Source organism: Gadus macrocephalus, chromosome 4 (assembly GCF_031168955.1).
Source record: "Gadus macrocephalus chromosome 4, ASM3116895v1".
Lineage (NCBI taxonomy): Eukaryota > Metazoa > Chordata > Actinopteri > Gadiformes > Gadidae > Gadus > Gadus macrocephalus.
In genome coordinates, this window is record NC_082385.1 from 1,004,874 (window position 1) to 1,071,033 (window position 66,160).

At 44.9% G+C, this 66,160-nt stretch overlaps 4 protein-coding genes and 1 long non-coding RNA gene across 20 annotated transcripts in view; 1 reads left to right on the forward strand and 4 right to left on the reverse strand.

Moving 5' to 3' along the window:
• lrp6 (low density lipoprotein receptor-related protein 6) overlaps positions 1-12,158 on the reverse strand; it is a 36,329-nt gene extending 24,171 nt beyond the window's left edge. The window contains exons 1-2 of the mRNA XM_060051035.1: positions 11,714-12,158; positions 8,815-9,215 (exon numbers count right to left, since the gene is read on the reverse strand). Coding sequence (XP_059907018.1) covers positions 8,815-9,215; positions 11,714-11,771 — 459 coding nt within the window. The 5' untranslated portion in view covers positions 11,772-12,158. The remainder of the gene's footprint in view (positions 1-8,814; positions 9,216-11,713) is intronic.
• Positions 12,159-14,217: 2,059 nt separating this feature from the next.
• Positions 14,218-17,210, reverse strand: mansc1 (MANSC domain containing 1). Its single transcript, XM_060051036.1, has 4 exons — positions 16,970-17,210; positions 16,106-16,246; positions 14,795-15,134; positions 14,218-14,656 (listed from the first exon to the last, which is right to left on the reverse strand). Exons 1-4 carry the CDS (start codon positions 17,208-17,210, stop codon positions 14,218-14,220), a joined length of 1,161 nt encoding a protein of 386 aa, XP_059907019.1.
• Positions 17,211-19,696: 2,486 nt separating this feature from the next.
• c4h11orf98 (chromosome 4 C11orf98 homolog) lies at positions 19,697-23,378 on the reverse strand. The gene is made up of 4 exons (XM_060048538.1): positions 23,237-23,378; positions 22,180-22,304; positions 21,273-21,370; positions 19,697-20,589 (listed from the first exon to the last, which is right to left on the reverse strand). The coding sequence occupies exons 1-4, from the start codon at positions 23,276-23,278 to the stop codon at positions 20,366-20,368; spliced, it is 489 nt and encodes a 162-aa protein (XP_059904521.1). The 5' UTR covers positions 23,279-23,378; the 3' UTR covers positions 19,697-20,365.
• Positions 23,379-28,604: 5,226 nt separating this feature from the next.
• LOC132454887 (NACHT, LRR and PYD domains-containing protein 12-like) lies at positions 28,605-47,105 on the reverse strand. Of its 16 annotated transcripts, XM_060048460.1 has the most exons (14): positions 44,912-45,031; positions 42,264-42,301; positions 39,476-39,634; positions 39,285-39,401; positions 39,094-39,210; positions 38,895-38,961; positions 38,541-38,772; positions 36,082-37,909; positions 34,619-34,792; positions 33,363-33,536; positions 31,616-31,789; positions 31,217-31,390; positions 30,347-30,393; positions 28,605-29,357 (listed from the first exon to the last, which is right to left on the reverse strand). In XM_060048460.1, exons 3-14 carry the CDS (start codon positions 39,619-39,621, stop codon positions 28,756-28,758), a joined length of 3,852 nt encoding a protein of 1,283 aa, XP_059904443.1. In that variant the 5' UTR covers positions 39,622-39,634; positions 42,264-42,301; positions 44,912-45,031; the 3' UTR covers positions 28,605-28,755. The 16 variants fall into 16 exon arrangements, with proteins under 16 accessions (XP_059904443.1, XP_059904442.1, XP_059904446.1 ...); XM_060048459.1 differs by lacking the exons at positions 42,264-42,301; positions 44,912-45,031 and adding an exon at positions 47,008-47,105; XM_060048463.1 differs by lacking the exon at positions 42,264-42,301 and having other exon boundaries at positions 39,094-39,207; positions 39,285-39,398; positions 44,912-45,058.
• Positions 42,271-45,813, forward strand: LOC132454931 (uncharacterized). Its single transcript, XR_009525037.1, has 2 exons — positions 42,271-42,389; positions 44,863-45,813. It is a non-coding gene; the product is annotated as an uncharacterized LOC132454931 (long non-coding RNA).
• Positions 47,106-66,160: the final 19,055 nt, after the last annotated feature.

Sequence of the window (66,160 nt, forward strand, 5' to 3'; positions counted from 1 at the left end):
TGTTGTACCGCCGTGACCTTCTCATGGCTTGGGTTTTTTTCGCCCTGGTTTTTATCAGCACTGCCATCCGTCTAAAGAGCTTCGCTGTTCGAACGGACTAGGTTATAGCAACGTCTTACACAAAATGGTATACTTTGCCACTTGCACACTCTCAAACACACTCATAAGAGGCTGCGTGTGAAAATGTGAACTAATTCATTCATTCATTATGCAAGCAACAAGGTTTATCAACCCATTACCGCGCATGTTAACGAGTAACACGGTAGTGATAACACAAGGGCTTCATCTCGGTGTAACACAGAAAGAAAAGGAGAACCATAGGGGCCATCTCCGGCCCTGAGTGGCCCTTCAGGCCCGCGGGGTCCGCAGTGCTTCTCCCTTCATAAACAACGAGCTGAGCCGTCCCGGAGGCCGGCCCCACCCTCCATCTGACTGAGCCGATACTCCGGGGCCGTCTGCCTTTGTCGGTGCACCCAGTGCCGGGCTCGCAGGAAAGGATTTTCCCAAAGAAAAAAAATAAATAACACAAACTATCTGGCCCAGAGAACAAAGCCAGTCAAACAGACTTCTCTGATCAGTGAAAAGAAAGGTGGGGGAGGGCGAAAATGGCGGAGCCTCTCTCCCCCCTCCATCTCTTCCCCGCCACAAGAGCTGTATTGTATTTGCTACCTGATGCATTAATCAGTCAACTTGAACCCGGTCCAGCACGACGTTCCACGGTAAATTCGGTTGAACCCGGTCCAGCACGACGTTCCACGGTAAATTCGGCCATCATTACCCCCCAGTGTGTGTGTGTGTGTGTGTGTGTGTGTGTGTGTGTGTGTGTGTGTGTGTGTGTGTGTGTGTGTGTGTGTGTGTGGTGTGTGTGTGTGTGTGTGTGTGTGTGTGTGTGTGTGTGTGTGTGTACTTTACAGGGCCGGGATCAAACGCGCAGGGCACATGTGGGAGCTAGACGACCACGGGGGCCGGTTAAAAGACTCCCCCCCCCCCCCCCTCCCAGCCATCCAAAATAGCCTTAACCTTCAGCCAGTGCACTGTGGTGTAGCAGTAGCTGACCGATGTCCACCCACTCTGCGGTCACTTTGTGTTATATCTTCCATGTTTAGACATGGAGAAGTTGAAAGTATTCACCAGCGATACACTTTGGTCGCTTTGCTGCATCGTACCAAAACAAGACGACATGTGACTGATTGTAATTATATCAACATTATATCAGACGTAACATTTGATTTGACAATGCAACACGTCGACAAACACAACCACATACGATGGTTATTATAAGGAATGTGCCAAAGTTCATTTAGCCAGCCGTTAGATATCTTTTGAGGGCCTGTAGCTTCTATTGCATAATAATAATGCATTGTTACCCTCTTATGATGTTCCAATGAGGCAGGGGGCCAAATGGGCTTTCCAAACATTCCCTGTAAATAATCTGAGTAATTAAAGCATTAAACTTTGCTACGCAGAAGTCACATAGCATCAAAGCGAGTTACAGTATGTTTGTGTGTGAATATCTGCCCAGAAAGTACAAACAAATTCAAAAGAGCTGAAACGTTTCCCAAGAGAAGACGAATTGACCGATGTTTCTCAAACTCACTCCGGTGCAGCGAGGTCGAAGCTTCGCCTCTTCCGCCGGGTGAAGACCGGGCCAACCGGGATAGACAGGAGCCTCTACGTATTTGCGACTGACGTACGCACAGGAAGAGGAAATAACGTGTGGATGAACAACGCGGGGAGCACGAGCGTGTCGGAAAACACAAAGCAGGAGTCGTATGAACTCTGGGAAATAACACGACCCGGGGGGGGGGGGGGGGGGGGGGGGGCTCTCACAACAACACATCCTTTTTCCCTCATTTCACTTTCAGAGCCCGAAAGAAACGGAAAAAGCACACACCAACGCACAAGGAACGCAGTGCACTTATATCTGCCACGAATAAAGACAACAAAAAACCACCACGCCACACCAAAAAAAAAACAATAGGAAAAATCTAAACCAAAACAACCGTATAAAAACAAAGCTAGAAAAAAAAAAACAGCTGGCAGCTCAACAATAAGTTCTTTGTGGAGCACATGCATGAGATATGTCTGACACACAAACAGGCAAGGGGGGGGGGGGGAGAGAGAACCCCCACGCTGGGCAGGAACGTATGCAAAGCAATTGCCGTTTTATGCAGAAATGAAAGTGGCCACTTCAAATAGCGTGGCATGCTAATGAAACAGAGGATGTGTTTAGATGTTTACAATTTACACACACAGGGGGGTTGGCTCATCCACAAGGCCAGATGAACGCATGCTCGCATTCTCTCTCTCTCTCTCTCTCTCTCTCTCTCTCTCTCCACAATGATGTGATTACCGCAGCTCATCCTCTCTGGTTGGACCTTCTGGTGGTGGGGGCGGTGGTGCTGCGGTTTCCCCTCGCGTGCGATTAGGCCGGGACGGACCGTGTGGACGCCATCTGACCCCGCCCCCCCCCCGCGCCGACTGGCAGCGGTGGAACAGAGTTCAGGCGAACCCGGATGACGGGAGCCTCGGTGAGCGGGAACAGGCTGACGGAGAAGTGGCGTGAACAGCCCGAAAAACATGAGTGTGTCCGACGTCGTCCGAGGCTAAACCCATCGACTCACTGTTCAAAATGTATCATATCTACCCATCGAATCCGTACTGTGCCGACAGCGATATATACATTAGTTTATCTTTCTTCTGCCTAATGTGCTCTATGTAGGTCGCTTTGGATGGTCTGTTGGTCTTTTAATGGCCTAAATGTAAATTGCAAAAAGCAAACAGATGGGGGGATATTGATGGCGGAAGATCAAACACAGACGCACCCCGAGATAAGAACGTACTTTGCGTTTCATTCAAGTGTGTTGCTGGATGTCTCTTCATGCACGTGAAGTTCGCAGTCGACCGCAGAGCCGGGTTCGACGTTACGTTACCCGGGTCGGATCGACGGGAATCTGTTCGATGCAACGTGAGCGACGTCATCGGGACTCCAGAGGAGACCGTGAGCGGGCGTGCTGAGAACGCACGCTAGCGTGATACCGTGGCGTGCGCATCTGGTGTTTTGCCGCTCCGACGTGAGGGAGAGAGAGAGCGAGCGAGAGCGAACGAGAGAGGGAACGAGAGAGAGGGAAGCTAGAGGGAACGAGAGAGAGAGAGAGAGAGAGGGACGAAGAGAGAGAGAGAGAAGAGGAACGAGAGAGGGAACGAGAGAGAGGAACGAGAGGAACGAGAGAGAGAGAGAGAGAGAGGGAAACGAGAGAGAGAGAGAGAGGAGAGAGGGAACGAAGAGAGGGAACGAGAGAGAGAGAGAGAACGAGAGAGAGAGACGAGAGAGAGATGAGAGAGAGAAGAGCGAACGAGAGAGGAGAGAGAGAGAACGAGAGAGAGGAGAGAGAATCAACGACAGGGAAAGAGAGAAACAACGAGAGCGAGAGAGAGGACAGGGGGAGTAGTGAGAAAATATCCTGGCGATTTTAAATAAACTAATGAATACATTACCGACCCTCTTTTATCTGGCCCGGGTACATTTACATTCTAATCTATGCACGTCTCTTTTCCATGTGGGTTACTCCACACTGGGATGGCTGTGGTTGAGGTTTCGTCAATGTTGCTGCTTAACTCGCTGCTTACCCCTTTCTATCGTTTCAAGTTACAAAAGAGAAAATCGCTATTTCTCGAATAAATCAGTCGCCGTTGTCGTCTTCATCGATTACAGCTCTCAACTTTAATTCTTCAACAACGGTTGAAATGACTAACGTTACATTAAAGTTCTTGAACCTGTTGAAAAAGTAGGCAAACTAACCGCACTAAAAACTGCTCACTGACACTTAGATCACCTCTTCAACACACTTAACTTCTATAAATGCACCGGTTAAGTTAGTGACCGTGTATTTGCTGCTGTAGTAAGTATGATCATCTGTAACCGCGTTCGGCTGTGCATGTGTACGAACTGACTGTCGTTCTCCCGCGTGCCTCCAGGGAGAAGGATCTAGATGTTCCGCCACGCTGGAGCCCACTGAAACAGGGCTGGGACGGCTCAAGGATCAAGGCATAAAACGGGTTGTAGCCCTGCGCTAAACGCGTCTTCTGGATCTCCAGAGTAGCACATTATTGTTATCCCCCGTAACGGTGGGTGGTTAATAGGGGAAAACCACGACTACCGTTGACGCAATGAAAACCTCGTTAGAATAAATACCGGCCAAGAAGCGTCACTCCGGCCAAGCTCCATCATTTCCTTTACAATGAGGAGACCACCACCACCACATTACCAACGTGGTGGGCAGCGGAAGACCGCATGACGGAGCAAACCTTTTGTCATTCCTATTCATGGGCAACGTCTTGTGGTCTCCCGTTAAGCCTCCCCAGCCTTAGTCACAACAAACCCCAAGTCAAAGTGTACGCCGCCCTCTCTGACCCATAGGGCTCGGTCGATCGCTAATGAACTCACAAACCACTTCAGTTCACTTAGCCTCGATCGAAACGCACAAACCGAAACCAGAGCTGCAGCTGTTGTCAAATGACCGTAGAACCGATCAAAGCATGAACACAGCAGCCCCCCCCCCCCCCCCCCCCCCCCCCCTTATCGCCTTACGAGAGCGAGCGAGAGAGAGAGATCTCCAACAGGGTCTATTGTGTAAGGCCCCCGGTGCCTGGGACTGTATCGTGGACAGGGCCCTGCCACGGTGGGCCGCGTATCCATGCACAGTCAACCCTACACCGGGATCCCCTTACCTGTCCGGTCCTTTGTACACCCACCCTCTCGGGTTACCCCACTTGGGTCACCTGGTGGGCCCCGCTCAGGCCCAACCTGTTGGGTGTAACACAAGACCAGAGCCGTGATGCTAACGGGGTCAGCGCACCGCCGTGTCACCGAGGGAAGCCACTGGTGGACCAGGCGGTGCATGGGGGTTTGGTGAAGGGATGGACACTCTTTCCCTTCAACAGATGCTCAGTAGAAGAAGCGAAAAACTTAATAGTGATATTGGCCGGTGAACTAATGTCGACTTTTCAGGAGGTTTTTGAATTGCCCTGAGAGAACTTTACCTGAGGTTTAAATGGTAAAAGTTAAACCGTTGCTTTAAAATTGGGAGTCCCTAAATCACTGGCCTCGTTATACGTGAGATTGTGAGATTATCTCACATTATTTGCCCAAAAAGAAAACACGTGCACTTTTATTTTATTTTACATTGCATGCAGAATCGACCACATTCACTTAGTGCAAACGACTTGGTGTTTTTCATATCGTAAACGAGGACTGCGCTTATTTAATTGAGTAATGTTGTTCTTCCCATAATAACAGTGCGTCGCGTGAATGTGGTCACTGTATTTTGCTTGAGGGAAACGTTTCAAATTATCTCAGGCTGCAAAATAGGGGTACAAGGCTACAAGCAAGCTCTGAGTTTATCGGAGCTGGCGTTATATCAATGTGTGTCACAGCGAAGGAAAAGTGGGAGCTGACCTCCCGATCAAACTGAACAAACACCTGGTAGGTGGAACAATAGAGACACAAGACTTTTGGCGCATTTCCACTGCAGGTGTGCGGAACGGATCGGATCGCAAAGGTGCGGGTCGGATCGCGTTTCCACCGCCAAAAGTGGGCGTGACCCGGACTTTGCCGTACCCGTTCCGACCCCATTCTAGGGACTCCTCCGTTGCGGTACCCAAAACGAGACAGACGCCTGAAAGGGTACCCTGGAATTCTAGCTACACCCCCCCCTCCGTTGATTGGTCGACAGAATCGTCACTTCCGGGTGACGCGGGGAATAAAAACAAACAAACAGTAGCCTCGAGGTATTATTCTTTACAATTAACATGTCGCGTAAAAAGCTTGCTTGGGGCGAACAAGGAGGTGAAGACGTTCGTCTGCATTCTTGCGGAGGAAGACGTTGTTTACGATGTTTACGTAGCTGCCGCGGCGATTGACATCCGGCCTACCACCAAGGGTACTGTCGGCAGTGGAAACGCGACCTCGGAACTGAGCTGGGCTATACTGCCCCCTCCCTACCGCCCCTTTGCGATCCGATCCGTTCCGCACCCTGCAGTGGAAACGCGGCATTTGTGTAAAACTTTGTACGAGCCTTTCGAAAAATTAAAAGGCTTGCGTGTCATAACTCATCATGTAGATGTCGGACAAAAACCGCACTTTTGAAAATGAATCCATCAGTAGGGTTAATAATCTGGGACCAGAGAACAGATTAATAATCCTATCTTGGCCCAGAGAACAGGCTAGGATCCACCACCAGCTGTGTGTTTGTTCTTCCCCAGTTCTCCTGATCAACTCTTCCCACTGGGGTCGGGTTCCATGACGACCGGCCGCGAGGACAAGGTTCTCCTCCTCTGCCCTCTCCTGTTCACCCATTGGAGGAGCTGTGGCCAATGGCCACCCACGTGGGCCTATTGTGTGACCTGGAGCCTCCCATGAATATTCCACCCATTGTGGAAGTACTTACAAGGACACGCATAGTGGCGTAAAACTGGATTAATGGGACAATCTACGGAGTAACAAGCCTTCATGTTTGTTTTTGTTAGAATGTAATGAAAGTGGAACGTAGGTGGGAGGTTGGTTCACAAGTGTACATTTTTTTTGTCTTGCACAAATGGGTTTGTGTTCAAAGCTGTGACGTAGCACGTTGAAGAATCACTAACAAAAGCAATGATTTGACAGTTGCCCTTAAAACCCGACCATTGATGACATACCTGCGCCTGTCATTATTTTTAGTGACGCATCACTGAGGAAGAGACGGCCGGAATGATAGGAGCCGCACACATCATTCATAACACCCCCTAGCTTAGCGAGTGCGGGAAAAGTAAACAAACAGGTTAAAGAAGTCCGACTGTGACGTCTGCGGAAAAACACTTTCTCTGTTGCCAAGGTGGTGCGGACCGAAATACCGACTCCTTTGCAACCGCAGCGCGGCCAGGGAGATCGCCACGACGGCCTGCGAAGTGAATGGATGAGGTAACCCGAGAGGCATTCTGCTGCTCGCGTGTGAAAGCAGTGGCAGCGACACGGTGATATTCTCTCTCTCTCTCTCTCTCTCTCTCTCTCTCTCTCTCTCTCTCTCTCTCTCTCTCTCTCCTCTCTCTCTCTCTCTCTCTCTCTCTCTCTCTCTCTCTCTCTCTCTCTCTCTCTCTCTCTCTCCTCTCTCTCTCTCTCTCTCAGGCCGCGACCCCATTTCTAGCGCTCAAGAGGTTTGCGACCCCAGCTTGAACTTTAGTGTTTACCTGCTTGCACGCAAATAGTTTTTTTTACCCCATCAATATTTGCCGGTGGTATCAATGTCCCGGTGAGTGTTAACACATCGCTCTTCGTCACACTTGTCCATCAGCATTAGTTTGCTCGTGGCTATGAATCAATAGGCAGTCGGTTCGTAAATACAGGACTCTGAGACATGAAAAAAATAATAATTACAATTTGCTAAAATGGATTGTCAAATATCAATCGATGAGGTCAGCAACCTCCAGAGACCCCATGAACGTATCAGGGGACCACTGGCCGACTCAGTCTCACACACCGTCGCTCATACCCCCGCCTCTCTGATGGCCTGGAGGAATGTTCTGTATCAGCCCAGGATAAAGACCTCACACCCCCACCTCTCCTTCCCCAGGAACAGCAAGGAGGAAAGAAACCTCAACACTGCCCCTATTGTTTGTCTTTTACGGGGGAATTTGGTGGACACCGGTCACATATTTTGCAGAATTTCTTTTTTTAGTTTTTTCTCCGGCCCTGCAACCCAATCCCAGGCCCGGAGAGTCTCTGTAGCAGACAAAGGTTAGTCCTCACAAAGTGTGTGTTGGGACCCACCCTCATCTCCCCTGCTTCTCCTCACATGCTGTGTGGTGGGACTCTGCCCCTTCTCAGGTGAGACCTCACATGGCGTGTGTTTAGACCCGCCTCCATCTCCCCTGCCTCCCAGGTGAGACCTCACATGGCGTGTGTTTAGACCCGCCCCCATCTCCGCTGCCTCTCAGGTGAGACCTCACATGGCGCGTGTTTAGACCCGCCCCCATCTCCGCTACCTCTCAGGTGAGACCTCACATGGCGTGTGTTTAGACCCGCCCCCATCTCCACTGCCTCTCAGGTGAGACCTCACATGGCGCGTGTTTAGACCCGCCCCCATCTCCGCTGCCTCTCAGGTGAGTCCTCACAAAGCCCGTTTGTCGAACCATCGCATCTCCACAAAGCGCGTGTTTGGACCGTGCCCCTGCGCCTGTCAGGCCAGACCCTCACAAAGTGCGTGTTAAGCGGGCTCTGACCCGTTCAAACCGCCTGCGGACCGTCCACGGAAGGCCATGCCCTTCTTAGTCGCCTTTCGGCGGTTTCAACATCGGTGTGGAAGCGCGATTCAGGTACCCTCCGCGTGGAGCTCCACAATGTCAGAGGTGCGCGTCGACCAAAAGCGGTTCTAGGAGAAGAACCAAATTACCCTGCCCCTTCTCACCTGCTCGTCAGTCAGGCGTCACAGAGCATGTGTAAAGGTAGAGCTACGGTTGGACGTCGACGCCGTGCAAGAGGGTCTACGGACCCACGTCACCCTTGCGGACCCTCCTTGCGTCGACCGCAAGGGCCTGACACGCGCCTCCCAACAATTGCATCGTTGCGTCGAGGCGACCCAGCAGCAAGGGCTGTTATTGATCCGCTAACGTAAACCCGACGCAGAACCAAAACGGGTTCACGACTGCGTGGTCATTGCGTTGCGTCGACGTCCAACCATAACTCTACCATTAAGGACCTGGTCCTGCCGGTCCCTCAGGACTTAATGGATACATAATACACGACGGATACGTAACACACTGAATAAAACACAACACTCACCCCCTCTCTGGGTCCAGGGCTATCGCCCTCGGCTGGTCCAGCTCTTGCCAAAACAAAACTTTCCGTAAAGATCCATCGAGCTCGGCCACCTCGATGCGGTTCGTCTCCGAGTCCGTCCAGTAGAGCTTCCCGCCCAGCCAGTCGCAGGCCAGGCCGTCGGGCGACGCCAGCCCGGACACCACCACCGTCTGGGCGCTGCCGTCCCCCGACCGGTTGAAGGCGGTGCACTTGATGGCCTCCTCGCTCACGTCGCTCCAGTAGATGAGGCCCCGGGCGTAGACGTAGTCCACCGCCGCCGCGTCCTCCAGCCCGCCCACCACCACCGTGGCGTTGGCCTTCCCGTGGGCCGCGTCCACGAGCCGGAGGTCTCGCCGGTTAGCGTACAGCAAGAGGGGCACGCCTGGGGGAGGAGAAGGGGGGGAGGCGTGGGGAGGAGAGGGGGAGGAGAGGGGGGGGGAGCACACATTGGATCAATAAAGCAGACCGCAAACCCAAGGGCACAGAGGAATTACATTCTGGCTGTTGCAACTCCATATAGGCCTTGGTTAGCTCTGTTTCTGGGAACCAGTATTCTCAGACTTTATGGAGTGGCGTTCTGCAGGGTCCACACACACACACACACACACACACACACACACACACACACACACACACACACACACACACACACACACACACACACACACACACACACACACACACACACACACACACACACACACACACACACACAGAGTGCAGGAAGTGAGAGTTGGTAGATGTGGGGGGGGGGGGCTAGGACGTGCGCTACCTCTACTGCTCCTTGGCACCGTTCCTAACCTCAATTTGACACATCTAGCAACACATACCACAGGATCACTATCAGGGTCAGCCCCCACGGTGCGCCGTCCCCTCTGCACATGCATGTCGGCGCTCCGCGGGGGCATTTCCGTCTCCAAATATTTGGAGAAAATCACAGAATCCCGGACCCACTCAATTATGCCGTGAGAGGAAGTACGGCGGGGAACCCGACCTCCTGTGCGGACATGTGTAAAATAAAGTGACAATATATGCAACTTTTACTTTTAGGGCTGGTGAACTGGAGGTGAACCGTGTGTGAGGCTACGGGCAACAGGCTGCCACAGTCTCGGGTATAGGAGGAGACGGAACAACTTATTTGGACGTTTTTCTTAAACGCGAACTATGAACGACAATAATAACGTGTTCGTCACGAATGCCAACCAGTCAACTGAGAATCGTGTGTCCTGATTTGCTGAGTGAATACTTATGGGCCGCTTCAAGAAAGATCAGTTATACTTTCAGAAGTAGCGTGTAGAGCAAACGGATGGAAAATGTGTAAGATTGATGACGATGTATGTAGTGGTAAAATTAACCACGAAACAAATCAAAAAAAGAAATGTGCACGTGCATGCCCACATTGTTTACTTAAACACCCTCAAAGGGCTATTTGATCTTTTCCAGGCCATTTAATTAAAAAGCCTAAAAATGGCTCCACTTCCAAAATCAATACAGTGTGCTGCAGCAGCAAGTTAGACATTTGAGATTATACAATTATTAGACTGCAATGCACAGAGTCCTTTAAGTGGTGGGGGGGGGGGTACTTATTCTTCTCCCCCCAGAGAATAAGTACCTTTCTATCGTCTATCTTGTTTAACCTTGATGATTAGCTTCACAGACTAAACTTAGGAAGAGCAGAACTTGAGGTCGTGGAATCAATACACGTCTTGAATGCTCCATATAATAAGACACAACATCTTAACTTTGGAAGCAGAAACACATGCAGAGCCGTCCGAATCTGTCTTTAAAGGAAGACTTTAGTCTTCATAGAACAACGAACAAGCTCGCACAAACCACATAAAAAAGTGTTAATAAGCACCACTACACACTCTTTGTGTTTGAAAGACATGTTTTTCTCATTTGGGGAAAGAAAGCTTATTAAAGCAAGGTGAGCCATCTGTTGGGTGGTAGAATGGAACAAAATCTCTCAGCGTCGGTTAATAGTGGAATTTATAAATGTTGTACTGTGTTTGAAAGTACATCAATCAAGCCCATTACTAGATTGCAACAGATGCTGGACTCTTTATGGATGATGCTTGGAAGACGTGGTCAAGCAATCACTGGCCCCTGTGCTTAAAGTCAACTTTGTAATTGGCATCATCTCGAGTCACACAGATAACCACCACATGCAATTTACTACTACTACATAACTAATGCTGATCTATATATTGTTACACAGGTGGCTTAGGTGGTGCATGGCTTGGTTTGTGAATGGTAGATCAAAGCAGCGAGAAAAGGGGGGAGACAATTTCGAGCCCTTTGGTCTAGACACAGCTATCCAAATAAATACAGCCCGGGTAGGTAACGTTAGCGGGTTGGTTTGCCCGTCCATGCAAATACTGGGGATTAAGTGAACGAAGACAATACAGTCGTTGAAAACATTACTTAAAAAAGGAGCCCAAATAGTCCTTATAATAGTTCCTATGGTCGGAGCTCACCATTCACCCAAGTTGCGCACAGTCCCCTGCAACCTTTAATAGTTTGGAGTCCAACATTCCCTCCTCTGGATGAAAGGAAACTGAAGCCACTGGACATCCACAATACGAAGGGCTGGACTCTGTGAGACGTGGTTTTAGCCACTAAAACACGATATACGTGGACTAGGATAGACAACAGAGCAGGAGGAGAAGGGCTGGACGCAGAGCTGACTCGGCTACGTTAGCTCGCTGCTAATAAAAACCTCCAAGCCTCCAAGTGGGCCCGCTCCGGTTATTAGTAAACGTGAAGCCCTGAAACCCGTTTCAATATGACGGTATACATCTATACACAGACGACATTCAGCACTTTACACAAGACCATGAACCCGGCGCGGGATTGGGGGAAAAGGGAAGACGGACTCACCTTGTATCAACAAACAAAAACTACACAACAACAGAGTGGTCCGTAGCAAGGCACCCATCTTTCTCCCTTCTTCTCGGCCCCGCCGCCTCGCTTTCTTTCCTCAACGCAGGATTCTCATCGCTGCCTTCCCCCTTTTTTTCCCCTTCTCGCACAATCCTTATCCTTCCCCCAAAACCCCAGCCTCAACCTCAGTACAAAAAGAACGCTTTGGATACGATATAACGTGCGTTAAATGAAGGTCTCGTCCATGTTGGCCTCGGGTCGGGGTGGGTTGGTGGCGCTGCTACGGCTCCGGTTCTTACACATTGTCCTGCAGGAGCGATACGTCTCCTTCCGCTGGGAGGAAAAAATGCCAACCCTCCCCCTATACTTTTTTTTTTTTCTATCGCCTGAACACTCAGACGTGATCCATTGTTGTAGTGGATCTCACTGCGCTCTCAAGGCGAGATTCTTTTGGGGAAGAATGCGTAAACTACCCCCTTACCTAAGCAAACAAGTATATTTGTAGGTGCAACTTAGTAGTAAACATGTAAACATTTATACAGGAATGAAGGTCTCTGTTTAGTTCTGCAGGATCCATTCGTCCACTGCCAAGAAAAACATTCCTTTGGCCCTATTTGTTGTATTTGGAGAATTTACTAACCACAAGCCCCGGTTATTCCCGGTGATTATTTAGTATTCAGGACAATTGACTGGATCCAGAGACATTGCTGAATCCAATAGGGGGAGATTTTATTTGAGAGTGAATCTTAGGGAAAGTTCTTATCATTAGTTTTCACCTCATAAGCAAAATGATTTAGATCATAATTGGGTAAATCATGATCATATTTGACGACTATATTGGTTAGTATGGTTAGAATTGGGATTTTACCATTGAATTGTGTATTATTATTTATTTATTTTTACACCAAACATTAAAATAATACATAATCCTGTATTTCTGAAGTTTTGTGGGTGATCAGAAAGATAACAATCATGATGACAAAATTGTTTATTCAAAAGTCACATTATATTTCCTATAGAAGAAAACACCAAATTCCAAAGCTAAAATGTAAAATCAGCACTTCACAAAACAAGACCAAACTGTTACCTTACACAAAATCTTACGATTTCAGAAATGAATGCAAAATAAGTGCCAACAACTTAGAATGTGTGCAACTTAATGCCTTATAAATTAGGCTGAAACTGTCTAAGGGACCTTCTGCATGCCAATAGTATCAACATCAGAAGCAGTTTGCAATGTGCCGTCCGCCCCCTCGCGGTTTACTGAAATGTATTTACCGCTAGGTCTCTCCAATCACACCCCAACATGTGACACTCTGTACATTCACTTATACGCTGACATACATTAAAAAGTTACTTAGGAAAATAGTGTGGTCAGTGTACTCTCAGCTTTTTTTTTTCTTTTTACTATTTATAAAGAAGCAAGTCATATCAAAAACGCTGGATACAATTAGTGCATCGGATTTCAAGGAATTGCATCCATTATTAAAATGTCATACACATTTAGAACAAGTGATTTGCGGACAAAATACAAAATAATGCTATGAAATATGTGTTATTAAGATCATATAAGAAAGGACTATTAGATTAAGAAACAACCACAAGCTCGTGTGACTATGGTACAAAGCGAGTGAAATAAATTAAAGAAACATGCATGTGTGCACCTTATACAAACCGGGTGGAACCCCATTGCAAAGGATTTGAAATTGAAAAGCGTCTTGTAGTAATTGGTTGTCTTGGTGTGTGATCCCGTATGCCTCTAGAACTTGGCTAGAATTCGGAGGCTTCCTGAGTGTTTTTTTAGGGGGGGGGGTACAAAATATTGCTGTTCATTAGGCCTATCTGCATTCCAAAGAAATACACTGTGTTTCGTTGTCGTTAAAGGAATGCCAAAACCAAGCGGCTGTGATGATCGGTAGCTTCCAACGTCCGACGGTTGATGATTGTTGCATCTTAAAACAGCTGCTGACATCTAGTGGCGAATGTGTGCAGTGGAGCTTCGCTTTACCCGCGTCCTTACAGTGAAGAAGGAGATAGCCAAGGGAAGACGGCTCCCGCGCTATGTTCAATGAAACACCCCCGTCCCTACAAACCAATTTCACGCATAGACTTGAGTTAGCACTGGTTATAGCATAAGAAAATATCTCAATCATCCAAATCCGCCACATCACCCAACACCGTGCTCCTTCAAACACGGTGACAAATGAAAACTTCAATAAATGCAAAACCGTGTGCTATCTTGAAATGAAACATATTCATTAATAATAGAAAGACTCGGCGAAGAAAAAAAATAAAAAGAGCAGTGCATGTGACTCCGTCTGTCCGGAATGAGCCTTTCTCAGCTCCAGTCTGCCAAACACAAACGCGACAGTCCAACTGTGTGTTCCTTCTCTCCGTGTGGCCGTGGTGGTGAACTAAAGGTGGTGCCGTTGGTGGTGGTGGTGGTGGTGGTGGTGGTGGTGGTGCAGGCCGGACCGGCCAGTGGGGGGCCTTGGGTCTCTCTACACCTCGTAGTGCAGGTCGTTGAGCTCCAGGCGGGTGTAATGGCGCCGGTCGAAGGACTCCATGGCTTTGCGTCCTCCGATGGCCAGCGCCATCGTGAGCACCGCCAGCCCCAGCACCATCAGCACCACCAGGCCGCTCTTGAGGGCTCCGTGTGACGTCGCGCCGGTTTTCCGCACGCCCTCGCCCTCGGGGACGACTCCTCTGTCCGGCCCGTCCGGCTTCTTCAGCGCGCGGTCCGACTGGACGTCGCCCTCGGCGACGACGAAGACCCCGGCCACGGTGGAGGTCTGGACGTCCTCGGGCTCCGTGGGTCGGGGGGCGGCGGTCGTGGTCGTGGTCGTCGTGGGAACCGCGGCGGTGGTGGTGGTCGTGGTGGTGGTGGTTGTGGTGGACGTAGCCCTTGTGGTGGGGGTGGGGGTGGGGGTGGTGGTGGTTCTGGCGACCGGGGCAGTTCTGGGTTTTGGGGCAGGGGTCGTGGTGGTGGTGGTGGAGGTGGTGGTGGTGGGGGTGGTGGTGGTGGGGGTGGGGGTGGTGGTGGTGGTGGTGGTGGTGGGGGTGGTGGTCGGGACTGGCTCGGGGGCCGCCGTGGTGGTGGTGGTGGTGGTGTTGTTGGGGGTGGGGTCAACGACCACCGGATGCGGGCGGAGTTTCTTGACGTTTTTGTTGAGCTTTTTGGTGGGTTTGTTGGGCTTTCTTGCGGCAGTGGTGGTGGTGGTGGTGGTGGTGGTGGTGGTCGAAGGGGACGTAGCCGCCGTCGAGGGGGCCGTAGCTCGCCGCGTGGCCGTCTGGGTCGTGGTCGCGGGGGGCAGTTCCTCGACGGCGGGCAGTTCCTCGACGGCGGGCACGGTGGCGATGATGACGACGACCGGTGTCTCGGTCGGGGTTGTGGGTGGCAGCTCCCGGACGGTAGGGACTGTGGCGGGTGGTGCTTCGGTGGTGGTGGTGGTGGGCTGGGTGGTGGTGGTGGTGGGGATCGTTGTTGTTGTTGTTGTTGTTGTTGTTGTTGTTGTTGTAGCGGCTAGTGTCGTTGTGGTGGTGGTGGCGGGGGCTGTGGTGGTGGTGGTGATGGGGGCTGTGGTGGTGGTGGTGGTGGGCTCCGTGACGGTGGTGGTTGACGGGGGTTGCGTGGTGGTGGTGGTGGTGGTGGGGGGAGGGGGTTGTGTTGTGGTGGTGGTGGTGGTGGTGGTGGCAGCGGTCGTGGTCACTGGCACCATCGTGGTGGTAGAATGAAGAACCCCTGAGGGAAACGGACGAAGGATCACGACAGATAAGAAACACAAACAGGTACGATAGACTTCATGTAATCACTGATAGAGTACAGAATCAGTTCATGACCGTAAATTGTAAATTGGAGAAAATGAATTGTCATTAGTCATTTGGTTATTTTTAGTTACTACTAATCCGTTATTTCCTTTAAACTTTGACCTTTGTTTGTGCTTGTGTCATGCTATCACTCTCTGTCTGCCCATTTAGCACAAACCGTCCTCTCCACCCATGAAAGGAGGGATCTGTCTACCTTGTTCCTTCTCACTGTCTATCGTCTGTACCTCCTTGCCCCTTAGAGGGCATCAATGGGGTTATAATGTGGGCCTACGAGAAGACCTGTGAGACAATAACTCTGATCTAGAGCTATAGAAATACTGGCTTTACTTTAAAGATGTATTTATTCCAACACCTCACCTATTCTATCTTGAATGTGTAAAAATCACTTGAGCTATTTGTTTAACTCCTCACTTTGATTGTGTCCAACCATTTTGCAATTTTTAGATGCTGTGCATGTTTACATTGTTCACTCTATTTTAAATTGTTCATATTAGAAATGATGCGGATGGATAGAGAGCTACGGAGAGGGAGACCAAGGACCATGAACGTTGCCGCGGTTACCCTTGAATATATCGTAGGTGTTGACTCCGTCGCCGGCCATCATGAGGGGGCAGTCCTGCTCCGTGTCGCAGTGGAACAGGAGGCAGTTGTCAGAGGCGGCCGGCTTCTTGGCCTTAAACACGGCCATGTTGCACTTGGCTCCTAGGAGGAAGACGGCGACACGTTCAGCTTTATTGGCCAGGTTTGCGTAACACGCACACAAGGAATTTGACTTCGGTGAACCCTTTGCTCTCAAAGTACACTCACTCAACATATTGTTAATAGATAAAAAAGAAAACACAATACAGAAAGAACAGTACGAAATCTGAATATACGGCGAGCGGAGGGAAAGCGACAGGGAGCGAAGGTCGGTCTTGCTTGCTAAACATGTCCTGAATTGCTCGATAACATCAACAACCAAAAAACGATATTCTATCATTTGAATAACAGGATTAGTAATAGCATTTTGAACATTATTATAAATGCTCATTATTATTCATAACGATGGCGTCATGGATACGCCTACGGTTCCCGGGTCAATTCTCAACAGGGAAAAAAATTGTTTGCTCAAAATTCTAAATTTGTTGAGTTTTACAAGCTTGTTGTTTACTGGCCCCCTGATGCCGTTACCATATATGGGCTGTCGCACACAGGGTCCTTTGCGGTCATCCATTTCCAAACTTAGCTACAAAACAAGCTAACGACACGTTCTATGTCAACGGGCCATGTATGGGCGGGCAATTGTCGGTGACCTGGAGCCACTTCCTCTGAGCAACAGAGTTATGTTATATGTCTGAATAAAATGCACAGTCAATTTAGCTACTAACAAGTTAACCACTAGTTCTATGTCAACGGGCCATATATGGGCGGTCTATTGTCGGTTACCTGGCGCAACTTCCTCTGAGCAACAGGCCAGGATGCAGTCGCGCTCCGAATTGACGATGCGGGAATCGATGACGGTCCCGGGCCGGCTGGAGGCCAGGCGCACGTTGACTGTGGCCTGCCGGTGCTGCCGCGAGAAGCACGTCTCCGGCTCCAGGCCCGACACGGAGGCCAGGCCGGCTGAGAGCATCACCATCGCCATGGCGACCCCGGCGAGCGTGGGTATCCTCATCACGGTTGCCATGGTCACAGCGTGAGCCGTTTATCCGGACCGGATCTGTCCTGTCTCTCTCTCTTTTACGGTCGGTGATGTAAGCCCGGTGGAGTCGAAGGCGATCCAGGAACAACTCGTTTGGTTTCTGTGGGAGAAGGTGAATTGTAAATATTACTTATTCGACCTAATTTTATCCTCTTCTTCTTATTGCACCGTGGGTGGGTTATAAGCACAGTTTCGATTCATCTGTGTGTCTGGCACACATTTTTGGAATTGAAAATGAAGCAGACTTTGACTTTGGAGGAGGTGTACGTTATGCCAGACACAAAATACAACTCAATATCTGGAACTACCAAAACAGATCATATAATCCTGTCAGAAAGTGACTTCATCAGAGATATATATATATAATGTACCGTTTGGTATATCTATATACCGATACCAGTAGTCCATATTTACTGTGCCTGACATCAAAACGACCTTACCACCAGGCAATGTTAATAGACAACTCTTTGATCAATATGGTTACTTTAAATGGTTAGGGTACCAATCCTTGTAATTCTTGCAATTGGGTGTGCTACCAACTACACAAACACACCATAACCTACTGTAGAGAATACACATTACACAGTTTATTGGGCATGTACATGTCTCTATCGGCCTAGCACGCTGACAGTGATTTGTGCTGGAACTCATTAACAATTTCCTCCTGTAGTTGCCAAACGCTGTCCTGTCAGCCTTGTGGGGAAGAAGAAAGAATTTAAAATGACTAGGCTACCACTGTGCATAATGAGACGTCTAAAAAAAGGATGTTATGCAACATTTCTGTCAGCGTGGTTCACAGGTGGAGATAATTGTGTCACTTTGATCAAAAATCTAAAGTATGTAAAAATGTAGAGTTATTTTTTGCCAATGGGGACAGCTCAGGGGTGAAATAGGAGACTATTGTGGGAAGAAAGACAACATCCACTAAGAAGAAAGAAAATCCACCACCTTGATCTAAATAAAAAGAGGCTATTTTCTGCTACTTTCAGAAAGACGTTGTTAAACGCTGTCATCACTTATCAGTCTACAATTCATGAAATACATAAATACCAACTGACAGCTCACTAACACAGTCCAAACATTCAAATCGTTACTGCCTTTAAAAACATCTTCATACGAACATGTGATCCGTCTAATTTAAATATAATCATCTCGGTAGGCTTACTGTACTTACCAGCAGCCAGTGAGTGTGAACGGGTCCCCATAAGATGCTCCGACCTGCTCCGTGGGTCCACAGTCCGAACAACACACTCCTTCAGAGAAGCACTTCGACCCCTGTGTCTCCTGTGTGGGACATATAGCACACGCTGTTATCTTAGCACTTAACTGCTGCCAGCCAGCGGTATCTGCCTTATCACATTGCCATCGGTGCCTTGATTGTTGTTACAATGGAGGGCACGTCGTAAATCAACAGGATTAGTTATCTGCATCTGTAGCCTATGAGGATAGTGCTAATAATCCACAGAAAAACACAGGCTGCCGATACGCGTAGGACGCCACATATAGGCTATTATTCGCGAACCAGTGGTGTAGGCTATCGATGCGAAAAGCGATGCTCAAAATAAGAGGAAGGCTGGTAGACTCAGTGTAGCCGGAGGCCTCGGCGACATACACAAATGGTGTTTGGCGAGACACTCAATCCTACCAAGAGATACCCAGCGATGCAATTTTGTGTTTGGTGGTCTTTTCATCGGCCTACATGTGCAACCTGTAAATGATCCAGACCTCTTACCACCATGTAAGCATGATACCCCGGGTAGGTAGGTGGGTAAAAGATGGAGAAACAAACGATCTCACTTGTGAGGCACTCACACAATGCAAAGCATGCTGTAATGTATTATAGCACCCATGCACGTACTTAGCCCGTAATCTTGGAGGACGAATGGACCTCGGCGCAGCATCCGAAGAGCACTCACACACCGGTATCGGGCTCCACAAACTGGTATCACAAGCTGCTCCACACTGCTTATGTCATAGCGACCCTGCTCCGTTCCGAGAGGCACCCGTTACCCGTTGGAGGACTTGTACAGCATCTTGTCGATCGCTACATCCAAAGACTTCTCCAGAAGCAGCTTTGTACACAGGCTACGTAGTGTGGGCACTGCGTGCCTTCAGATCTCAGTAAACATTCTCCCGTTTGAGTTCATCCACCGTAGTAGGAAAAAATAATGCGAGTCCCGTCAGTGTCGGATCCCTAGTCTAAAAAACGATTGATTTACAGATTCTTAAGTCATCTATTTTAGATATCTTAGAGTTGGTGCGTGTCTGATGCGAGAGATGCTCTCTTCAGACTCTGACCCATTTTAGTCTTTGTCCTCTGAGCGACTGGTAGGGGGGAGGGATGCGCGCAGGTTTCGAGCCCAAACGCAGACTGGGATTCGGAATTGTCGATGACTCGAAAGGTGAAAATGTACAGACGAAACCAGTTGAAAAACACAGTGGTCACCTCCCACCGCCAAAAATACACTATAAACAGTCAAGACTTTAATGGCGCATTTCACAAGCAGACATCAATAATTAAAGGACATGAACAATACATTTGATAAACTGAACCATAAATGACATATGCTTTTATATAATATGCTACTAGGCTATATAAAAAACGGTCAACTTCCCTAAATTGACCAGATTTTTTATGTTTACCTGCCAACATATTGATAGGCTTTCGCACAAAAATGTATCCAATGCAAAAGCCTCTAATTAAATTACAGAGACCCCCCCCCTCCAAATGCAACAGTCATTATTGGATGCAAAACATGCTCGTCAAAATCCATGTAATCTATACATCTTTACTTAAGTATTCAGAAATGGTTTCAAACTTGTTTTCCATGAGGCTTATTGCCAGTAGAACCCAGACATTGAAGTGTCCATCCATGCATCCAAAATATGCTTGAATAAAACGCCCGAGAATTCAGGCAAGCAGCATTTCCGCAACATTAACATTCATATTTAGCACGTCAGAATCCTCATTTCGGATGTAACCAATGCAGAAATTGTATAGGTGGCCAACTGGCGCTCCACTGTGACCGAATCATGTCCCCGTTCAGCGTGGTCCTCATTCACATCCACCGCCCCTTCCATCGAAGGCCGGACGCCAGACGTTGGGGCCACTTGGAGTTCTGCTTCTTCTTCTTCTGTCTTTACTCCGCGTCTTGCATTACAATGTCCGCTGGGGCTGCGGTGGCGGCGGCGGCGGCGGTGGGGGCTGCGGCGGCGGTGGCTGCGGCGGCGGTGGCTGCGGCGGCGGCGGCGGCCTTCCCCTTCCTGTTCCTCCTCTTCCTGGCCTTCTTGGTGGTGGCGGGGGTCGGGCCTGCGGCGGGGGTGGTGTTTGGGTCCTGGGTCTTTGGGGCTGCGCTGGGGGCCACTATCATGAGCAGAGTGGAAGATATACAACGTTGTGTATTTATAGACGCATCTATATCATGTAGTTATCTTTTGGGCAGGTTGGTTGTGACTTTTCACAACAAAAACATGTGATTTTGGAGCATAGCATTGTATAGGCCTGTCTTTGATATTATTATGAATAATATTGATTATTTAACATGGTGCCGGGCATTTACATTTGGTCGTAGCATATAGCAGCTCTAGTACCAGATTTTATCACGTATTTATTACATGATTTGTACTCTATGGTGTATTTTATGATCAATGCACCAATCGGTTCCCAGCCAATCACTTTGGGCATTAGCAATCATATTTGATTAAATAGTATGTTAAAATTAACATATAGTAACTGGGACAGATTTCCCTTCAGCAGGACAACAAATAGCAAGCAATGGGTTCGATTCCCAACCAAGGCAAATTAGTAGCTTATTTTTCTAAAGCTTCTAGGTTAGTTCTCCAATGTTCATCTGTGGGTAGCAAGATAGCTAACCACTAGCTTCTCCATAATGAGGCATCTAAAATAATAGTATTTTAAACAAAAGTATCTTCTATATGATCGAATAGGAAAAAGCTGATTCAAGTCTTTAGAGAATCTTTTTCAGTTTCAGTTCGCAGGTAAATCTTTGTTATTTTACAAAGCGGCCGGGTCTGGTCTATAATTACCGTCCATCCCAGCCTTCTCCCTCTCCATGTGAGCCAGCTGTTTGAGGAGCTTGTTCTTCTTCTTCCCAGACAGAGTGATGTTGGCCCTCTTGCTGGTGCTGAACACAAAACAAAAAACTAGAATCAAAAGACCGTACAGCATGAAAAAATAAACACATTTCAAATGAAACAAGATATCAGAGATGATAAATATTGCATTGCCTCGCACAATTAAAAATACAAACAGGCAATTCAAGGAATGTCGCCTGCAGCCATGTATTCCCGTGCATCTGACTCAGAAACACATGAATATCGGTTTCAGTAACGTATATGCTTTATTTGGGCAACACAAATACTCAATGAATGGATATCAATGAGACAGAGTTGTCTTCGACTGGAGGGGTGCCAGGCACAATAGATGCTGTAATCGCATGCAACGATGCTGTAAACATTGCTTGAAGTGGGTAGTTGTAGTTGCATGCGCAGCCAAGAAAACCAGTAGGGCTAGCTGAATGGTTATTCAAACACAGTCAACTCTGCATGTATAGACAATTTGGACAATCATTAGTCCATTTCAGACACAATCCAATTTCCTCTTATAATCACAAGTTGTTAATTTCCCAGACGGTTGCGATCTTCACTCCCTTATATCTTATACAAGTATTCTTGAAACAAATATATTTGCAGATTGAATGGTTCTTGTAACTATCATTATGCTGTCAAATCCTGGACTTAATACTGTGTGCTACTAGTCACTCGTGTGGAAACACTGGTATCATTGCCTTTTTTTAATAGTTTTTGTTGTTGTTCGTGTATGTCTGGTTGTATGTATTCGCAAGTGCTTTAATGAAGCATTAGTCGTTCAAATAAAGTTGATTGGTTGATAAGTACTTCCCTCGCATTACGTTGACCGTAGTACAGTACTCACATTCTTTTCTTCAGGTGATGGATGGTCGTGAGACCGGCGTCGATGACGGCACCGGTGATCTGGTGCCGCTGACGCTTCTGCTTCCCCTGAACCCGGCGGCGCTTGCAGATGTTCCTCCCCAAATCCTGGGCAGCAGAAATGGTAGAATTAAGTAAACAACTTTCTGTAGCAAACCAAAACCGAACACATCCTCCTAAACAAGGTTTACATTGTGTTATCTTAAAGGCACCCAGTGCAACTTTGTGTAAACATTCAATGAAAAATAAACATTCAATTTCTAGTCTTTTTTACACGTAGTAAGTTTCAATAACTCCATACCATTACATATCGACATTCAAGGAGCAAAGATGAGACGTCGCTGTGTGGTGAGAACTGATAGAAAATCGTAAACAACAACAATCGCCGGTGGGGAGAAGCCATTTTTCCATTGACTGGAAGCCTGCTTTATTTATTGTAGGTTACAAAAAATAAAGAAAATGGCGGCATTGTTGTTGTTATCGATTTTCTATCAGTTCTCACCACACAACGACGTCTCATCTTTGCTGCTTGAATGTCGGTATGTAATGGTATGGAGTTATTGAAACTTACTACGTGTAAAAAAGACTAGAAATTGAATGTTTATTTTTAAGCCTCGAAAGTTGCACTGGGTGCCTTTAATATAGGCTACCAATATGGTTTATATTATTGCGCAATGACAACAGAAGGTGTATAGATCTGGTATGGATGTTGTGACGCCATTTTTGTAGTTTAAATACATTTCCAGAAAGAATACTTAACGAGTCGGGTAACTACTTTAGGGACGAGACCGAGTGATTGAATCAAATAAAAAAGTCAATGTCGTATAAACACATATGGTCAGCAGTATTAACTTCAAGTAGAGTTGGTTGCTGTCGCAGACACTTGTGCTACAAAATAGCTAGACGGTCACTTCATGTGCAAAACAGGATTTCATAGTGACTATAGGAAATGGCGGACTTAAATTAATACTGTGAAGTTATCATTGAAGCATAGATGGCGTTTACTTTCCATCTCATGAAAGATAATCGGGTTTTCTTACTGTTTTGGGCCTGTTGATCTTTCCCCCTGGAGTGCTACCCATGCTTACTTTGCGCTGTTCACGTGGAAAATGAAAATACTTCCGGATTGCATTCTGCTTCTCTGCGCCTATTGGCTGCAGAGGTCTGACATTCTTGTTCTCTGCGCCTATTGGCTGCAGAGGTCTGACGCGTGGATGGGTACAATCTTCTGCCGCAGCGTCTTCGCGTTTGCTGCCTCCATCAAGCGGTTCTCAAACGTCATACGCTTTGGAATATGGATTAGATGATTAAAACCACAGTTAAAATATAACCATTGAAAAGGTTTTAGCTATAAACCTAATGAAAGAGATAATGAAAACTTTCCGTTTTACGCAAACTTTGTAAACCGACACTTACTATAAAAAGAAGAACGTTTATCATTATCAGCCTCCATCTCTGTCCTTAATGTGTAGTATGAAAGCTTCACTCAGTGGCCGAGGTCAACCTTGCATAACCGATTTTTAATCTCAATGTGGTTCCACCTAGATAAATAAAGGTTTCAAAGAAAATAAGCACTTATGATAGGATAGGTGATGATAGCACACACACACACACACACACACACACACACACACACACACACACACACACACACACACACACACACACACACACACACACACACACACACACACACACACACACGCACGCACGCACACACACACACACACACACACACACACACACACACACACACACACACACACACACACACACACACACACACACACACACACACACACACACACACACACACACACACACACACACACACACACCCAAGCAGAAACACACGGAAGGTGGAGGTGAGGGTGGAGTGTGTGTCTGAGAAACGATGAGTGGTCCAGTAAAATCAGTAAAAAAAAAACAGTAGTAGGATGACACGACAGTGTGTCCGTTTCTCTCTCGCTCTCCCTAACTGTAGGGACAATGTATTTCCACCATGGGGAGCACTTATCCCTTTTTTAATCATAGCCCATATTCTTCTGTCTTGAAGGGAACTGTTAAATGATCCCTTTCCCCTTTCCCCTCATTGGGTTAACATTGACTAATTAAAATAATAATTGGGACCGTAAAAACAAACAAACAACAAACAAAAACAAAAAAGAAAGGCGTGGACTGACTAATTTAGAAGTGCTAATTCAAAACCCCTGCTTTTAAGATTGATGGTTGACCGCTGTGCCGTGAAGACTACAGGTATTCATAATCATAACATCCCAACATATCACTTTGGTTTGTTAAGTTGAAGCATGCCGCATTTCACCATCACCAACCAACACTTCATCTAAAATGCGGATGCTGCCTTCGACTGTTGAACAATCTGAGTCACACTCTGCCAGCCTCACGCCGAGCCAAACCTGTCATGTTGCAGAGCCCGCTGGAGGAAAACACTTTGGGGGTTCTGGAAGGAGCACAAGCGTTCGTCACGCCACATTCTGCTGCCTAGAAACGGTTGATCATTTGTAATTGAATTTTGGACGGACTGCGTGATGAGGAATGGCATTTGATGTCACGTGGTGTTGCTCTATCGACGGGAAAGTTGTAATTGATGGGCACTGTGCAGTCTGAGTGTGCCATAATATAAATTACCGTGGAATGATGAAGAGGTATGCTCCCGGTGGATGTCAGAAATTCCTTTTTTGTTGATTATTTTTCTTGCATAGCATTTTGATCCCTCACAGCATGGTTCAGTTGTGGGGTCTTTCCCTGGAACCGTTGAAAAATGACGTTATATCAAATAAAATATGCCATATATAACAAATACCAACACACTTAGTTATAAAACATATTATAATATAGGCTACCAGATTAATTTGAGACTAGTCTAGCACATTTTACTTTAAGGTTTCATTCCACGAGAAACCGTTTAATCTTGTTCCTTTCGAAATACGGTTCCAGGTCTTTCAAAGTCAGGAGTCTGCACCACAGACTCAAGACTCACCTGTTCAGAGTTCACCTGGACTCTGCACCAGAGACTCAAGACTCACCTGTTCAGAGTTCACCTGGACTCTGCACCAGAGACTCAAGACTCACCTGTTCAGAGTTCACCCGGACTCTGTATAGCCACCCCTCCCACACCTCTTACGCACTTATCGTATGTTGTACGTCCTGGCACTTAAGAATAACTTAGTATTGTGTAGCATCTTATCCTGGCTATCTCTGTTGTATACGGGGAATGGGTTAACCTAGTGATTGTCAGTGCTTGTCACTTGGTTCTATGAACATCCTTACTGTACCGACAGAGATATATTGTTGTTTCTCTTTCCCCTGACTAATGGACGTATTGTAAGTCTCTCTGGATCAAAGCGTTTGATAACCGAGGTGAACGGAGACTCCACTGTTGTGTTGTGACGAGTTGGAGGAAATGTCTCCAGAGGACTGAGCTCATGGTCCTCCAGGCCACCAGTGAGAGGAACGGACTGAAGACTGGGTCCAGGTCAGGGGGCGGGACCCCTCAGAGACCCGGGACTGAAGACTGGGTCCAGGTCAGGGGGCAGGACCCCTCAGAGACCTGGGACTGAAGACTGGGTCCAGGACCCCTCAGAGACCTGGGACTGAAGACTGGGTCCAGGTCAGGACCCCTTAGAGACCTTCTAGGACCCCAGGGCCTGGAAGGACATTCCAGGTGTGCTGCTCAGACAACAGAAAGCTCTGGAGAAACATATGCTACGCTTGGAGGAATTCAAGTGAAGAAACGGGAAGAATCATGGACTGAACAGAGAACATTCAGTAGATCCACTGAGTTGATTATCAACATTTTTTTATTTTATTGAATGGATTACATTTATTTCAATCATATGTTGTGGCAATTCCTTTACCAGATATTGCCTCTAAGGCAGATAATAATAGTACAAACAACGATACATCCCAACATGCATCAACAAACGATAGAATAGGCATACAAAGCAATAATCCGAGGCCACCGATGGGAGTTCGCCCTGCGTCTCTCTAAAGGTTTGCAAGGAGAAGTCCACTGCACGGCTAAAGGCAGGAGTTCTACACTTCTGTCGGGTTTCTGAGGGCAGAGGTCCCCCAATAAACCAAAAGCCCTTGTTAACCAGATGGTAATCTATTGATTGAAGCTCCTCAGGATGTCATAAAGGGTGCCTTATGGACAGTGTTGTGCCTGAACGCGTTCATTGAACGATAGTTCATGAACTCGTTCATATTTTCGGCGAACGTGAACTGAACGTACGGTATTACTGCCTGATTAACGTTACTGTGAACTCGTTCATTCTGGTGTCTGTGAACGGCACGCTCACTCGGTTTAACTTCGTTCAATTGGGGGGTTATTTGTTTATCAAAACGGCGGATGCGCGGGCAGAATGAGAACATTTGTTTGACCGGTTGCCATGGTTATCTCCATGTGGTTAATTTGCAGTTGCGGTGTTGTCAGCTTATTGTTACATTAAACTGTAATCAGAAAATGCGGTTATATGCTATAGACCCTATAGTGTCTGTGGTGTAAAGGCTGGGACGAATTAAAAATTATAAATATGTACACTTTATGTTGAAAGTATAGACCGTCGCGATTCCCATTGAAACGAATGGCGCGGTGATTATTCTTCAAAACGAGATCTGTTAAATTGTGAAAAATGAATCAAACTGTAATCAGACAACGCGGTTATATGCTATAGACACTAGAGTATCTGTGGTATAAAGGCTGAGACGAATTTTCGAATTATAAATATGTACAATCCAGAACGTTAGCTCTCTGGTTCGATCAGCGGACTAGAATACCTCCTAGAATCATTGCTTGTTGGCCTAACCCTAACCCTTACAAAATGCGCTAAATGTGCAATAAAACACGATAGAAACTGTATTTCGCTACGATGCTTGATTCAGCCACTCTATTTCATCCTAGACAAACCACAAAGCGGGCTCAATATTCAAAATACCGGAAAAAAAAAATAGCTCACAGCAACATATTGAAAGAAAGAACTGAACTGTTTAACTGAACTAGTTCATTTTTAAAGTTTGTGAACTGAACTTTGAACTAGTTCACGTAGAAAATTAACTTCCCAACACTGCTTATGGAACCCTTTGCCTCTTGACGCTCCCCAGGGGGTCAAGAAAACAGGCCCAAACCAACAAAAGGCAGCACGGGAACGGAACGTGAAAACAGACATTCATCACACGAAACACAAAGGTTTACATTTTAGACGACCCTCAAGAAGAGCAGGGTGGCAAGACCATTCACGGAATAATAAACTTAGCCTAACTTCATCAAGAAAAACGTAACAACGTGTAGATTTTCAATCACACGTATCAATAAAAAACAAACAAGATAAAAAAATAATAATGAAAAGAAAAGCATGAGAAATCATTAAACAAAAACGATGCTCAAATTATTTCAAAAATAAGTAAAATCATATTACATATAATTGATATATTAATGATGGCTAGCATTATGAATATAATGAATGAATATATGTAACCGGCCTCATTCAAGCAGCCTCCATTATGTGACGACGGAGAAGTAGGACACAGGGTTGATCTCCACACGAACCCTTTTATTTTCTCTGTGTCACACAGAAACAGTAGGGGGCGCAACCACCGTCAGATTCACTTGTGGAAACCAATTATTCGGTTGACGTCAGACCACCGCAAGCATTTATAATATAAACGTTTACAAAATCTCAATAAAAAACACAGAAATAAAACATACAAAGAAACCCCTAATGGGAAATGTACATACAGTGAGCCACCTGTGTCACACAGAAACAGTAGGGGGCGCAACCGCCGTCAGATTCACTTGTGGAAACCAATTATTCGGTTGACGTCAGACCACCGCAAGCATTTATAATATAAACGTTTACAAAATCTCAATAAAAAACACAGAAATAAAACATACAAAGAAACCCCTAATGGGAAATGTACATACAGTGAGCCACCTGTGTCACACAGAAACAGTAGGGGGCGCAACCGCCGTCAGATTAGCTTGTGGAAACCTGGTCGGATGAGATATATCAACGGGCATCCCACAAATCAGCTGACACTACCCCCCACCCTCGCAATGTACATTGTCATCCATCGTATAAAACACATTTCAATGACAGTATGGCGGCAATATGTACAATTAAACAGAATAATATCAACATATGACACAGGAGCCACGAGGAGTGCGACTTACCAATTATTCGGTTGACGTTAGACAACCGGACGTTGCGTCAACCGGCGTTACAGACAGCGCGAAGTTCGAAGACTTTTCAAAATAAAAACACAAACACCACAACGGGTAATACAATAAAACTAAACCAATAAATGAATTGGGGCGGAATCTATAACACAACATACAACACTTGTTACATATATAAAAAGCAAGTTAACATATAAAAAGTGAGATAGTTACGCGTTAATGCAAATTCATTTTAACGCGATTAATACAAAGTTATGCATTAACACACACTCTTTTTATTTATTTTTTTCATCCCTAACATACAGAGAGACAGAGACAGAGACAGAGACAGAGAGACAGAGAGACAGAGAGAGAGAGAGACTATAACTTACACAGAGACACTGAGGAACACCCCCCAAGCCCCCAGAACCCAAACGCAGGGAGGAGGTCCTCCTGGGTGAAGGAGGACCAGAAGGTGTGGAGGTGTGTCAGTGTGTCTGAGGACCCTCCTCCACCTGGGGACACTCTGTAGAAGGACAGAGAGCCAGCAGGCCGGTCCAGATACACTCCTACTCTGTTAGAGCCAGCAGGGCGGAGAGGTATGGGTGTTTCACTACCGTTGTAGCAGGCAGAGTAATGATCATCATCATCCCCATCACCACCATCTTCCTCATCATCACAACCATCACAACAATAAAGACTCCATGACATGTTGTTCTTTCCAAGCTCGCTGTCATCACCCTTTCCTCTCCTTGTGATTCCTCTGTATGTCACTCCTATCTCAACCCATCCTTCCCACTCTACCTCCCAGTAACAGCGGCCAGTCAGAGCCTCTCTACCCAACACCTGGAGCCGGGAGTCAAATCTCTCTGGGTGATCCGGATACGACTGGTCCTCTCCAACCAGCGTCACCTCCCTGTTGTCCTCACACAGAGAGAGTTCTCTGTAGGCCGTGTTGGGGTCCAGTGTGAGTTCACAGGCATCTGAGGGAGAACCAGACATGGTGAGCTGCTGAACCGCTCTTCATCATCATCATCATCATCATCATCATCATCCTCATCACTAGTACTGTTCTCTTGCATTCTTCTTTTTCTTCCTGCTTCACGTTCATCTACTCTACAAACATTAACATAGAAAGAATACAGCTTACATAGCTACTCTAGTGGACTAGTGTGCTATAGCTTTGGAAATAGTAGTCCATATTGTTTATGAGATAATTTAAGTTAAACGTAAATGTAAATCCCATGTGTGTGTGAGTGGCTTTCACAGTCAAAACATTTAAGCCTAGAAAAATTTATAATCTACTCCCGTAATATTTACACTCTGGCTCAGAGGCGGGTCTACGTCCAGTTACGCCCCGGGGGGTTGTATCATGCCCTTACGCACATCAGCGGGGGTTTCATTCCGTCTGTGCACGGCACTTTCTCAACGAGCAGGTGTGCGCCTGCAGCCAGAGGGGGCGCCAAAATACCAATTCCCCACACAATGTTGTTTTTTTTACTGCTCGTGGCGCCCCCCCATGTGATTTGGCGCCCCCCACAAATATGGCGCCCAGGCGGCTGCCTGGTTCGCCCGTGCCTAAAGCCACCACTGCTCTAGTTCCTCTGGAATATCTCAGCTATAGTCAACATACTTTTCAAGATATTAGACTTTGAAAGGTTCCATTACACAGGCATTGTAATCCACCTGTGTAAGCAGACTGAACCAGCTGAGCTCACATACAGGCTGGGAACTAACTGTTGGTACCACAGACCTGGTTCATACATGCTATACATAGACATGTACGTACACATACGTACAGACACCTACACAAAAATACTAGACATACATAAACACAGGGAAACATCACTACACATGCATAGGCCTATTCAGAAATCCACATGTGAATGAGCGGATGTCACCTCCTGCTGTGTGGATGGACTTTCCATCTCAATAGTGAGTGTGTGATGTGATGAATCAAACAGACACTTACACTTCTTTAGAGCTCGTCGCAGCCTCCACACTCCACTGTGCTCCAGACTGGGGGGGAATCAAAAGCAATTTTTACACTTTTGAATATGACCGTCTTATGCACACCTTGTTTCCGGCATGGACCGCGCGTTTACACTGCCCGAGGTAAATTGCCTGCTTGAGCTAGCACCCCATTTAACCTCCCGGACCCTACACACATTGGCGGTTTCATTACGATGTAAATGCGATTAGACGGCTACGCGGCTCCAGGGGCGGGACTTGGGTAGAGGTGTCGCTGCGTTGTCTCTACAACAGAGACAACGCAGCGATATCAACATGAGCAGTTCTAACTGGAGAGACGGTGAAATCCGCGAGCTGCTGATCATGTGAGAGAAGGTAATGCAATCACATTAAACGAAGATGGGGAAAGAGAGAAAGACACAGAGGAAGTTTCCCTACAAGGCTTTTGTCGGGATAAGAAACAAGTGGTCAGCAAATTTATTTATATATTTTTTTTTTAAAGTCTATTTAATGCTAAAAAAACATAAACATTCGTAGTATGCAAATTATTCGAGGTCTACTCTCCGTGTGTAGCCCCGCCTTCTCCAGTGAACCAAGAAAACCCACTCCGTGAGGACGGGGGTTTTACCCCCTCGGTTTCACACAGGCATGGCAGTGAAATTGCCGGGCGTGCCAAGCCGCGACTGAACTGGCTTGGCATTGTAAAAAGGCCTACAGTAAGAGCAGTATGTTGAAACATTCACCTTCATCATCTGCCGTCTCATCACGTTCTACACGAGTTATAGCTGCCTTTTCAAACCACTTCATCTAGCAGCGGCTTGAATCCTTGTAGGAGACTTTGTCCCTGAGAGGTGAGCTGTCCTCTCCATACCTGAGAGTGTCCAGTCTCCAGCGTGGATCCTCCAGTCTAGCAGAGAGCAGCGCAGCTCCAGAGTCTCCTGGGTGATTGTAGCTCAGGTCCAGCTCACTCAGATGGGAGGGGTTGGAGCTCAGAGCTGAGACCAGAGAAGCACAGCCTTCCTTTGTGACCAGGCAGCCAGACAATCTACACACACACACACACACACACACACACACACACACACACACACACACACACACACACACACACACACACACACACACACACACACACACACACACACACACACACACACACACACACACACACACACACACACACGTGAGAAATATAACCGGGGTTAAATCTGTTCAATGTCCTCTGTTGTGAATCTTGTGGAGTAACATTTTGACATTGGGTCAAACTGACCTGAGCGTTTCCAGTGTACAGTGTGGACTCCCCAGTCCAGCAGAGAGCAGCTTGACTCCTGAATCCTGCAGATCATTGGTGCTCAGGTCCAGCTCTCTCAGACTAGAGGAGTCCGAGCTGAGAACTGAGGCCAGAGCTCTACAGCATCTCTTTGACAGATGACAGCAATTCAGCCTTCACACAAACAATAAACACAACATGTTAAGAACTGTAATGGCAGCTGTATTTAAAATTTGTTATCAGACATGTTTTATTAGTTTTACTAAATTTCAGTACAGTAGATCTTCAAAATATGACTTATTTAGAGGTCAAATAACTAAAACTAATGAAAATGTCCCTAAAAAGAGCCGGCTGTAAGAGAAAACTGTTATTAAACTTAGACAGTAAAGTACACTTTACTGTCTCTAACCACATGATTATGAGTAGAATAGAATGTAATAAAACATCTCATCTTTTAACTCGAGGTTGTGCCCGTCCGCGGGTTTGGTGACAGAGCGGTCTGACAGCACAGCACTGTTGCTCTGTCAGCCGCCCAAACATTCCATACATGGAATTCCATCGGGTCTTGCAGCACTGTATAATTGCATGTTCTTTGACGGACATCTGCGTTTGCTTCACAGCGAGTGCTTGCGTAGCAGTTGGGCTGTGATGAAAATGCGCAACCAGTTTGCTGCACGCTCCGATCATGCGCTCCAGGACCTGGACAGCCTTGAACACGTCATTAATAGCCAGTTGGAGCTATTAATGATCTATATAGTGATAGGTTACTGTCATATAAGATGTTGTGGTCAGGGATGTCCAGCAGTCGGTTGTCAGTGCGACATACATGGTTTGGTCGAGCAGGCGTTTAATTTTGGCTGAGCAAGCTTTATTACCCTAGAAGTAACTGTTTTCCTGCAGGGCATTGTGTAATCTGGCTCAAGAAAACTGATGAGCTTTTTAAATCCTTCATCCTCCCCCACTGACATCGGTTACATGTCAAGGGCAACCATTTCAGCAATGAAGTTGGTGATTGAGTCGCTCCGTCCCTTCTCACACTTCTTGCCTGCAAAATGCAGCATGGTCGTCTGTCGTGCCCCCGAACCGCTAGCACCGACGTTAGCCCCACCACCGGTCTCCGTTTCAGACCACCTTGTCGGATGTTTCCAGCGCAGGTGATTGTTCATCGACCCTGTGCTGTTTTTAAAAGCCAAATGTACACCACACAGTGTACATTTCGCTTGGTCTCCTTTCGCGTTTTTTTCCAAAAACCTCCACGCCGCACTTCGCTGTTTAGTGTTAGCTGCCATCGCAAGTCCAAAGTGAAACTTACGTGTTACATGACGTAATGCCCGGTGGTCAGTTACCCAACATTTATCTTGTGCATTTCTTAGAGCATTAACGTTGTCAAAGTGGGACAAATTGTAGTTTTATTAATCTCTAAATAAATAGTATGTGTTATTTTAGATCGAAGATTTTGATTTTTTTTTTTTGGGGGGGGGTTTTCGTTTACTGATTTTTCCTAAACGGTTATGATTTACTAACCGGTAACACGTGTACACGTGTACCCGTTCACACCCCTAGGTGCCACCAAATTAAAAAGTTAGTGGCAGCAGTAGAAAATGTGTCTTTAGCCCTGAGAGCACATATTCGGATATTCACATATTCATATTTATTTAGACCTGTTAACTTTCTGGAGGTAAATCTGTTCAATGTCCTCTGATGTGGATCTTGTTGTGTAACTGTTTGACCATTGGGTCAAACTGACCTGAGCGTTTCCAGTGTACAGTGTGGACTCCCCAGTCCAGCAGAGAGCAGCTTCACTCCTGAATCCTGCAGATCGTTGGTACTCAGATCCAGCTCTCTCAGACTAGAGGAGTTGGAGCTGAGAACTGAGGCCAGAGCTTCACAGCATGTCTCTGACAGATGACAGCCATTAAGCCTTCACAATAAACACAATATGTTAGGAACAGTGATTAATTTTTCTTTTTTTTAATTTGTCACAAGACATGTTTTATTAGTTTAACTAAATCTCAATGCAGTAGATCTTTAAAATATGACTTACTTAGAGGTCAGATAAGTAAAGATTTAAAATAACTCCTGAAAATGTCCCTAAAAAGAGCCAGTTCTAAGAAGCATCCGTTATTTAACTTTACTAAACAACTCTTAAGTCCAACCTACTGTCTGACTACATGGTTCTGAGCAGAATATGAATCTAATAAAACATACACCTTATACCATCATTAACAAACTGAATCCAACGTACACCTTTTACTCTTATGGCAACACAAATAGAGTGAGATGGAGGTCTTGTGTTTGATAAGATGAGTGGTAATGGCGCTGCGATGCACGCAGACTGCCAAGGTTTAGTTCAGTGCTGAGTTAAAGCGCGGCTGTATTGCTGCGCCGGTGTGATCGCTCTATTAGGAAACACGACCCACTTAAGTTCTCATGAAGACACTCTGCTTTGATCAGAAACTAAAACACTGGTTTGTACTTTGTGTAAAGTTTCAATGAAATGACACAGCAGCACTAGCGCTATTCAAGAGCATGTGAAGAAATGCACTATTCTGGACGACCCAGAGAAGAAGATAAATCCTTATTGGAGTATATTATCCAATCAGCAGCTGGTTATTATTAGTAGGTATTTGATTGAGAAGGAGGAGGAGGAGGAGGAGGATGAAGAGTTGGTTGGTGAGGAAAGAGATGTCGAGGCGCTGGCGTTAAAAAAAGAAAAAGACCCCCTATGCAATCAAAACATTAACAACTTATTAAAAGTGAGTGAATCTGTTCACATGAATGGAGACACGTCCATTCATTCTCACTTCTAATAAAGGGCTGCAACCACATTTGTTAGGGTGCCACCAAATTAAAAAGTAATTGGCACCAAATGTGTCTTGAGCCCTGAGAGAACATATTCTACGTATTTATTTAGACTCGTTAACATTCTGGAGGTATATCTGTTCAATGTCCTCTGACGTAGGACTTGTGGTGTAACGGTTTGAGATATTGAGTAAAACTGACCTGAGAGTTTCCAGTGTACAGTGTGGACTCCCCAGTCCAGCAGAGAGCAGCTTCACTCCTGAGTCCTGTAGAGCGTTGGTTCCCAGGTCCAGCTCTCTCAGACTAGAGGAGTTGGAGCTGAGAACTGAGGCCAGAGCTTCACAGCCTCTCTCTGACAGATGACAGCCATTCAGCCTTCACACACACAATAAACACAATATGTTAAGAAAGGTGATTAAAATGACCTACATCTTTTACTTTAAACTTAAAGGAGAAATCCGGTGTTTAGCATGATAACGAGTTGGGATGTTCGTTTGGGAGCAAAAAAGCGCATGTATGCATTCTTAAGTTGGCTTCTTTTGGCAGATTCTACCAAAACGCTTTAAACTTGGAACGATGGGGGCATGTGTTATGGTAAAAACTAAATCGCTATTGGTATATATGGTATATACAATACCATCAGTAGTTAACCCGTCGACACCATCTTGTCTTTAAGACTCGATAGGTCGACGACGAACATAGAGCTTGTGACATCCGTGAACAACACGCAAGCTCTGTGTTCGCCAATCTACTTATCGAGTCTTAAAGACAAGATGGCGTCAACGGGAGAACTACTGACGGTATTGTGTGTATATAATGTCATTTTAATAAACAATCTGTGCACTTACAAAGTTATCAATGCCTCATTTTATACTTTAAGACCCTTATTATACTACCAAAGATATAGTTATACAACTGCCAATAACGTAATAACTTTTTGCCAATAATGTAATAACTTTTTAGGTTATTTGCTGTTATTACGTTGAAAACGTAATAACTGAGCCAATAACGTAATAAATGAGGTATCACTATTTTATTTTCAATTTCTGGAGAGAAACTGTCACACAAAGGGTCACTGTAAGGTTAGATATTTAAGCGTGTGATGCAAGATGCAATAATAAGGCTAAGTGTGACAGTTTCTTGCTAGAAATTGAAAATAAAATCATCATATATTACATTATTGGCTCAGTTATTACATTTTCAAAATATTTTTTTTATATACAAGGCCAATAACGAAATAACCAGTCAATAACATGATAAGTTATTACATTATTGGCTCAAAAACGTTATTACTTTATTGGCAAGTTATTACGTCATTGGCTTTATTACATTTAAATTATTACGTTATTGGCAGTTATTACGTTATTGGCCGTTATTACGTTATTGGTTGCTACAACGTGTTAAAGGCTTTACTGAGATATGTTTTATCAATTGAACTACATTATATCCTATCCTCCCATTTTAATTGAATAATCTTTGTAACTTTTACTTTTAACTTAATTAAGTGATTGTCTTCATCTTTATTAGAAACGTGAGTAAGTGTTCTTTTTGTAATATATGTTATTAGTGAACCTACAGATATGTTTTGTTAGTTCTAACTTATGTATTCTACTATCAGGTATATTGTGTTGTGTATTGTCATACATTATTATGAGTGAACCTACAGAGATCTTTTGGAGGCTTTGATCACTGGCAGCAGCCTCAGAAGACCCTCCTCTGAAGCTGAGTATTCCTTCAGGTCAAACACGTCCAGCTCCTCTTCTGATGACAGTAAGATGAAGGCCAGAGCTGACCACTGAGCAGGAGAGACATGTGTTTCGAAGAGACTTCCTGATGTCAGGGACTGTTGGATCTCCTCTACTAGAGAACGGTCATTCAGCTCATTCAGACAGTGGAACAGATTGATGCTTCTCTCTGGAGAGAGATCTCCAGCAATCTTCTTCTTGATGTAAGACACTGTTTTCTTCTTGCCCCCTTCCGTCTGTCCCAACAGATATTCTTTAATCTGAGTGATTAGTGATCTACTCGCTTTCTGTCCCAACAGACATCGTAGGACAATCTGATTGGTCTCCAGAGAGAGGCCCAGTAGGAAGCGGAGAAACAAGTCCAGGTGTCCCTTCTCACTCTGTAAGGCCTTGTCCACAGCACTCTGGTAGAAGAGGTTGAGTTTATCTTCACCGGAGGTTGGCTGTTCTTCTGTGAGCAGATTGACCCCAGTGTTGATAAAGGACCAGAAGACATAAAGGGCAGCCAGAAACTCCTGGATGCTCAAATGGACAAAGCAGAACACCTTGTCCTGGTACAGCCCACACTCCTCTTTAAAGATCTGGGTGAACACTCCTGAGTACACTGAGGCTGCTCTGATATCGATGTCACACTCTGCCAGGTCTGCCTCGTAGAAGATCAGGTTGCCTTTCTCCAGCTGGTTAAAAGCCAGTTTTCCCAGAGAAAAAATTATCTCCCTGCTCTCTGAACTCCAGTGTGGATCTGTTTCAGATCTCCCAAGGTACTTCCTGTCCGCCTGCATGGACTGAACCCTCAGGAAGTGGCTGTACATCTGAGTCACGGTCTTGGGCATCTCTTCTCCTATCTGGTATGTTTTGAAGCAGTCCTCCAGAACTGTAGCAGTGATCCAACAGAAGACTGGGATGTGACACATGATGTGGAGGCTTCGTGATTTCTTGACGTGGGAGATGATTGTTCTGGCCAGCGACTCCTCTCTGAATCTCTTCCTGAAGTAGTCCTCCTTCTGTGGGTCGGTGAACCCTCTCACCTCTGTCACCTTGTCAACACACTCAGCAGGGATCTGGTTGGCTGCCGCAGGGCGTGTGGTTATCCAGATGCGAGCGGAGGGGAGCAGGTCGCCCCTGATGAGGTTTGTCAGCAGCACGTCTACCGAGGTGGACTTTGTGACATCAGTCCAGATCGGGTTGTTCTGGAAGTCCAGAGGAAGTCGACACTCATCCAGACCATCCAAGATGAAGACAACTTGGAACCGTTGGAATCTGCAGATTCCTGCTTCTTTGGTCTCGATGAAGAAGTGATGAAGCAGTTCCACCAAGCTAAACTCTCTCTCTTTCAGTAAATTCAGCTCTCTGAAAGTGAGGAGAAATGTGAAGTGTATGTCCTGGTTGGTTTTGCCTTCAGCCCAGTCCAGGGTGAACTTGTGTGTTAAGACAGTTTTACCAATGCCGGCCACTCCAGTTGTCATTATTGTCCTGATTGGTTTATCTTCTCCAGGTAAGGGTTTAAAGATGTCCTCACATCTGATTGGTGTTTCCTCCTTGGCTGGTTTCCTGGAGGATGTTTCAATCAGTCTGACCTCATGTTCCTTGTTGACCTCTCCACTGCCTCTCTCTGTGATGAAGAGCTCTGTGTAGAAGTCATTCAAATCGGTTTGCTGTCCTGCTTTAGCGATTCCCTCAAACACACACCTGAACTTCTTCCTCAAATGAGACTTGATTTTTTGTTTGCTATCGACAGCATCAGATACTAAAAGAGAGAACAACAGAAGACATCAGTTAGTGGAAGGTGACATCAGTTGAACCAGGTCAATATTTCCTATTAAATTATCAACTTTATGATATTTAGTGGCATGTTACACATGTTACAGATTCAAAATGTTCTGGACTATTTTGATATTTTCACAGCAGTATGATTGGTCTAATGATAGTGAATCAGTGTCAAGTGACTTGTTGTGCTGATATAACAAGATAGTGTTGCATCTCTTCAACTGAGTTATTCTGCTGTTGACCTGCATTATAATGCTTGATATTCTTTAACCTGATACCCCCACAATAACCCTAGATATCTGGATCAAACCACTTAGCCTGATACCCACACATAACCCTACATGTCTGGATCAAACAATTTAACTTGATACCCCTACAATAAGCGTACATATCTGGATCAAATCATTTAACCTGATACCCCCCGAATAAATATACATATCTGGATCAAACCATTAAACCTGAAGGTCTATTTCTACTTCTTTCTATCTCTTTATTCCGCACGAGTCTCCTCTTTTTCAGAAGGGCAGTGTATTCAGTTTCAAATAAAAGTTTCTTACAACTCTGTTTTCAAAATAAGAGTATTTTCTGTCTTCAAACTAAGAGTCTCTTACGGCCCCACAGTTTGTCGGCCAGTTCCTCCTGGTTCATCTCCATCAGGCAGAGCTTTGTGATGTCCACCACTCCCTCTGTGGCGCGCCTCCTCTGCTCCTCCTTCTGACCATTCACCTCCTCCTCCACCTCCTCCCTCTGACTCTCTGAGCATTGTGGGTAATCTGAGAAGAGCTCCCTCCAGAGCTTCTTCAGCTCTTTGTCAAGAAAAGCGTGTGCGTTCTCCTCAGCCCTCTGGAACAAAACAAACATCAAGGAGAACTTTACTCTGGACTAACTGAGGACATCAAATAGAGATTTGCTTTCTAATGTTCATGCAGAGCTGAAGTCAAATGTCTTGGTGGACATTTACACACCTTGATCAGCTCTATTTGATGCTGCTGTAGATACTGAGCACTGGTAACCTTTGACCTCTTCTGGTGTCTGTGGGGAACACACACACACACAAAAAAAACGGAAATATACAAAAATTATATTTGCCCAGTAGACATCAGTATCAGTAGAGTCTGATAACAACCAACTGGTCTGTTTTCATCGTCTGTTTGAAACCCCTACCTCTCCTCTCTGGATGGGCGTCCATCTTTAAAGTTAAGAGGTATATCCATAGACCAGTCACTCTCCATGGAGACACAGCTGGGTCCAGGGGAGTCTGCTCTCTGCTGCTGGACTCTTCTAGAAAAACAAGAACCAGGATTAATAGACGTTTGATAGAAGCTGTATCTTTATGATCTCTGATAAATCCTCACCTCTTCTCAATAGACTGATTTCCATCTTTAAAGTTAAGAGGTATATCCATAGACCAGCCACTCTTCAAAGAGACACAGCTGGGTCCAGGGGAGTCTGCTCTCTGCTGCTGGACTCTTCTAGAAAAACAAGAACCAGGATTTATGGAAGTTTGATAGAAGCTTTATCTTTGTGATCTCTGATAAATCCTCACCTCTTCTCAATAGACTGATTTCCATCTTTAAAGTTAAGAGGTATATCCATAGACCAGCCACTCTTCATGGAGACACAGCTGGGTCCAGGGGAGTCGGCTCTCTCCTGCTCCTCTCCTGAACCCCCCTCCTCTCTCTCCTCATCCATAGTAGACTGATACCTGGACACAAACACAACTCCATATTGTTTCTGTGGATTCTGCTTGAGTACCGAACGGGAAATTACTGCAGTGAAGACTTCCTATCCTTCTCCTGTCTAGATCTACACACTCAATCACTCTCTATGTCTAGAGCTACACACTCTATCACTCTCTATGTCTAGAGCTACACACTCTATCACTATCTATGTCTAGAGCTACAAGCTCTATCACTATCTATGTCTAGATCTACACACTCCATCACTCTCTATGTCTAGATCCACACTATCACTCTTTATCGATTCAAAATCACAAATATAAATCATGTTCAATATTTATGATCCGATGTCTTGTAGTGTGTGTGGAGGGGGAGTCTGTCTGTCTGTCTGTCTGTCTGTCTGTCTGTCTGTCTGTCTGTCTGTCTGTCTGTCTGTCTGTCTGTCTGTCTGTCTGTCTGTCTGCGAGCTGTCTATCTGCGTGCTGTCTATCTGTCTGCTGCTTCTCTGTCTGTCTGCGAGCTGTCTGTCTGCCTGTCCCTATTCCATTGCACTGTGGATCTTATTTCTTCTATTTTAATGTCTGAATCATTTCTCCACTGGAACAAAGTTCTGTCACTTTATCAACCAACATTACCAACCCCACCCACACTCGTGCTACATTGCTTAAATAAAAAATTAGCCCATTTCTGTGCCGTTTTGTTTTCTTATAAGAAGATTTCCCTATGAGGCTGTTTTATTATGAGGCAGATTCAGCCCACTGTTTTAAGCAATAAGAGGCTGGTTAGATTAGAAAGAACATTAAATGTAGGCTACAAGACGTGGCATTTTATCATGGACAAAAATCATGTGAACAACATATGCATAATCATCAATAATCAAGTGAATAACAGTTAACTATCAAACCAAGTTGCCGTTCTCGGTTTGTGTTAATTATAAACTACTTTATGGAGAAACCAACAAGTTGATGATTGAACTATTCATGCAAGTCAGTCGTGTGAATAATAGCATTTAGGCTGTGTATTTGGCAATTCAACGTAATACATTTAACTTAATTATCAGCTCTCCCTATGTATTTTAATGAAATAATATTACAATCAGTGGCGTAATATCGACGGTGCAACCGGTGCACTGCACTGGGGCCCAGACGGCGTCAGGGGCCCATGGAGGAAGAAAAAAAAGATATTGCCCAGGGCGGCAAATGTGTCGGGGGCGCCCTCTGGTGGCGCCCTTAATTAATTAACTAAATTATACAAAACCCTCAACGCAGTCTTGTCGATGGGCACAAAATAAACATTTGCACCCGGGCATATCACCATGATGTTACGCCACTGATTATAATCGATGTATATTATATAGTTATATTATAATCTATGTATATTATAACTTCTATAGGCTATATAATATAGATAACCGTATTACATTCTACTGTGGGTTTTACGCATAGATAAAAATAAAGGAAGGTAGATTCAGCCCACTGTTTTAAGCAATAAGAGGCTGGTTAGATTAGAAAGAACATTAAATGTAGGCTACAAGACGTGGCATTTTATCATGGACAAAAATCATGTGAACAACATATGTATAATCATCAATAATCAAGTGAATAACAGTTAACTATCAAACCAAGTTGCCGTTCTCTGTTTGTGTTAATTATAAACTACTTTATGGAGAAACCAACAAGTTGATGATTGAACTATTCATGCAAGTCAGTCGTGTGAATAATAGCATTTAGGCTGTGTATTTGGCAATTCAACGTAATACATTTAACTTAATTATCAGCTCTCCCTATGTATTTTAATGAAATAATATTACAATCAGTGGCGTAATATCGACGGTGCAACCGGTGCACTGCACTGGGGCCCAGACGGCGTCAGGGGCCCATGGAGGAAGAAAAAAAAGATATTGCCCAGGGCGGCAAATGTGTCGGGGGCGCCCTCTGGTGGCGCCCTTAATTAATTAACTAAATTATACAAAACCCTCAACGCAGTCTTGTCGATGGGCACAAAATAAACATTTGCACCCGGGCATATCACCATGATGTTACGCCACTGATTATAATCGATGTATATTATATAGTTATATTATAATCTATGTATATTATAACTTATATAGGCTATATAATATAGATAACCGTATTACATTCTACTGTGGGTTTTACGCATAGATAAAAATAAAATGCTAAATAAAATCGATGTAGCATCCGGGCAGACCTCAGTTATTCAAACTGCGCGTCGCGGTCTTAGTTTGACTCGTCATTTCCTTTAACCAAAAAAGGACATTGATCTGGATACGCCATGCGTGCTGCAGCCAGGTGGCGAAATTGCAATAAAGCGCGCAATAACCTTCTTCCTTTTCCGGGTGCTAGTGGGCAGGGGGAGTCAAACGTAATTAGAGTACACGTTGAGCCTCTGCGTGCTGCAGCCAGTGCTTACTCGTTCCATCGCTCTCTCCAAAGTGCCTCTGTGATACGAGCATAGCAGCTCGTGGGCGAGCTTTTTGTGTACGCGCGCTTCCTTCGCCCTTCGGGTAATTTCGGACGGGGGCGGGGACTAGGGGAAACACATCTCGACATGATCTCGACGGGGAAACAGATCTCGACACAACACCGGAGCCTCGGAGGCGGGACTTATTCTTCAGAGATTAGACCAAAACTTTACCAAATAAAGTGAGACGAAAGCGAATCCAATTCTGTCACCTTTTCAAAAACAACACGTCAATTTACGTCACAATACCAGTTACCTAAAGACAATGTAAACGGTAGTAAACTGGTTGTCGATTATTATGTACCAGTAACCTAAAGACCAGAGGCGTCGTCAGCCCCTTTTTACTGGGGCACGTGCCCCAGTAAAAGTCTCCAGTGCCCCAGTAAAATTCCATTGATCATTATTAAATTCATCTGCAGAAGCGCCGCTCTCGCTATGGAATCGGCAGGATTCATCAAGTGCATCTCCTGCTGCCTCGGGAGTCTTCAGTCGAGCCTGCCTCTTACCAGCCAATCAAAAAACGAAAGGGGCTACATAAAAGCCAATCAGAAAATAGCCCTATTGTATCTGGGTAAGATTTAACGCAACAACCAATGAAAAAAATCAGTTATTTACGGATTCGTCCACGTGACTCTTCTGAAAGTGTGTAAAGTATGACCAAGTGTTTCTTTCTGTTCAATAGTCTAGATAGAACTTTATCAATCCCCTGTAGGAGAAATTTGTTAATAAAACAATAATGGTAAAAAAAATAAGGAATCTCCCACTTCCGGCTTCCATGAAAGAGAACCATACTAATTCACACAATAGCGTTGATGCAAATCTAGCATTAAAGGTTAATTTAAGGAAGTTCTCTCCAGTCACGCTGAAACTAGTTTGCTAGTAGTAGCGCTTTAATTTGCAGTGTAAGAGAATTCTGGGAAATCTGAATGCTGACAAAATTCTCAGAATTCTGACACTGCAATTTATTTGCACGCTACGACTAGTGAACTACTTTAAAAAAAAAACTAGACTCTGCGACCAGGCGACAAATGACTGGTGAGAACCTTCTTAAATGAACCTTTAATGCTGGATTTAATTATCAGAATTCGGATTTTATCCAAGTATTCTGACATTATTATCAGAATGCTGAATTTTATCTCACAATTCAGAGTTTATTAGCCTATTCGATTTCTGAATTAAAATTCTTGTGATGAATAATCAACATTTGTACAGTCGATGTGCAGCACTTTAATTCCCGTCAACTATGTTTTCTAACACCAGCATTTCCACAACTATGCTCATGTTCGTGACTGCTATACAAAACCATTTATAGTGCATCTATTTTTCTGCTGGGTAGTGATAGTCGCCCTAAATGCAGCTTTAATTTGGGCTCTGATTCTGAATAAATGCCGCTGCTGAACTGTGTGAATAAATGAAGGGAACTGAAATCTAAAGAAGACACGTGGTTTTGATGTACCGTGAATTCCAGCTGAAAGTGGAACATTGCTGCCATCAGGGGAAATTAATGTAACCTAGGCATATTGTAAGTAGCTTTCAATTCCTTGTTTTTTTGTTGATCATGTTTCGTTGGAAACCACGGGAGCTGGAAAAAGCCCAGAGTAACTCATCTCCTTTTTTAACGTTACAACAAATTCACAACTTGTTTTACACAAACAATGACAACTTGATTGCTGTTAAAGAATGTTGCCCACATAATTAGCACCAGTTTTCAATACTGAGCGTCTGTAGCCTGTAGTTTTATAGCACACACACACACACACACACACACACACACACACACACACACACACACACACACACACACACACACACACACACACACACACACACACACACACACACACACACACACACACACACACGCGGAAAATGAATAATGAATGAAAAATTGTCTGTCTTCAAAACTTGAGGAAGTTTTAGACAAAAACTTCCTTAACACAAAAAAGGAAATTATGGATATACAGGGTGTTTTTAACATACTGGATCCAACAATGATCCCAACATTGACACAGATAATTCAGATCATTGCACTCACAATTCCTGTAAACAGTTGTAGTTGTGAGCGATCTTTCAGTGTGTCGAGAAGGCTCCACACCTGGCTTAGGTCAACCATGGGGCAAGGAAGGCTTCACCAACTTTCTCTTTTGTCCATTGAAAAGGAGCAACTATGCAAAGTGAGTCAAAGCCACGTTATTGACCGCTTTGCCACCATGAAGGCGCGGCGATACAGCTTAATAGTGAAAAAATAATCATTTAAAAAGGCTCTATGCAGTAGTGTATGGCCTTATTTAGTTTAATTTAAGAGCTTTGATGGTTCTATAACATTTTCCAGGTTGATTGGTGGCAATGAGCCACCTCACCTTAAGTCAGAAATTCTATTAGTTTTAAACCTTGTTTCTTGCCTTTTTAGTACATGTCGTTCTGGCAAAATTATGCTGTTTCCACACAGCTTCTAAATAAATATAGATGTGTAGACTTCTCCTGATAAAGAGGTGAAGGTCATAAAGAGACTTTTTGTTTATTTGTCAGTTACCTTATTTGTAAATCTTTGAGATGTGTATGTGTTTAAATAAATATAATTGTACGGTACTCATGAATCCATCTTTGCGTCTTTACCTTTACCAGTGCTTTAATATAGCCTACAGTATGACAGTGACAACAATTTTGAAGCTCGTACATACCCTTCTGTATCCATATATTTCATATTGTGCACAAGTAAAAAAAAAATTTTTGGCAGTTGGGGGCCTGTGCCCCAGTAAAACTCTAGGTCTAGCAACGCCCCTGCTAAAGACAATATAAACGGTAGTAAACTGTCGGCCTACCTTTTCTCTTCTACTCTGGGTTAAAAATGCGCCCAGACGGTATACAGGTTTGAAAATATAGATGCATTGGGAGAAACGGAGGAACGAAAGCCTCCTCGCTGCGACGGAGCGTCCAGAATGAGGAAACGGGGAGGAGGAGCCAACCCTGTGGACTCGGTTGATTACTCGGTTGATTACTTATTGAAACTTTAGGCAGCACACAGTCACCCACACATTTAATTCTTTATTTGAATCCACCAATCACACACACACACACACACACACACACACACACACACACACACACACACACACACACACACACACACACACACACACACACACACACACACACACACACACACACACACACACACACACACACACACTCCCCTAGGTAAACACACAGGTGGGCGAAGGCTATCAAAACAGCTGCCGGCACGTCCCACAAATGAACACATTTTCCGTGCTGTTAGAGGCAAGACGCTCGCTCGCCCACCGAGCGCGGGGACTCGTGTGTGTACATGAACGGAACACACACACACGCACACGCACACACACACACTATAGGATCACTGAGCCAACTGTAAAGTCAGCCTTAATAGTGTAACGACCTGTGTTCTCATTGTGTTCGTTCCCTTCCGGGTTCGTACGGGGGATTCTGGGGGCGCATGTTGTCGTTGTTATTGTTGTTGTTCTGGGTCCGTTGCTAGTTTTGGCGTTTGTGAATGATCAGTGGGGTTAATGGGTTGGGATTGTTCATTGTTGTGTGTTGTTCTGTTTTGTGTCGTTGTTGCCACCGTCACCGAGAATGACTTGTGTGTTAGTTAGCTGTACTGTTCTATGTACGTGTCCGGGGTTAATAAAAAGGTGGTTTCTGTCGTCAAGCGGTGTATGAGGCGCAGAACCACTATTGACCAAAAGCCTGACTCCCTGTTCTTCCTGGCCGGCGCTACAATAGAATATATATTATCTATATATTAGTACCGTTTAATAATAGCCTGTGTGTATACTATCCCTATATTACTGCATGTCAACGCAGATCAACACGTGTTTAATAATGTCATTGCATATGCTTATTGCATGTTGTTACATCACACTATCAATAAGCTGTTATAGATTCATCAGTCAGCTGTTATCCTGCTCTAAACCACCACACTAACAATAACCTGTTATAACTTTATATCAGTCAGCTGTTATTCTGCTCTAAACCATTACACTGACAATAACCTGTTATAACTTTAGATAAGGTTAGATTGATATTTAAATGTCCCATCACATCAATAAGGTCTGTATTCTCTAACAGTCATCAGTGTGTTGAAAAGCTGAGGTTGAAATGACAACAGCTGGTGCAACAGGCTGACTTAATAATTATGTGTCCTATTATATTAACATATCCTGGCCATATTCAGGGTCTTAATCAAACCTCTGTTTTAATTTCATGAGCACCAAAGCCTTGTAATAAACCATATCTATAGTGACCCACAGAAGGGGGTCGTTTGGTATTTACAGAATACAGACTGTTTAACCCAACCAATATATTGCTAAATGATTCACACATTCAACATGAATAGGTAACGTCTGCTAAAACACATGACAGCTCTTTCAATGTAGCCACATCAATATTGTCAGCTGATCTCTCAGTGCTTCTGTTGACATGTGAATACTGTTTGTTGCAGGAAGTTACATAACATTGTCTGATGGTAAATGCTGGTCATTCCTGATCATGTGAATGCAATGTCTTGACAAACTACTCCACGAGACCAGCTGAACCTAAACTACAACCTCGTTCCTCGAACCCCGCCTCCCAAAATCAACGGAACGAGCTGCACATTATGTTTCTCATTTAATTTTTTATTGAATTAACTAACTTGAAAACTATATATTTATTACTATAAATATAAATAAATGTCTTGTAGGCCTACTGTATAGAAAAACATTGCTTCTGTATTTAATCACTCATACTTTACTGTTATTTAAACAAGCAATGTCTTATGAAGAAGGTAGTAGTAGTAGAAATAAATATTACAACAACAATAATTATAAAATACATTGTTTTTTCTATTGCGTGGTTAAAGGGGGTTAGGTATGGTGTAACGTTATAAAAGTATAAATACAAGGGACAAAACGGAGGTTGAAGTGTTCCCAAAACAAGTAAGTCAGAGAAAAGGTTTGAAAAGTGGAATTCGAGAGAGATCAAGGAGAGGGCTCCTAACTGCGCGGAGGACGAGGACGCAGCCTCGAACAATGAGGAGCTGTGGCGCACTTGGAAGTCGACCAGTGAGAATCGAAACTCACAACACTCTGTCACGTGCTTTCAGGGAAATCGAAGCCTAGCTTTCTGAAACGCGAACGCGCACACACACACACACACACACACACACACACACACACACACACACACACACACACACACACACACACACACACACACACACACACACACACACACACACACACACACACACACACACACACACACACACACACACACACACACACACACACGCACACACACACACACACACACACACGGTCCTATTGAATTTCTACTGAATTGTTAACGTCAGTCGCAGTAGAGTCAAGACAATCGCATAATCTTCCTTTTTGTTGTCGGATTATTTGCGCAAGGAGGAAGCAGTTGTCTCGATCCAACCCGACCGGTTTCAACGTTTTTGACGATAAACACAGACCCGCCTCGCCCAGTGCTACGGGCGATAACGACAGCTGAGCTACAATCTTCCTCTGACAGAAAGTGTGATCGACTCCAAACCCGAAGCACAACTAATGTTTTCACCAGCGAGTTTTTTTCTGTCATCTAATTACAGTTTTTTTCAATTGCTTGAACACATTTTGCAAAACTTGGCTCACTGTGTCAAAACTCAACACACAAGCAAATAAGACACAAGACTGAGAAATATACCTCTATGTCAAATTGAAACTCTTCTATCGAAACCTTACAATCCTTCGTCAAAATGTCATTCTGATGACAAAATGTTACACACTTGTATCATATGAATACACTTTCAGATCAGCAGCAACACACTAGTCTACTTTATATAAAACACTGCAGTCTTCCATATTCACTGTTTTTATTCAGTTCAACAGCGGGCACGCTTTCACAAAAACCAAAAATTGAATACTGTAGCCTACATTGCAATATGTAACGACCCTCATTTCCAGGCATCCATGAATAAAGATTCAGAGACCGGGATTCCTCCGTAACATTTAATCCTGCATTCACAATATAACAAATCCCAATGTGACTGCGTGAATCGCCAACAGGGTTTCCCTAGTTCTCAGGAACGGGTCAACACACTGGATGACGCAGTCATTTCACCTACATACATACACATTACATCAACAACATTCTCAAGCTATTTACATTAGGAAATTATCACGTACCTGTTTTGTTCTTCATTTCAATAAAGAATCTTTGTTTAGCACTTGTCATTTATTATAAAGACGGAGCATCTTACATGCGACTTCACTGTATGAACTCAGTACTAAATCCCGTCTGTATTAACAGTAATCACTCATTAGTAGAACCGGTACCGACACCTTGTGGTAACATGTGGAACTACAGATATCACCACATCCCCCTTTCTCTGAAGCATGAAAAACTAAATGCATCACAAGTGTCAGTAATTACCTTACAACTTTTCCATTAAACTGCATGGACTTCTTTTCTCATTATAGGTAGTCAACAAACATCATAACTCATTCTTGGTATTTAGTTATGTAAGAAAAACACAATGGCTAATTAATTACTGTAACTAAACTCAAACATTAATGCCATAACACATAACACATTAACTCATTTCCTTTTTTTTTTTTTTTTTTCAGGTCAAGTCTCTCAGGTTTCTTGATATGTCTTGCGGATCTTCTTATCAGCATTTCACCTGGAAGAGAAGTATTGGTTAGATTATCAGTGTCTGTGTCTGTGTTGCAGTGTGCATTATGTGTGGAGATTGACTCGGACTCAGCTTGGGTTTGACTGAGCTCTTGGTCTGGAACAGTCTCTGGTGTTGCTGGTGTTTTCAGGAGACTGCGCCGGTTTCGCCTGATGATCTGTCCTTCTGGTGTTTTCACAGTGTAGGACTGTGGAGCGACCTCTTGAAGAACAGTAGCTTTCGTCGTCCATCCTTCAGGACTTTCAATCCTGACTGCGTCGTCCCTGGACAGTGGTGGAAGCGGCTTTGCTGTTCTGTCATAGAAATTCTTTTGTTTCATTTTCTGATGTTTCAGCTTTTGTTCCAGCTTTGGGCGTTTCTTTTGCTTTGCAGAGGTTGGAAGTGTTGTTCGAAGCTTTCTATTCATCAGCAGCTCAGCAGGTGACAGTCCGCATTCCAGAGGTGATGCTCTGTAGCTCAGTAGAGCTAGGTAAGGATCGGAAGCACTGTCTGCAGCCTTTTTCAACAGCTGCTTCAGGATGTGAACGCCTTTCTCTGCTTTGCCATTAGACTGTGCATACAGTGGGCTAGATGTGACATGCTTGAAATCATAGACTTTTGCGAAGTCTTGCCACTCTTTGCTACTGAAGCATGGTCCATTGTCACTCATTACTGTATGCGGAATGCCATGTCTGGCGAAGATGGACTTGGCATGTGTAATGACACAGTTGGATGATGTGCTTGAGAGTAATGCCATCTCAGGGTAATTTGAGAAATAGTCAATTACTACCAAGTAATCCTTTCCTTTCAGGTGGAACAAGTCCATTCCTACTTTGTGCCAAGGTGTTGTTGTCACATCAGTTACCGTCATTGGCTCTTTTGTTTGTTTGTTTCTGTATTTCAGGCATGTCTCGCATTTGCCTGTCATGTTGTTAATGTCTTTGTTAAGTCCTGGCCAGTATACTGTGTCTCTTGCCCTTCTTTTACATTTTTCGACACCCAAGTGTCCTTCATGAATTCTCTGCAGTAGCTCTTCTCTAAGTGTGCGTGGAATGACTATTCTGTTTTGTTTTAACAACAGTCCATTGACTACACTCAGCTCACCTCTGACGTGGAAGAACTGTGGACAGGATCCTGCAGCCCATCCATTCCGCATGTTCTCCATGACGCGCTGTAGCTCTGGATCTTTCACCGTCTCGTCGATGATCTGCCGGGTCTTGGCGTCGGACACAGGAAGCGCTGCGGACACCGTGTTGACGTGCACCTGGACATCTTCTTCAGTCGTGCTCGCACAACCCTTGATAGGAGCTCTTGACAATGCATCGGCGAGAATGAGGTGCTTGCCTGGTGTGTAGATGAGTTCAATGTCATACCTCTGCATCTTCATCATCATGCGCTGTATCCGTGGTGACATTTCATTCAGGTTCTTTTTCATTATTGCAACGAGTGGACGATGGTCAGTCTCAACTGTGAAGGTGGGTAGGCCGTATATGTAGCTGTGAAACTTTTCAAGGCCAAACACTAATCCGAGACATTCTTTTTCAATTTGTGCATATCTGCACTCAGTCTCTGTCATTGACCTAGATGCATATGCTACAGGTTTCCAGTGCTCACCTTCGGCTTGTAGTAGTACTGCACCGATTCCATCTTTCGAAGCATCTGTCGACACCTTGATTCTTTTGGTTGGGTCGAAGAATGTCAGCACAGGTGTGGCAGTGAGTGCATCTTTGAGCTTTAGCCACTCGCGCTCATGGTTGGCTGTCCAGTTGAAGTTGTTTTCTTTGTGGAGGAGCTCACGCAGGTAAGTTGTTTTCGCTGAGAGATTGGGTATGAATTTCCCGATGAAGTTTACCATTCCCATGATGCGTAGGACACCTGGTTTGTCTGTGGGCTTTGGCATGTTCATTATGGCGTTGATCTTTTCTTCATCTGCCTGTATTCCCTGAGCCGAGAGCTTGTCTCCGAGGAACACGATCTCTTGAGCAGCAAACTGGCATTTGTTTTTGTTGAGCTTTAATCCATTCTTTTGTATTCGCTCTAGAACACTGGTCAGTCTCTGATTGTGCTGCTGGATTGTGGACCCCCATATAATTATGTCATCTACATAGGCTCTTACTCCATCCAGGCCTTCGATGATGTGCTCCATTGCCCTATGAAAGATTTCAGAGGCGGATATAATTCCAAAGGGGAGCCTCTGGAAACAGTATCGTCCAAAGGGTGTATTGAACGTACACATCTTGGTACTGCTCTCATCCAGCCTCAATTGCCAAAAACCTTGTGATGCATCCATTTTTGAGAAGTACCTGGCGCCTGCCATCTCGCTGGTGATCTCCTCTCGCTTGGGTATTTGGTAGTGTTCACGCTTGATATTTTCATTTAGGTCTTTTGGATCCATGCATATCCTAAGCTCTCCATTCTTTTTCTTTACGCAGACCATGGAATTAACCCACTCCGTTGGTTCTTCGATTTTTTTTATCACTCCAAGCGCCGTCATCCGCTCCAGCTCTTTCTTTAAGCTGTCTCTGAGTGCCAGTGGAACTCTTCTTGCGGCATGAACAACTGGCTGTGCGTTGTCTTTCAGCTGAATTTTGTATGTACATGGCAGCATACCAAAACCTCTGAAGACGTCGGAGAAGTTCTGCACGATCGTGTCAGCAGAGTCAGGTGAGTCAGTCATGCTGGTGTTGATCCGGTACACTCTTTTCACTAGCTCCAAGCTTTCACAGGCTTTGTCCCCTAGCAGTGAATCAAGTCCTTCAGGAACAACTGAGAAGAGCAGGTGATGCACTTTATCCTTGACTGTGACTTCCAGCTTGCATGTACCTAAACACTCAATGCTCTGTCCATTGTAGTCTTTTAGTGCGAGTGTTTTCTTCTGTATTTTTGGTTTATCTCTCATTGCCTTCACATCTGACATGCTGATCAAGTTTGCTTTTGCACCAGTATCTAGCTTCATTGTAACTACAGTCCCATTAATTTGCAGTGGTGCTATCCATTTGTCTGATTTAACAGCGTTTATCTGTGCTTTTGGTTCATCTTCACAGTTCACAGTGGAAATAAAGAATGTCTCACCTAATTCCGGATCTTCCACGACATTCACCGATCTTCCTCTCTGTTTCTCTTTTCGTTTCGAAAAACACTGTTTGGCAAAGTGATTATTGCCTTGGCAGTTGCTGCATTGCTTGCCGAAAGCAGGGCATTCTCTGGGCTTATGCTGTGTGCCGCACCGTTTGCACTGAAACTGTCCCGTTTTCTGTCCACTGGAATGTCCTCGACGTGCATTGTGGTGCTTAGAAATGGCGCCAATGTCTGCCATCTCTCGCAGGTTAGCATTGCTAGTCGCTGCTTCACTGAACGTTCGCACATGCTTTTTGCTTAGCTCGCTAGCCTGGGCTATTTTCACCGCTCCATCTAGCTTTAGTTCAGTCTCCCTTAGCAGTCTTTCCCTAACCTTCTTGTCATCAATTCCGAATAGGATCTGGTCCTTTATCATCGAATCTTTGAGGGTTCCAAAATTGCATGATTGTGCTTTTATCTTCAAGTCTGTGATGAAGCAGTCAACACTCTCCCCTGGCTGCTGCAGCCTTGAACGGAATACGTATCTCTCGTATGTCTCGTTTCTTTTTGGTGAACAATACGCTTCGAACTTGGCTAGCACAGTATTAAACTTGGATTGGTCTTCCCCATCCTCATATACGAAGGTGTTGTATACTTCAATGGCTTGTGGCCCAGCCATAGTGAGTAATAACGCTACCTTTCTTGCGTCCGGTTTGTTGTCCAGCCCCACTGCCTCGATGTAGAGCCGAATCTGTTGCTGAAATGTGCGCCAATTACTGTCGACGTTTCCCGTTAGCTTTAGGTGTCCGGGAGGTCTCATCAAGTTCTCCATCGTCGAATTTGTAGGCGACTGTCCGCTTTTCCAGAACCGAAACTCACTCACTTCATGTCTTTTACTCCTGGTACCATGTTTTGTTCTTCATTTCAATAAAGAATCTTTGTTTAGCACTTGTCATTTATTATAAAGACGGAGCATCTTACATGCGACTTCACTGTATGAACTCAGTACTAAATCCCGTCTGTATTAACAGTAATCACTCATTAGTAGAACCGGTACCGACACCTTGTGGTAACATGTGGAACTACAGATATCACCACAGTACCTGCATTCACAATATAACAAATCCCAATGTGACTGCGTGAATCTAGAATAACAAAAACCAAAGGAGAACAATGCTCTCCATCACAGACATACAGCATGTGTTTGCCGCCAAAACCACAAAGTAAATCATAAAGCCTGTTAACACCATACTTAACTTAAAAACGCTATATACATAATATTAAATCAAAATGTGTAAATAAAACATGCTAATTTATTGAAATATCAAATTATATAGAGCGCTCCGTAGAACCTGCTTACCGCCAACAGGGTTTCCCTAGTTCTAAGGAACTACGGGTAGCGCTAACGCCCAAAAAGCGTGAAAATAAAAGACATGCAGTCACGCAGCCTCATATTAACATATTGAATGCGGTACAACATATTAACATGTAAAATAACAATGGCATGTTAATATTATAATTTTGTGAGAATTCAAATTTCCAACTTTATTTTTTAACTCTGTTACACACACCCCCTACTGAATTCTGGACAAAATTGTACACACGTTCACAACACTATACCTATGACATATCTGGTGTCATGGGACTACACACAACAAGACCGACTGTAGAAGTATCCCTCAAGGATGCAGTGGATAGAGAGCGATGTCAAACCCTCCAACCAACCACCGGACATAGAATGCCTTACACATACTACACTTGCCCAAAACTGCCAATACACATATATAGGTACTAGTGTTCACATATCATATTTTACAGTATTTCTAAGCACAATCAGAAAAATGTATATAATAAAAATAAGAAACTTAAGCCCTAAGAGCTTGAACCACAGAGCTGCATACAGTCCGAACAGTCTGCCATCGTCCAGTGACATCTTGTCTAGCTATGGCGTAAAGGAGCCTGTTAACCGGTCGAACAACACGACCCAGACGCGTAGTGCGATGTGGTGCAGACTCAGGCAGTACAGTGTGTGCAGCATCACTCACAGAAACAGAAGTAACCACTGACAAAACGGTGTGATCGTCACTAACAGTCGAGGCGTCAGCCTTAGCAACAGCATCATCAGAGTATGAGTCTTGGACCTGGTCAGTCAACACGTCGTCAGTCAGGTCAGCAAACGACTCCCGGGCACTCCCTTCAGGAGGCTGACCCATTCCCTGGTCCTCACCCCAGATGCAGGTATGATATCCGAGTAATTTTCAAGTCCCTGGATGCTCACAAAACTGTGCACATCATCAACTGCAGATTGAGACCCATCCGGCTGACAAAACACTTGAACCTGAGTGTGGTCGGATGTAGCCTGACCCGAAGCCATGGAATGGACAGAGACAGAAGATGGGACAGAGGACATTGAAATACTAGACCGAGAAGATTGCGGGATATCTTGAACAGGAAGAAAGTTCACCAGCATGAGTAGATTGCGATGGACAATCCGTTCACGTCCTGTGACAGTATCCTGTATCTTATATGTGTGCGTCTGGGGATTAATCTCAGTTACAGTGTAAACAATCGACTCCCATCGGTCTGCAACTTTTCTCTTTCCCCTCTCTTTCTTGTTAGCCACAAGAACTCGATCTCCAATTTCGATCATTGGACCTTTCACTTTCCTGTTATAGAGTCTCGCCTGTCTGTTCTGTTCCTTTGTCACATGCTCTTGAGCAATTAACATGGCTTCCTTAAGGTCCTCAGACAGCTTTGCAACATATCTGCCAAAGTCTGTCACATCAGGGTCAGTCAAAATGTTCCCAAACAGGATATCTACCGGCAGACGGGGCACCCTTCCAAACATTAGGTAAAATGGTGCATATCCTGTCGTTTCATGGGTAGTGCAATTGTACATGAAAGTGAGTTTGCAAGCGTCTGGGCCAGTCTAGCTTAGATTCCAGGGGAAGAACTCTGATCATATTGCCCAGTGTTCGATTAAAACGTTCAACACTGCCATTCCCCATCGGATGGTATGGAGTAGTATGGGACTTTCGCACACCAGATAAGCGTAGAAGTTCAGCGATCAACTCGCTTTCAAAGTTTGCACCCTGGTCACTGTGAATCCTCTCAGGGAATCCATAGACACAGAAATACTTCTCCCAGAGAACTTTTGCTACTTGTTTGGCTGATTGATCCCTGCAGGCAAAGGCCTGAGCCAGTCTGGTAAAATGATCGGTCATTACTAAAACATCCACAGATTTGTTGTGCGAATCTTCAGCTGACCAGAAATCAATGCAAACAAGTTGCAGTGGGCGGGAAGTGACAATACTTTCGAGAGGAGCTCTTCCTGCAGGCTCGGCCATCTTACTCACTATACAACGCTGACAGTGACGAACGTACTCCCTCACATCCCTGTCCATGTGCAGCCAAAATAATCTCTGTCTGGCAATGCTCAGGGTCCTTGACTGACCCTGATGACCCGCACTGTCATGGACTCCTTTCAAGACTTTAGTCTTCAGGCAATCAGGGACAACAAACTGATGGCGTCTTGTCTTTGAAATCTGATCATGTGACACTCTGTATAAGACATCATCACTCAGAACAAACTTTCCCCAGTGTTTCAGCAACCTCAGAACTTGACCCTCCTCCTGTGCCCTTTCACGTCTGGATGGTCTCCGAGACCTCTCCACATAAAAATGTATACGAGACAAGGTCTTATCCTTAGACTGAGCATCTCTTAAATCTTCAACCGAGAAGACAGGCAGGCTGGACAAACTGTCAGGAATGAGCTGGGGTAGATGACCCACAAGGGCCGTCGCACGAGTCCTAGCACCAGAGGCCCATTCAGTGTGTGACTGGATAACAGCAGCGACTTCCTGCGTGGACAATGACTGAGCTGATGTGTGAAGGGACTGGGCATTTGTGGCTAAAAGACATGTTAGCTTCTCCGCCATTACAGACTGGTTGGTGGATTCTCTGAAGGTCTGTTGAACGGCTGTGTCAGACACAACAGCGGCTTCTCTGGCGAGTTCATGAAGTGGTTCACTGACCAGTCTGTGACCGACACTTTTGCAAAAAGGGACACGGCTGAGAGAGTCAGCAACAATGTTTCGTGGGCCTGGCACATATTTGATGTCAAAATTGTAACTGGCTAATTTTGACACCCATCGCTGCTCACAACAGTCAAGTTTAGGCTTAGTCATAACATGTGTCAGTGGATTATTGTCAGTCCACACAGTAAAGTCGTGGCCCTCCAACCAGTGGCTAAACTTGTCGCATACTGACCACTTCAGTGCAAGAAACTCTAATCGATGGGCCGGATAGTTCTTTTGTGACCGAGTTAAGGACTTGCTAGCAAATGCAATTGGTCTAGCCACTGAGTCACCCTCACGCACCTGTGATAAAACGGCCCCAAGGCCATCCAATGAGGCATCTGTAGACAGCAAAAATGGTTGACTAAAATCTGGATGAGCCAAAACAACAGAATTGATGAGGGTCTGTTTGAGTTCAGCAAATGCCCGGTCATGGTCTGCAGTCCAGTCGGTTGATTTGAGTCTGCGGCTCACTACAGCACACTTAGACTTTCGGCCTTTCTTCTGTTTCTGACCAGCCAACAGTGAGAACAGGGGTTTCGCAAGTGCTGAGTACCCCGGAATGAAGTGCTGATAAAAGTTTAGCATACCGAGAAAGGATCGTGTACGTTTCTCAGATGGTGTCACTCCATCAGCTTCCATCAAGTCATTCACAGTCATACTGCTTATGCTCTCAACTTTGCCCGGGTCAGTCGAAACGCCATGCTCGTCAACAATGTGGCCAAGGAATTTGACAGACTTCCTCAGAAAGTAGCATTTCTTAGGCGCCAGTTTCAAGTTGTGGGCACGGAGTCTGTTGAACACCATTTCAAGACGTTCAAGAGCAACTCTTTCATCAGGAGCAAACACCAAGATATCATCTAAATAGCATAGCAGACTTAGATAATTTTGATCACCAAAGATGGAAGTCATCATTCTCATGAAACTCCCTGGACTGTTACAGAGCCCCTGTGGCAGCCTGTTGTATTCGAAAAGCCCCATAGGTGTAGTGAATGCTGAATACTTCGTGTCATCCTCATGTAAGGGCATGTTATAAAAACCTGAAGTCAAGTCCATTGTGCTGAACAGCGAATTTCCACCAAGTGCTGCCAAGCAATCGGCCTGATGTGGCAGAGGGTGAGCATCCTTCAAAGTCCTCTTGTTCAGCCACCTGAAGTCAGTACACACACGCAAATCACCATTCTTTTTCCAGATAAGGACTAACGGTGAGGCATACTCACTTGTCGACTTTCGAATGATCTCTTTTTCTTCCATTTCACTTAAGACTTGACGTAGTTTTTGGTACTGGCTCGGTGGCACACGTCTGAAAGGAAGTCTGAATGGCTTTTGGTCAATCAAGTGGATTCTGTGAACAAACTCTTCTGCTTTGCCGCAGTCAAGGTGGTTGCGTGAGAAGACATCCTGGTAGCGAACAATAAGGTCGGACAACTTGTCTTTACAGTCAGATGACGCATCACACAAGCCGACATCAAGCTCACTCAGGCCAATGGACTCTAGAACACCAGTATATCCCACATCAGGACAGACAGGGCAAGCAGGCACGGTGGAAGTGCTCTGATGACAACTGACCAAGTCTAAATCTTCCAATGCGACACAAGGCACCAGGTCAGCAAGCTTAGCGTTACGTCTCAAAAACAAAGGCTTGTCAGAGACATTCATCACTTTCAAGGGTACCCACCCATCTGCCCATAAAGGTGTGACTATTCTGGCGACCATGAGCCCCTTGGGTGCAGACCGTGCTGATGTAGGCTCTGTCATCACTGTACTACCAGGAGACACGCGTGTGGTTTTTGGCAGCTTTCCCCATAGGAGGTATTCACAGCCGGGTTGAAGGAAAGTGGCTGAGTTGCAACGCACTGTGCCTATCTTCTCGGGCATTTCACCATCTCCCCATCTATGCAAGCCAGCAAGCATTGAAAGAAATCGTTCGGTTTCAGTGTCTGTAGATGACGGCGCAGAAACTGCTGTCCAGTATGTACTACACTTCTTTGACTCACGCAGTATGTGTTTGATCACATTGGTTCCAATAATTAAGTCATCATGTTGTCCTTCAACCACGATCGTGGGCACAATCATTTTGCAGTCATCAACTTCCATGTTAATGTTGAAGGCCGACTTCGGGTGCACTCGTCGACCTGCAACACCAATGAGAGTCACATCTGTGGAAAACCTCTCTGCTTCACACACTGCCCCAGCAGAGAGCAGGTTACGCATAGCAGTATCACTGACTGTACATGCCATCGAGCCACTATCCAGCATACCGCCGATAGTCACTTTGCCCCCAACCTTCACTGGTACATAAAATAAGCTGTCACTGCCACCCACATTTTGAGTGTTTTGATACACAGTGTTTGTCATTTTAAATTGAGAGAAATCGTCAAAATTCAAAGCCGAACTGAAATTATCGGTGTCTAGCGAGTGGGAGGATTCCGTATGACCTGTATTACCTCCCTCTGGACACAGGTCAGCTAGTTTCCCGAAGCTGGGCTGAGTTCGGGCGGGGCAATGTTTGGGCAATCCTGCCTCGAGTGACCAGGGGCCAGACACTTGAAACAGAGATGGTCAGATCTGCAGTGAGACAAGGTAGAGTGATTAGCATCTCCACAAACTCTACATGGTGGCGAGCTGAAAAAGCTGGAGCGTTTCTGTAGACGCTCAGGATTGGGCGGTTCCACCCTGGCCAAGACTCTCTCAAGCATGCTCATCATGCGGCCCAGGACTCCATCATCTTGCCGCTGAGCACTCAGCGGTGGCAAGACATGTTGCGGGCGCTGAACGTGCTGTGGCGGCAGAATGCGCTGCGGACGCTGGACGTGTTGCTGGACACAAGCAGAGTCCGGGCAGGAGTTGTGAGTCTGCATCAAAGACGTGGCATGAGAAAAAGTCGACTGGGGGTCCATACCACGCGAATCCGAGTGCGCAAAGGCGTTTGAACCATTGTCTAGCACAGCTGCAGGGTGACTTTTCAGCTGTGGGAAACTCTGAGACGTTGCAGACACACCCCATTCCCTTTGATATTCATCTACCCTGAGCTGGATGTCTCTAGAAGTCCACTCACTGACGGGCTTGCATTTAAAAATGGAGGAAAGCTGCGGATCAGGACAGTGTTTTGCAAACATCTGTGCCACCTCCCCACAAATGTTCTCCATTTTCCTACCCTGACGGTGCAGTCCCTCATCAGCTGTGTCTGCGGCTTTGTTTAGTCTGATCCAATAGTCGACTGGATTCTCTTTTGGCTTGGGCAATGTGGTGTAAAAGTCTTGCAATGGAAGTGACGATGAAGACTGACTGAAGTAACGCATTAGAATGTCATATATGAGATCTGGGTCCTTCTTCACACGTGTGTCATCACTCCTCAGCGCTATTTGGACCACGTCTCTTGCCTTTCCCAAAAGCCTTCCCTGTATCTCATCTGCCTGTTCAGCTGTTGTGTAAGACTGCTTCCTAAGGTGAGCTTTTGTCATGGCAATCCATTCCCGAACAGAGTACTTGTCAGGACCATCGCCCCTAAAAGTCACAGGTTCACGTTCAGTCTTGACATGAACTACTACTGGCGTTGTGTTCTGTTGTGTAGGGCCTTGAGTCGGAACAGTCACTAGTCTGTCAGTCAAAGGTGTGTCATGTGCATTAGTACAATTAGCAAGTCCCGAAGAAAAAAGTCTAGCCGCAATAGAGTTACCTATTTGCTCTCCCAGTTGGCCTACCATATCGGTCAGGTGTTGTATGGCAACGTTGTCATCCACTGGAGTAGAAGTACGCACATCCCCCCTCAAAAACTGTTCACTAGGAGACCAGCCCGGGCTAAAACTGTGCCCTCTGCCCCTAACAATTTTCTGAAGACCACTCACACTCCCACTTCCATATCCACTAGACAATGCGTCACCCTCCCCACCTTTAACATGAAGACCCCTTCCCCTACTCATGGAGAAGTCTTTAAACTCATTGGCCCGACCACTATTTCCCTCAGCCATGCTACCTCAAGTGATACAATATCAGAAATTGAAATAATTAGAAAAAAAATGAAATTACTAATGCAGAATATCACTGTCACACTAGGCCTACCTAAAAAAAAAATATTGCCACTACACTGCGATCCAAACGACTAAGGACATATATTAGAAATGCAGTGTTAGAGTACCCCCTAGTGGTCATACGGAATCACCAAACAATTCACGATGCACGTTCCAGGAACACAGCGCAGTGCAGCACCCTCGGCGATCTGCTTGCGGAGCTGATCCAGAAGATCCAGGAGAAGTCACGGCACCAGTGTAACGACCCTCATTTCCAGGCATCCATGAATAAAGATTCAGAGACCGGGATTCCTCCGTAACATTTAATCCTGCATTCACAATATAACAAATCCCAATGTGACTGCGTGAATCGCCAACAGGGTTTCCCTAGTTCGCAGGAACGGGTCAACACACTGGATGACGCAGTCATTTCACCTACATACATACACATTACATCAACAACATTCTCAAGCTATTTACATTAGGAAATTATCACGTACCTGCATTCACAATATAACAAATCCCAATGTGACTGCGTGAATCTAGAATAACAAAAACCAAAGGAGAACAATGCTCTCCATCACAGACATACAGCATGTGTTTGCCGCCAAAACCACAAAGTAAATCATAAAGCCTGTTAACACCATACTTAACTTAAAAACGCTATATACATAATATTAAATCAAAATGTGTAAATAAAACATGCTAATTTATTGAAATATCAAATAATATACAGAGCGCTCCGTAGAACCTGCTTACCGCCAACAGGGTTTCCCTAGTTCTAAGGAACTACGGGTAGCGCTAACGCCCAAAAAGCGTGAAAATAAAAGACATGCAGTCACGCAGCCTCATATTAACATATTGAATGCGGTACAACATATTAACATGTAAAATAACAATGGCATGTTAATATTATAATTTTGTGAGAATTCAAATTTCCAACTTTCTTTTTTAACTCTGTTACAAATACAGTAGCCTACTTTAAAGTTCAATCAATTCAGTTTAATCTAAAATATAACAAACATAGTACATAACACAGAACAACACGGCAATTGTGCGTGGCTTATGGGTCCTCGAATTGTGTGCCGAATCCATCCATGGATTGATCTTACCACAATGTCTCCGCAGGCCTGTTCCATTGCCTGCAGAAGAGGCATGCGGGCATGTGGTTGGCGGCCATATACACTACATCCTCAAGCCGAAAAAAAAAGTATATAGGTTGTAGAAATGGCGAGTATACGACTTCAACATTTTTATGGTTGGTGTACCAGATCCGGACCAAAACAGCCCGATGGAAATGAACATTATCCCAGACAACAACAAACCTGAGCTGCTCTGATCTGTCCTATTCAGCTGCATCATGAAGTGCATCTAGAAGTTTGATGATATGTTGGGTATTGACTACACACTGCACACACTGCACACTCTGCACACTAGACACTTAACATAAGTGTCTAAAACATAAGACACTTAGTTCAAAAATGACATCTGAGTATATTGAAAACAACTGTAAATAGTTCACCTGTGTCACGCACTTCCTATATAACGCGCACATGTGCACAATTGCCCTTTGGCCTTTTTTGTAGCTGGCTGTTGGTGTTCAGTTTTGTAAGAAAGTGTTTTGAGGTGTGTATTTAAGTATTTTCAATTACCCAATGTGTTTAGTATTTTGAATATGTATTTTCCCAATGATATACTCAGATGTCATTTTTGAACTAAGTGTCTTATGTTTTAGACACTTATGTTAAGTGTCTAGTGTGCAGAGTTTGCAGTGTGTGCAGTGTGTAGTGTGTGTGTAGTGTGTTGCAGAAAGGAGCAAGTGTGTTGCAGAATAGCAACTAAAGTGCAAAGCAGCGCTTTTGTTTAAGGAATTGCTACATGTGTTTAAGATATAGTAACAAAACTTGAAGTTGTGTTACTTTGGTCTAAGCATGTGTCTATAGTGTTCAAGCAATTGAAAACAACTGTAAATAGTTCACCTGTGTCACGCACTTCCTATATAACGCGCACATGTTGTGCGTGTATTTATGATTGTGTGTTCTACGTGCTATTCATTGTCAATAGACGTTACATTCTTAGTGTTCAGTTTAGTGACCACGCCCCCACGAGTGACTGTAACAGATTAAAGAATGACAATTTTTTGTGTATCCTTTCATTTTATATTTTGTGGTTATGTGAGTTTTATTTCACCAACATCTTGTATTGTTCATGTAGTAGTTATTAGGTATTGGGAGATTTATTTGTTGTGTAACTGCGCCCTCTATTGGATAGTGCTGGCTATATGCTGGATTTCTGTGTTCCTTTCTCAGTTTGCGTTCACTGGATTGAGAGAGGCTTGTTCAATCCATGAAGATATGGTCCTGAATCTTTGTTCTCATTGAAATTGTACAGAATAAAGCGCCATAAAAGAACGTCAGCGTCCTGTCTTCAGTGCACCGGAACACAACGCAGTAGTCGGCGACATGTAGACCGCGCCGGTGTAAGTACCATATTGGCTCGGCTACCAGATGGGCTCGGGGTCCGTCGTCTGCTGATTACGTCACACAATAGCTATCTACAGCAATAAGGTATTTTATGGCTTAAATCAAAGAGCCTGTAATGATCTTTCATTTTGAACATAGACCATTCCCAACCTATCTGTATGGATATTTTTCTTCTAAAAACAAAACATCCCTCGGAATCATCTTGGCTGTTAAGATAAGCCGTCCGTGTTGCCAGATTGGGCACATTTTCAGCCTGATTTGGCTACTTTGAATCAAGTTAGGCTGGAAAAACGTGACATAAACCCAATCTGGCAACACAAACCGAAACTAGACATAGACCTACTCGCGCTCACACATGTGGTCGCTGTTGCCTGGTGGTTGCTATGACTACAGCCAGAGCTACAGCACAAAACAGCCAATCACAACTGTCCGACGTACAGCCAATCACAATGTACGCCCATTCAAGCGTACAGCCAATGATATTGTGTAACGTAATCAGCAGACGACGGACCCCGAGCCGATCTGGTAGCCGAGCCAATATGGCACTTACACCGGCTTCATGACCACGCCCCCTCGAGTGGCCACGGTCAGAGTGATAGATATCACATCTGTGAGGGTATCTCCGGGGGTAAATTGATTAAATTACTACCTCTTTTGAATTGTCAACTCTCTTTATTATATCAGAGGGCCTTTATGATGCATATACTGATCTTTATTATAGGGTTAGGGTTGGCGAGCTGACTGCCTGCTAGATAGTCAGCTCGATTTCGCCAGCTGTGAAGGTATCACTGCACCAGAAGTTAAGTAGTGAATCTCTGACAACTTTTATTTAGTTAGTTATTGATGTAGGATTACTAGGATCAATAAGCTTGATTAACGACGGGTTTAACCTGCTGAACCTGACGGTGTTAGCTAGGTGTTGGAGTACTGTGTGTCTGATGCTATAGCTAGTAGAAATAAGGTATTTTATTTCATAATGTAAGCTTCCGTCCACCCCTTCCCCAACTCGGCAGCAATTTGGCCACGTGTGGGGAAACTCATTGACCTACAGGCTATTCAAGGTCTGGTCTGATTATTTTCACTCTCCTGCAGGTGGTGGGTGCTGCTGCTGATGTTGTATGCGGCCCCACCCCCACGGGGCACCATCACCGCCACCGCAGAGTGGTGGTGCCTCGGTGCAGCCCGCTGCCAAGGCAGTGGTGCCTCGGCAGCGGGCAGTGGGGCTCCAGCGGGGGACAATCGTGATCAACAATCGCGGGCAACAATCCCTATCTCCTCCATGTCGCGGTTCAGTCTACTTCAGATTGATGTGGACGTGGAAGAACCGGAGACGACGGAGAACCCGACGCAGTCGTTTGAGATTCCTAATATCGTCTGGAGGCGCACACAGCTTCTGGCCGTGATAGTATGATATGATATGATATAGATATCTATGTATAATATGATATTATTTAGATGTAGAGCTCCAGGACTCCCACCGGAGCAGGTGGGAGTATTGCGATACATCCACTGTAAACAGAGCGCATGGTACCGTGGCCGCAAGCTGCTCAGGGCCACACCCCCACCCTCCGCCTTGATCCGCCTCTAAAAAACGGCACGTTTGTGGAAAGCTCATTGTGGGACTGGCTCGTAGTGGCTGTAATTCTGCACCAAGGCTGAATTTGTTCAACGTCTTCAAATACTGTATTAAGGGCACACTATATAAGCATCCATAAAGTAGCATGCTATGGGACCTTTTACGAGCACAACAATGGCTAGATGGAGTAGGCTACTGTTATTAATAATGTGATTTAAGGAGGTGGTAAACGGTTTTCGCATTTCGATGCAGTATTGATTAGTTATTAGGTTTACCTAAACCTAATAACTAATCAATACTGCATCGAAATGCGTCTAGCCTGATCTTTACATTTTCGGTTCAATAACCTCTGAGGATGTTTGGATTACCAATAGGCCACTGGTGTGTGGTTCCTGTACTCTACACTGACACCTACTGGTGCAGTTGAACATTACATTGAGGGGTAGGCTGATGGGTGCATGGTGGGGATAACGACCACACACACATGATTCAATGAAGCGCTATTAATTCCCTCACTTTGATTTGAGCTAAAGTAGTTGAATGAACAATATTTCAAACCATTACAAAAATATATTTGAGCCCTGATGTGGCGGTGTAGCTTATTTCCATAGAGCTTCAGATTCTCAATGAAAGAGAAGCTGTATCTGTTTTCACCTATTTATGAAACAAACACATGTCTGAACACAGGGAATGCTACATCTTGTTCTGAATCCAAGTTATTTTAAGAACAGTATTTAATAAGACTGTATTGGACAAACAGTCTATTCTGTATGGGTGATGGACAAGAATGCTTTGGTTGCTTCCCACAAAATGTAATGCTGCTGAAGTGCTCTTGTGCCAGGCATCAAACCTTAGACCTCCGCTAGCTGTTTTATTGCTCCCTTTGTTCTCTTGCATTTACATTAGAAAATAAATAGTTTTTAAGGGTATTTAAATCCCAGCCAAAAGGTTGTGCGTTCAAAACCCCAATGTCTGTATGTCTTACTGTGGTCATGCTTGAGCAAGATCCTCAACCCTTATCTACCCATTAATCATATGCACCCAAACCGCCATGGGACAGCTAGATCCAGTAATAATGTGTGTGTGTGAGTGGACAAGCCACACACGTACACAGCATGGAACCCACACCCATGAGGTGGTTTTGGATGCAGGGGTACTTTTGGTTTCTGGATGGGAATAGGTGCAGTTTATTCAAATTAGTATATCTTTATCGTTGGACGCATCGAGACACTCACACATACACACACAACCCGGGCAGAGTACTGGCAAAATGTTTTAATTGGTTCAATATAGAGTGTTGTCTCAGTGCAGGGCCAAACAACAACAACATCAAGCAGTTATGTGTTCAGTTTATGTACAAAGTGAACGTTGGCGAGTCGAAGCACACGAAACACGACCGAAAACAAGGGTTTCCAAGGAATAAAAACAACGACATTTGACCTCAGTGAGAGGGGCTTGGTCCGCATCGAAGGTAAATGGTACCTACAGTTTCTCTAAACAGCAGCGACAGGACAAGAACACAAAGCCAATAGACCAAAACACAAAAGACACCAACGAATGAAATCCCAAACCTTAATCGATAAACACACATCGACCGTTGTTAATTCTTCATTTCAAAATTGACCACAAAAAGAAAAGCCACTTAACAAAACATACTGGTTTATATTTTTTTATATTTATAAACTAAAGTGCATTATGGTAACACAAATATAGAAGGTCAGCAGCAACCTTGCTACCAATTACTACCCACAACACTCCCCCCCTACAAAACCCCTCACACCTAATAACCCACACATCTCATGAACAAAATAAAATACCTCAAATACCATTTAAACTGTATCAGTCCAAGACACAACATCCAACAAAGAACACAAACAAATCACCACCCAACCCACAACCATCCTCATACACATCTAAAACTTTTACCCTAATCCTTCACTCCTTCAAATGTCCTCTTCCCTCCACTCTCTCCCATCTTAACTATAACTAAACAATCAAATCAACCCCAAACAATATAACCTCCTCACACAACCCTCCCCAACCCACACCTATCCTCACCTAACCCTACCCCTACACTAACCAACCCCCAACACAACTTCACCTCTAACCTCAACCCCCTAATACTATATAACATAAATTATATATACTCCATATATAATCAACATAAATCATATC

Excerpts from the sequence above, each read along its gene's own strand:
- LOC132454887 (XM_060048459.1), bottom strand. The coding sequence starts at position 39,621 with ATGGATGAGGAGAGAGAGGAGGGGGGTTCAGGAGAGGAGCAGGAGAGA. Across the intron at positions 38,773-38,894 it reads ATCAAATAGAGCTGATCAAG|AGGGCTGAGGAGAACGCACA; the intron begins GTGTGTAAATGT and ends GTTTTGTTCCAG. Across the intron at positions 37,910-38,540 it reads GGCCGACAAACTGTGGGGCC|TATCTGATGCTGTCGATAGC; the intron begins GTAAGAGACTCT and ends TCTCTCTTTTAG.
- c4h11orf98 (XM_060048538.1), bottom strand. The coding sequence starts at position 23,278 with ATGGGTAGCACTCCAGGGGGAAAGATCAACAGGCCCAAAACA. Across the intron at positions 21,371-22,179 it reads CATCACCTGAAGAAAAGAAT|CACCAGCAAGAGGGCCAACA; the intron begins GTGAGTACTGTA and ends TTTTGTGTTCAG. Across the intron at positions 20,590-21,272 it reads GGAGAAGGCTGGGATGGACG|TGGCCCCCAGCGCAGCCCCA; the intron begins GTAATTATAGAC and ends TGCTCATGATAG.
- mansc1 (XM_060051036.1), bottom strand. The coding sequence starts at position 17,210 with ATGGCAACCGTGATGAGGATACCCACGCTCGCCGGGGTCGCCATGGCG. Across the intron at positions 15,135-16,105 it reads CACCTACGATATATTCAAGG|TCCCTACCGTCCGGGAGCTG; the intron begins GTAACCGCGGCA and ends CACCCGCCACAG. Across the intron at positions 14,657-14,794 it reads ACCACCACGGCGGCCCCCGA|AACCACCACCACCCCCACCC; the intron begins GCCAGTCCCGAC and ends CCCGGTCGCCAG.